The following is a 71,750-nucleotide window of genomic DNA, read 5'->3' as shown; positions in this document are numbered from 1 at the left end:
CATTTCCCAGTCTCCCAGGGCACATTGGCGCCAGGCAGCCAGAGCCCCCAGTGCTGAGATGACAGGAAGCCGGGTGGCAGAATCTGTCCTCCACCCCACAAAAGACAGGAAATCCAGAGCTGAAGGTTGAAAATCTGACCTCAGCTCACCCTTGCATTGTGTCGGCCCGGAATGAAAGAATGGGCTGCACAAAGCCCTCTAAAGAAAGTGATTAGAGCCTGGCCCCCGGGGCGAGGCAGAGAGAGACCCAGCCCAGCCCCACCACCCTAGCTCACAGGCCTGGTAGACCGGCCCACAGCTCCCAGGACGAGGACAGACTCCGAGTCCCTGTGAAGGGGTACACCCAAGGCTCCCCCAGAGAGTGAATGCCTGGGGCTGCTTCTAACCAACAAGACTCCTGGAGCACAAAGGGCAGTGTTTAAAAAAAGTGTTAGTGCATGCTCAATTGTGTCTGATTCTTTGCAACCCCATGGACTACAGCCCACAAGTCTCCTCTGTCCGTGGGATTTCACAGACAAGAATACCGGAGTGGGTAGCCATTCCCTTCTCCAGGGGACCTACCCAACCCAGGGATCGAACCTGGGTCTGCCACATTGTAGGCATTTTTTTTTTTTTAACCATCTGTGCCACCAGGGAAGCCTCAAACCCCAGCGGAGCAGGACTTGGTGACCTCCAGAGGGGCTGGAAACCTGCATCCTCTCACCAGCTCTGCCAGCACTTTTCCTGGGCTTGACCTCAGTTTCTCCACCTGTCATGTCAAATTGGAATCACCTCCACCTAGCACAGAGGTGATTAGGCAAATCAAGTGAGCTGTACTTAGTCACTCAGTCATTTCCAACTCTTTGCAAACCCATAGAAGCCAGACTCCTTTGTCCATGGGGATTCTCCAGGCAAGAATACTGAAGTGGGTGGTCATGCCCTCCTCCAGGGGATCTTACCAAGTCAGAGACCAAACCCAGGGCTCCTGCATTGCAGGCAGATTCTTTACCAACCGAGCCATGAACAGGCTTTCCTGGAGTGGGGAGCCTATCCCTTCTCCAGGGGATCTTCCTAACTCAGGAATTGAACCGGGGTCTCCTGCATTGCAGGCGGATTCTTTACCATTTGAGCTGAGCTGCTGCTGCTGCTAAGTCGCTTCAGTCGTGTCCAACTCTGTGCGAACCCACAGACGGCAGTCGACCAGGCTCCGCCATCCCTGGGATTCTCCAGGCAGGAACATCAGAGTGAGTTGCCAATTCCTTCTCCAATGTGTGAAAGTGAAAAGTGAAAGTGAAGTCGCTCAGTCGTGTCTGACTAGTAGCGACCCCATGGACTGCAGCCCACCAGGCTCCTCCGTCCATGCAATTCTCCAGGCAAGAGTACTGGAGTGGCTTGCCTTTGGGTAGCAATAATCTCTTCCATTCCTGATGCTTTGCATCACCCTGAGGTCCTTTATTTCATTTAATCCTCCTTGCAATCTGTAAGGTTAGAATGATCGCTACCTGTTACAGATGAGGTCATAACTCCTAAGAGCTCAAATGACCCCCAGCTCAGAGGAGAGGAAGAATAAGCTGAAAGCATCCTCCCCACGTGCACACATGCACACACACACACGTGCCCCAGAGGCTCCAAGCTTGGTGCCAAGATGGAAGGCAGACCTGGACCAGACCTGGGCGGGTGAGAGGTGGAAGGGGAATCGATCCTTCAGGACTGGCCATGTCTGTTCGGGGTTCCTGGAGTCTCTTACCTAAATGGACTAGATGGTTTGTTTTCTTTTTTTTTTTTAAATGATAAAAAAATCATTCTTCACCATCATTAAATATTTATTATGGGCCTTTTCACTGTATTAACTCATTTAGTGAAGGTGAAATTTGTTCAGTTGTTTGACTCTTTGTGACCTCATGGACTGTAACCCACCAGGTTCCTCTGTCTGTGGAATTCTCCAGACAAGAATACTAGAGCGGGTAGCCATTCCTTTCTCCAGGGCCCCTTCCCAACCCAGAGATCGAAACCCGGTCTCCGACATTACAGGCGGCTTTTTTTTTTTTTTTTTTTTAACCCTCTGAGCCACCAAGGAAGCCTCAAACTCCTGCAGAGCAGGATTCAGTGAGAGCCAGAGGGGCTGGAAACCTGCATTCTCTCCCCAGCTCTGCCAACACCTTTCCTGGGCTTGACCTCAGTTTCTCCACCTGCCATATGGGAACACCTCCACCCAGCTCGGAGGGGATTAGATTCCTGTGTCAGTGGAATTCTGCAGGCTAGCATACTGGAGTGGGTAGCCTTTCCCTTCTCCAGGGGATCTTCCTGACCCAGGGATTGAACCTGGGTCTCTTGAATCTCCTGTACTGCACCACTGTGCCACATGGGAAGTCCCATATTAACTCATTCACTCCTCACAAAAAAACCAAAGTGCTAGATACTATTTTTATTTCTATTTTCCCAGCATGGGAACTGAGGCTTGCAGAGATGAATAATAGGCTCAGCATTAAAAAGGAATCCGGAAAACACACCCAGGTGTTCTCACCCAAGAACCTATGCTCTCAACCCAAGACGTTAAACTGCCCCTCACATGGAGAATGGGGTCCGAGTCACATCTTCTCATTATAGCTGTAAAGGCTGTTGCACCCAGAGCCACACAGTGGAAGGAACCTGAGTAAAACTTGGAAAGAACAATGTTTCATTTCTGTCCTGCAAATAACAGTCACTAAGACATGTTTGCAGAGACATTACTTTGCCAACCAAGGTCCGTCTAGTCAAGGCAATGGTTTTTCCCGTGGTCATGTATGGATGTGAGAGTTGGACTGTGAAGAAAGCTGATCGCCGAAGAATCGATGCTTTTGAACTGTGGTGTTGGAGAAGACTCTTGAGAGTCCCTTATACTGCAAGGAGATCCAACCAGTCCATTCTAGAGGAGATCAATCCTGGATGTTCATTTGAGGGACTGATGCTAAAGCTGAAGCTGCAATACTTTGGCCACCTCATGCAACGAGTTGACTCACTGGAAAAGACTCTGATGCTGGGAAAGGTTGGGGGCGGGAGAAGAAGGGGACGACGGAGAATGAGATGGCTGGATGGCATCACCGACTCTGTGGACATGAGTTTGAGTGTACTCCGGGAGTTGGTGATGGACAGGGAGGCCTGGTGTGCTGTGATTCATGGGGTCGCGGAGAGTCGGACACGACTGAGCGACTGAACTGAACTGAACTGAAGACATGTTTCCTGAGCTCCAGAAGGTCACAGTCCATTGGGGAGGAGACGGTGTGAACAGAATGACAAAGCTGTGTGACAGCAGGCATTCTCTGATGGGGACCTGAGTGATCACAGTGCCAGGAAAAGGGCAGGCTGCCTGAAGGAGTTGCAAGGGGCAGAACAGTGAGGACACTTGTGAGCCAAGCATCCAGGCAAGCTGATGATCAGCAAGAGGGCTGATGGAGGTGGAGAAGGGCCTCCACAGAGAGGCTCTGGCACCTCCCTGGAGCTCCCGGCCATTGATGAGATGACCAGCCTTGCAGTGAAAAGAAAAAGTTGCTCAATTATGTCCGACTCTTTGTGACCCCATGAACTATACAGTCCATGGAATTCTCCAAGCCAGAATACTGGAGTGGGTAGCCTTTCCCTTCTCCAGGAGAACTTCTCAACCCAGGGATCAAACCCAGGTCTCCCACAAGCAGGCAGATTCTTTACCAACTGAGCCACAGTGGAAGCATGAGCTGTCTATGGGCTCCGTGTGAAAGATCGGACAGCTGATTAAAGGTTCCTATGTACTTGGCCTGAGCCCCCTCCACCTGGTTCCCCCTTCAGATCCAGGCACTTAGCCCTACCCTAGTCACACTCCTCCTCACAGAGCCCAAGGGGACATGCCCACTAGATGCAGGAAGAAGCTGGTGATGCGAGGTAAAAAGGGCAAGCTAAGAAAGGCCCCCCATTTGTGCTCTTGGTCAAGCCTGACAAGTGCCTCCCTTTCCTGGATGGCACTGCAACACTTTCGAGCAGACAGGAGAAAGCAATTCGTTTTCCCAAGGATATGGCCCAGGCCTCTATCAATTTCTCCTTTTATGTCTGCTAACATTTGCCTTATATATTGAGTCACTCCTACGTTGGGTGCATATATTTTTTATAATTAATATATCTTTTTGAATTGATCCCTTGATCATTATGTACCGTCCTTCTTTGTCTCTTGTAATAGCCTTTATTTTAAAATCTGTTTTGTCTGATATGAGTTTTGCTACTCTAGTTTTTATTTCTTATTTGGCTTAGCTGCATGGCTTGCAGGATCTTAATTCCCCAGCCAGGGACTGCACCCAGGCCCCTCAGTGAAAGTGCCCAGTGCTGACTACTGGACCGTCAGGGAATTCCCCCACTCCAGCTTTCTTTTGATCTGCCTTTGCATGGAATACCTTTTTCAATCTCCTTACTTTCAGTCTGTGTGTGCCTCTAGATCTGAAATGGAAAGAGAAGGCTCCCAAACTCTGCCCTCAGCAGTCCCCAGAGCCACTGGGAGATACTGCACGATACCTGGAGCCTGTAAAGGCTCTGGGCTGCTCTGTCTGTGCCCCCTTGTTCACGCTCCCAGCTCTGCTTTAGTGAACACGCCTGTGCTTCCTGCCATGAAGCCTAGGCTCTATCATTTCACCGTGGTTCTCATTCCTTGCTGGACATTAGAAATACCTGGGAAGCCTTTGAAAATCTTCAGCATCAGGAATTCCCTGGTGATCCAGTGGTTAGGACTCCACACTTTCACTGCAGATGGTTCATGCTCGATCCTCGGTCAGGGAACTAACATCACGTAAGCCAAGTGGCGTGACTAAAATATATATAGATATATAATATATATATATAATATATAATCTTCAGCATCATGTGGATTTAGTGAATGCAGTTCTAGGAGTTTCACAGATCGCAAAAGATACATATTTTCATTGGGATACTCGTACTTATTGAGGAACTTGGAAGATGTAGTCTATTATCTCTATTTTAATGATGATGAACTTGAGGCCCAGTAGGGTGCCTGGCCACTATGTAAACAAATCACCAAACACCCAACGTGAAACATGAGATGCACAGAGCAGAAGAGGGTAGAGTAGTTGTAAGGGAGCACAGAGGAGGTTTCAATGAATTCCAACAACGTGGGTCACAGAGGGCTTTGTGGAAGATAGCCTATGAGCTGAGCCTTGAAGAATGGCGGTGTTGAGAAAGGGGGGACAGGGTAGCCCCCAGATAGAGGGATCACCAGGAGCAGATGCGCAGTGTCTTTACCCTGTGATAAACTTTACTGCTATGTGTGCCCACAGATGCTATGGTTTCTATCGTTCGCAGCTTATTTCTCTTTGTTTAAAGAAAAATCCTGAACAGAAATATAAAACATTTAACTGGCATTTTCAGTTCTTTGAGGTACTCTGCACCAGGGCTGCTGGTATAATTGTTCACAGTGTGTCCTACCCAAGAGGTGCCCTCCTGGGGCCGGGTCGGGACTGGGGTGGGCAGTTGATATCCAGCTGCATTCTGTTCACCAAGCCATGCATCCAATGTGGTCTACATCTGCCTAGAGAGGAGAGGAAAGTGAAAGTGTTAGTCGCTCAGTTGCATCCAACTCTTTGAGACCCCATGGAAGTATAGCCCTTCAGGTTCCTCTGTCCATGGAATTCACCAGACAAGAATAATGAAGTGGATTGTTACTCCCTTCTCCAGGGGCTTTTCCTGACACAGGGATCGAAACCGAGTCTCCCACACTGCAGGCAGTTTCTTTCTGTCTGAGCCACCAGGGGAGAGGAGAAGAAGCCTTTCTCTAATTCATGCAAAGGTGCCATGTAGGCTATTGGTAGGTAGTGCTGCAGATCAGAAGAAATAAGAAATCCATAGCATTCAAAGCACTTTGGTTTTGGACCTCCTTGGTAGTGTGGTCAATAGGAATCTGCCTGCCAAAGCAGGAAACACGGTCCAATCCCTGGTCCAGGAAGATCCTACATGTTTCAGAGCGACTAAGCCCGTGCGCCACAACTACTGAGCCTGTGCTCTAGAACCTGAGAAATTCAACAAGAGAAACCACTGCAATGAGAAGTCCATATACTGCCATGAAAGCAGCCCCTGCTCACTGGACCTAGAAAAAGCACATGTACAGCAAAACATCCAGCACAACAACCTCCCCCACCCCCTGCCCCCACCAAAATTTGTTTTTGTCAGAGTCTAAGTGTCTGCTGATATCCCAAAATCTGTCATTTTGGGTAAGACAAAAAAAAAAAAAAAAAAGGGAGAGAACCATCCCCACCAATCCAGGTGGTTTTTAGATTTTGTATGGACACAGTGTGAGTGCATGCAGTCATTGTTTGATCTCCTTTTAGTCTGGGGACATAACAATGTTAGTGCTAAAAGGAACATACCCAGCAACCAGATTTTAAGAAAATTCTTCCATCCACCACAGACACATAAGGACCAGAAATCTACAGACTATGGAAACAAGAACGACTTCAAACATAACAATTACAAACCTTCATTTTACAGAAAGATACAGTATAGAGAGGGGTTTCCCAGGTGGCTCAGTGGTAAAAGAATCTGCCTGCCAATGCAGGAGGTGCAGGAGACCCTGGTTCGATCCCTGGGTCAGGAAGACACCCTGGAGGAGGAAATGGCTACCCACTCCAGTATTCCTGCCTGGGGAATCCCATGGACAGAGGATCTGGTGGGCTTCAGTCCATGGGGCCACGAAGAGTCAGACACAACCAAGTGACTGAGGATGCATGCACACACAGTATAGAGAGACACGGGCAATCATTCATTTATCACTTGCTGCTTGCCTACTATATGCAAAATTAATTCTAGAAAATACAGAACAAAAGCCAGAGAGCCCCTTACCCCTAGTAAGAGAGATAAGACCCAAATACATAATAAAAAAATAATTCATGACCTAATAAAGGTACAAAACAAACAGGTATATTCATATGTATTTATGTGTTTATGGAAAAATCTAGAAAGATGTACACCAGCATTTTAATAGTTGTTCTCTCTGAAGGGTGAGTTACTAGTGATATTTTTGTTTCTCTTTTATACTTCATTGGCTAATTTTTTTCATAGTGACCCTAGTTGGGAGGAAGGGAGTTACCTTCATTTCCCAAACCCAAAATGATACAGGAAAAGCACCAGGTGAGGTCAGAGGCTGGGAAGACAAGTCTGCAGTGTGAAGTTTTGTGAAGGAGAGACCTTAAAGCTGGTTCCTGTAAGATGTGTGGGCTTTGGGTGTGGGAGGATGAGTGGAGGGAAGAGAGAAAACACAAGATCAACAAGGCTTGATATAGAAGAAACTGAGCAGTGGCCTCGCTGAGCCAATTCTGAGGCTCTCAAAGGTCTGGGCTCCTCCCACCATGCTTAGGAGTGCTGTGGAGGCCCCCGAAGAGAAGCACGCATGATGATTACTAGTTATTGAAGCTGACAAGCACCATCCAGGTAATTTTGTATGGTTTAAACATATGCCGACTAAGGTCAGTCTAGTCAAAGCTATGGTTTTTCCAGTAGTCATTTATGGATGGGAGAAGTGGACCATAAAGAAGGCTGAGCACCGAAGAACTGATGCTTTTGAACTGTGGTGCTGGAGAAAACTCTTGAGAGTCCCTTGGACTGCAAGGAGATCCAACCAGTCAATCCTAAAGGAAATCAGTCCTGAATATTCATTGGAAGGACTGATGCTGAAGCTGAAACTCTGATACTTTGGCCACCTGATATGAAGAGCTGACTCGTTTGAAAAGACCCTGATGCTGGGAAAGATTGAAGGTGGGAGAAGGGGACGACAGAGGATGAGATGGTTGGATGGTATCACCGACTTGATGGACATGAGTTTGAGCAAACTCCAGGAGTTGGTGATGGACAGGGAGGCCTGGTGTGCTGCAGTCCATGGGGTCACAAAGAGTCAGACACAACTGAGTGACTGAAATGAATTGAACTAAATATGCTCATATGTTCTTCCAGAGTCAGGTGAGACCCAGTTGAGTCCCTCTCCTCAGACCCCATGGCAGGTTCCCCATTGCATGGAGGTGGTCCTTAGACTCCACACATCCATCTCACCTGCTGCCCCAGGCTGCACTTGTACCCTAAACACACTTCATTCATACCTCCACACAGCTCCACTCAGGCTGCCCCTCAACTCAGAATGGTCTTCCTGCCTTTCCCCTTCATGCCAATCTCCCATCTTTAAGGCTACCTTGCATACCATCTCCTTTATGGGAAGGCTCTCCTGTGCATCCTGCAACACCAAGTCTCTGAAAATTATCTGCATTCACATCTCACCTTCCTTCCCAGGTGATGGTCAGAGTCCTCTGCAGTCATGACTGTTCTCCCCACCAGCCCTTCATCTCCTTCACCTGCCCACAGGTCCCCTTCCTGAAAGGGTTGAATAGAACGGCATTGAATGCTTTACATTTTGCTGTGGAGCCCTAGTACAGGAAGGGCAAATGTTACGTGGCTCAGGAGACTTGAGGAGCCTGGCATTCTGTAATCCCCTAACTCCAAGAAATCAAAGCAACATTGTATTTCTACTTCACAACACATTCTGTGATCAGGCATCCCAGTAGCATTTTACAGAGGAGGTAGGGATGTGGAGGGGGGACCCCCGCACTGCAGCCATTTTGCACTTAAGGGCTGACTCTCCCAGGGCCCTTCAGCATCAGATTTATAATAAGGGTACCATCTGCATATTGAAGAGTCCCCAGATCAACTCTCATTCCCAAGCTCCAGGCCTTTTGTCCCTTCTCTTAATAATATGCACATGTCATTAACATGACAGACCCTTTCCCCTTCAGGGGGCCTGGGAAGGGAGGATCTTCAGCTGGGCACTTGTGCCCCTTGAATAAGGATTTTCAGAATGTGGAAACTATTGATCCCTGGGAGTTAACTGAGGGTGACTCCCCAAAGCTAAATATATGTAAACATTCCTTTTAAAGGTACTGTGGTTCATGGGGTCGCAAAGTGTCGGACACGACTAAGCGACTGAACTGAACTGAACTGAACTGAACTGAACTGAAAGTCTCTCCTGGTGGCTCAGACAGTAAAGAATCTGCCTGCAATGGGGAGACCTGAGTTCGATCCCTGGGTCGGGAAGATCCACTGGAGGAAACCATGACAACCCACTCCAGTATTCCTGCCTGGAGCATCCCATGGACAGAGGCGCCTGGCGGGCTACAGTCCATGGGGTCACAAAGAGTCCACAAGACTTAGTGACTAACACTTTCACTTTCAGAAGGTCTATTTGACTTGCCTTCTCATTCATTCTGTAAAAGAACCCACCTTCAAATCCCTAGGAATGCCATCCTCCCTCCACCCACCCTCCCCCTCAACAGACTTCTCTAGAATGGTTTCACCACCGCCAATAAAAAGGAAACTCCAGCCCGGGAGTTGTGAATCTCACAGATGACGTTAACAGCAATTTCATTACAGAATCTTCCACCCAGGGAACGAAGCCCCAAGCCCTATCTAGGTGCCTGAGCTGCAACTTCTCTGATGAAACAGAGTGCGCCTCCCCACTGGGCCTTGGGGAGGATTTTACGCCATGTGTCCCGGGCAGTCTCTGGGACCAGTCCATCCCCAGATGGCTTTAGGAAGGCCACCGCCTCCCAGCTTGGGATTATTTGGTGACTTAAACATTGCTCCTTTGGCTCCTTGCAAAGACCTGAGGAATAAAGGCGATACAAGAAGAGCCAGACTAGAAGACGGAAGCCAGCATCGTGGTCACGCCTCCACAGCACTTTTATTATCATCACTATTATTAGTGTTATCATTATCATTATCTTGAAGGAGACCCAGAGGCTGAGAGAAGTAGAGGGAGCCGGCCAGCCGGATGTGGGTCCCCGGCCTTTGTTACCCTCCCATCTTCCCATTCCTGGTTGACAGCATCTCCAAAGGAAAAGAGAGATTTCTCCTCCTTCCACAACGTCAGGATGACTCGTTCCAGGTCTCCTAGCAGAGGTTCCAGAGCTCAAATCCTGGTGCTTGGACACCAGAGCAATATTCTTTCCAGCCCGTCTTTGCTTGGCAGGCCCTTGAACTCTGCAGGGCTGGTTGAGCCCTCGGAGTGTGTGCGGTGGGGGTCCCAACTTCCGCCTCCAGGCCTACCCAGCTAGCCTGGCCAAGCTGGTCCCACCCTGCAGTGAGAGCACAGCAAGCACTGAGGGCATGTGGATTAGGGTTAGCAATGGGAACTCTCCACTCCAAAGTGCCCAGAGACTGAGTGTTTACTGGGACAGAGGACTTTCAGCTTTAAAACTGGGACAGTCATGGGCCGACTGGGACCAGTCAGTCACGCTAGGTAAATAAGGGTAATGGGGGTGGGGGAAGAAACCACATCCCTGCAAAAGGGCTCAGTTCAGTTCAGTCGCTCAGTCGTGTCCAACTTTTTGCGACCCCATGGACTGCAGCACACCAGGCTTTCCTGTCCATCACCAGCTCCCAGAGTTTACTCAAACTCATGTCCATTGACTCGGAGATGCCATCCAACCATCTCATCCTCTGTCGTCCCCTTCTCCTCCTGCCTTCAATCTTTCCCAGCATCAGGGTCTTTTCCAATGAGTCAATTCTTCCCATCAGGTGGCCAAAGTATTGGAGTTTCAGCTTCAGCATCAGTCCTTCCAATGAATATTCAGGGCCTATTTCCTTTAGGACGGACTGGTTGGATCTCCTTGCAGTCCAAGGGACTCTCAAGAGTCCTTCTCCAACAGCACATTTCAAAAGCATTAATTCTTCAGCTCTCAGCTTTCTTTATAGGCCAACTCTCAAAAAAAGGGCTTCTCCTTCTTAAATGGAAACACTGTGGAGACAGCATGTGCGAGCACCACAGTAAGCCTTCCACGGTGGGTTCTATTCCAGTTACCCAGCCCTCAGCATCCATGCCTCCAATGAAGTGGGGGCTCAATTTCCACTCGAGCTAAATGCTGCTTATTTGCTCCAACATGTTCACATTGTGGTTCGTCACAGTGGACAAGAAAAAAGTCCTCCTGGGATTGCCCAACCAGCGGAACCCACAGCCACATGTAACACAGCAGCCTCCACACACATGCAACCAATGGTAATGGAGGCTCAGACCTCAGTGAATAAATGACATGCGCACTTATATTACCCAGAGGAATTTCCAAAGAGGAGAAGTGATCTCCCAGAACTGTCAAATGAAATGCCTTCACAGCCCTCCCGGAAGTTTACAAGACAACAACCCAGAAGACACGGAGAAAACCTCCAACTTCGTTATTTTAATTATTTTAATGAGATGTTTGGGGAACCGGGTTTCTAGTAGAAAGATGTTTTTCCCTCAAGAGAGATTATAACATATTAGTTCAGGGAATTCAGAAGAAGGACCAATTTAGGATTAGAAAGATCTACTTTCATATCCAAATGCAAACCCACCATTTACAATAGTAAACTTTTCTCTCAACCCTGCCCGCCTTGTCAACAAAGATGCCTCTTAACTATAGTTTGAGCATCTTCAAAGCTCTAGTATCTGTATAAATTCCCTGTTCTTCTCGGCTTTATGCCAAAGAAAAGTGTCTACAGTAACCCAAGCGAATACTCAAGGTATTAGCTGTCTGTTATCATATTCTGCTTTCATTTGAGCAACCCAATTAAGAATTGAATTTATCATCGTTTTCTCTAGTTCCAGATGAGACAAGCCTGTGTATCCAGTTGCACAAATTGAGAATCTCTAGCTGGCTGTGAACAATGAGTCAAGTCTTTTCACTGGTAATAATTATTGAATATTATGGGACAGTTACTTGTTAAAGGTACCATGGAGCAGAGCAATCAGAGATGTGCCTACTGTCTTTAAAGGTGTATCCTAGCTGGGGAAAATCTACTTAGAGATGAGTCCAGAAAGCAAACAAAGAAGTAAGAGACACATGCTGAACAAGAGCTGACTGTCGCAATAGGAACTCATAGAAGACTCCCCAGCTTCCACAGTGCCATCCCATTCTTCACATACTGTATGGCATTCCCTATTAGAACCTTGGGGGTGATGATTGCTACTGTTGTTTGAGAGTTACAGAAAGTGAGAGGCAGAGGGAGGTGACTTACCCTCAGCCACAGACTGAGTAAATGGTAGCGCCTAGTCCTGCTTCTCACCCAGAGCTTCCTGGAGACTGGAGAAGATTCCCAAGCACTGCAGATATTTGCAGCAATTCAAGGGTTCAGGCACTCCCAAGATTCAGTGACTCCCCTTAGAACTGAAAGAAGGACTTCCCTGGCAGTCTAGAGGTTAAGACCCCTCTTTCCCAAAGCAAAGGTCACAGGTTCGATCCCTGGTTGGGAAAGATCTTGGTGCATGGTGCTGCTAAAAAGAAAAGAAAGAAAATACAAAATTATCAAAAGTTTAAAAAAAAAGAAGAACTGAAATGGAGCCTTGGAAATCACCAACTCCAACCCCTTTCACTTCCAGACAAGACAATAGAGAACCAATCCCTTACCTCCTGTGCCAAGACTGCAAATAACGAATAACTGAGCTAAAATCCAAATCCCAAACAAGTATTTTTATTTCCCAGGGTTGCCTCCCAGTCCACAAGTAACATCATTCTGTAGGGTCAAAGGACTGCTTTCATGGTCCCCTTCAGGAAAATAGTGGACGGTAACATAAGATCCAAAATTCAGTGGGTAACAAGCTATGGATTTGTGAAAAAATAGACTTATCTCTTGCACACCACCTCCCCAAAGCCTGCTGAAATTCTTGGGGTTGCTGAAAGGCAGAAGAAAGTCAATTTCGCCTTTAGGCCACATCTCACAGCACCCCAGCTGTATTTAACACAGGGGTATGTGCTGTGTGTTTTCTCCCGATAGACATTGTACCATAGGTCTGCTTCAGCCATAAAAAGGCTCTGTTACTTCTCCTGGTCAAAGGTTTCAGGATGAATGTCTTGTAGCAGGATACGCCAATATCAAAAGAGATCAGGTAACTCTGGTCAGTGGCCTATGAAGAGATTTCCTTTACAAGTAAGGAAAACTAATAAACCATTGTAGAAGGCGTCGATGTTCTGCCACACTCAAATTCCTAGGCTTCGTCTTAAAATAGGCTTCAAAGCTCACATTCATTTGTTTCCAAGGTACCTGTTTTCAGGTTTTGTAAGGCCTCTATTGAGGAACAAAAGTCTGCAAAGTTCTTGTTAAGCGCAGGCTTGTGAATTTGTTCTACCAGCAAAGGTTTTTGTTTTTGTTTTTAAAAAAGATTCTTTTCCCTGGTAACATACTAAGGAAATGGAGAAAGGAAGGTTTCTGTTAACAAGAAATCAGATTATTGAATAGATGTACATTGTTCCCAGCATGCACCAGGCACTATTCCACGTGCCATGTGTTAGCTAATTTCTGAAATCCCCCAGAAGCCCAGGCGAAATACATGGTGCCTTAAACTCTAAAGCACCTGTGGGGAAACTACACAGTCCAGAGCTTTTCTGTGGAAGTAGGATTCAAACTGGACACTCTAACTCTAGAGCACACTCAACTACGGTTTTCTCTTGCTTCCCTCTGGGGTAGGAAAGAAGACGTTATTAGGCAACTTTGCAGACATCCAGAGGAAGACACAGAAGAAAGAGCCTTGAACTGGGAACACTGAGGCCACAACTCTGCCCCGGGGTGCTCTCCGACAGCCCTGCCCCTCAGCTCGGGAAACTTCCAGATCATTCTACTCTAAACTGCAACTCTCTTCCCTCCTGCTGTGGCACCCTAGAATTCCTCCATCCTGTTCTACTTTCACAGCATTCACCACCTTATTCAGTGCTATTTAATTTAGTTGATTATTTTCTTTCTTTTTTACGGTTGTCACTCTCTCCAAGAACAGAAGCTCCTTAAATCATGGATTTGGGGGAGTTTTGTCTCTTGTTCACTGATGTCTCCCAAACTCCTATATCTGTGCTTGGTGGGTGTGAAGTAAATGTCTGCTATGAAAGAGAGAAGGAACAGAAGGAAGGGAGGAGGATAGGAGGGAGAGAAAGGAAGAAAGGAAAAAGAAAAGTGAGCAGACCATCTACTACTTTCTTATCCAGTGTTCCACCTCTGAAATGGGACGCTGAGCTTAATGGCTTCTAGTGTTAGTCACTCGGTCATCTCTGACTTTGTGACCCCATGGACTGTAGCCCACCAGGCTCCTCTGTCCATGGAATTCTCCAGGCAAGAATCCTGGAGTGGGATGCCATTTCCTTCTCCAGGGGATCTTCCCAACCCAGGGATCGAACCTGGGCCTCCTGAACTGCAGGCAGATTCTTTACCATCTGACCCACCAGGTAAGCTGCTTCCAAATATAATAACCTCTGATTCTAAAGACAATCCAAACCCAACCCAAATTAGGATTTTCAAAAGACAGCCATTGTGGGGATGAAAGAGTCAAACCCAGAAGACCCAGTTCCCAACACAGGTATAGAATGAACCAGCCAGCACTCCTGGAGAATTGTGAGACTCAGGTATAAAAACTTGGGTGATCTCTCGGATGCTATACAGAGGTGGGATGATTGGAACCATTGTCACTACAGCACAGGGGACCTGTGGCCTCAGACGAGTGTAAAGACTTTTTAGGCCCACAGTAGACCAGCAAACCAGCTCCCTCCAATAGCAAGCTCCATACTGGGAGCCTGGAAGAACCAGATTAAGCCACAGGACCCCTCACAGACTTTGGATCAACCAAAGTTGGTGATATACTTCCCACCAAGGACTTGATTCCAGACTGTGGGCTCCCTGAAGACAGGCCTCCATGTGTGTTTTATTTTCACTTCCAGCAGTCAGTTTCCAATGTTCACTGATGCCCAGTGGATCTGCTTCCCTGACAGGAGTTAGCCCAAGAGTTTGCGAACCCAGTTGGCAGGAGGCACTCCATAATGGTTCTCACTGCGTTCCTTCCTCTGCTGCCTACTCAGCCATCAGCCCTTCTACAGGCTTCTGCCAAGGCCTTGTCATCTATCAGCCACCTGGCCAGGGCTGAAGAATCAGAGGTGGACAGAATGCTGTACTTGCTTTAAGGGAGGTAGCTCAGCTGGTAAAGAATCCGCCTGCAATGTAGGAGACCCTGGTTCGATCACAGGGTTGGGAAGATCCCTTGAAGAAGGGATCAGCCACCCACTCCAGTATTCTGGCCTGGAGAATTCCATGGACTATATAGACCATGGGGTCACAAAGAGTCGGACACAACTAAGCAACTTTCACTTAATGGTCAAAGAGGTCTGGGAGGGTGATGAGGACAGCTCTTCTCTCTTCAGAGGTAATGAGGGATTAGGAGCTCAACACCCACCCCCCACCCTCCGCCTCGGATATGAGAAATGCTCCTTGAAGGAGGTGATGTTGCATTTGCCATTCAAGGTTGAAAAATATTTCAATAAATGGAAACTGGGTAACCCAAGAGGAAGGAATATAGTGGGACAAGTCAGAGGTGAGAGAGACCATGAGCATGTGATTGGAAGGAGTGGTGTCTGTGGAGGGGGAGGGGTGATGGAGCGGGTGTCCAGGGTGGAAGCAGCCTCATGAGCTGGACTGAAGATCTGGACTTAATCAGTCAGAGATCCCCAACCTCCAGCCCTTGGACTGGTACCTCCTGCCAGAGCAGGGGCAGCATTAGATTAGAAATAAAATGCACAATAAATGGAATGCACTCGAATCATCCTGAAACCATCTCTCCCAGCCTCGGTCAGTGGAAAAATTGTCTTCCATGAAATCCATCCCTGGTGCCAATAAAGGTTGGGGACCACTGCTGTAAGCGGTAGGGAAGCGCTGGAAGTTTTTTGCGCAGGGTGAGCTAGCTAGGACTAATATGGAAACACTCTGTAGATGGATTGGTGAGCCAGGAGGTAAGACCACCATGTGAGTGTGGGGAAAGCCAATAGCACGGGAAGAACATGGGGTTGATTATCAGAAAACTCCAGTCTCAGGTTATGCCACTAATTTGATGTGGGATCCCATGACCCCATTCCATAAAATGAAGTAATGCAACGAGATGACCTCCACAATCCCTCCAAGTCCTATGATTTATTGATCTAACCAGTACAGAGTGGTTTCTCAAACAGTCTCAAAACTGCTCTTGGAATGCAAAGAGGGTCTCTCATGTTATTGAAAGGAGTGGTTCAATTCTTCTGTGACTACAGCAATTACTCTTTAGATAATTGCAGAGCTAAACTGGGTGGCACTTTCCCAATGGCAAATAAGAGGTATTTTATTTTAGTTTTAATATTTTAATACATACTTTTGATCCACCTAAAGCAAAAAGTTCTCTTTAAGGTAGCATAAAGAACATTATTAAAAAAGGCCGTTAAACTAACAATGAAAAACAGATCATAAACATTTAGAAGAGAGAATGGGCACTAAGTGTGTAAAATTTGGCTCTGAATGGAACAGAATTTGGCTCTGAATGGAACAGAATTTGGCTCTGAGATTCCCAGCAGCCAGAGCAAAAATGAAGCCTGGTAGGAATGCCAGTCTAGGGCCTCATTCATCTCAATGAGAAGAATAACCTCCTCCAGGGCTGGAGTTCCAGCTCATCTGAAACACTTCCATATGCACCTTATGGGATCGCAACAAACAGAAATTGGGACTGAGTTGAGTGTCAAGAAACTGAGTTCTCTTGGCTCATGGGTACAGACAAAATAGAGACTGCAGGGAGATTTGGGGCCAGTAAAATGCAAATAGATGGGAAGTCTTTTTGAATGACAATTCAAAAAGGACTTTCAAAGGGTGTTACTTTCTGGTGTGGGGATGGGGGCAAGGAGGGAGATTAAGGAGTGAAAAGATTTCAACATGGTCTGACCATTGGCAATACCACCAACGTCTTAGGAAATGTGGCTGAAAAACCAGAGGGGGCGGGGAAGGACCTCAAATTCTAAACTGCACTGGACTTTGTAAAATGGCCAAAGCAGCTGGAGACCCCTAGGCAAGCAAAGCCCTTTCTCATTCTTGGACCCGTTTTCTTCTGAGCAGAGGTCTTTTCAGTACAAAGTTCCTATCTGAGATTAATGAAACCTTAAGAGAAATGGCCTTGAATAGCACCATCACCTATGAGAAGTATTTGTTGGCTCTATTCTGAGAAGCTGAACTCCTCCCCAACAAGGACATCACCTCCCATGAGGGAAACTGTGAAATTGCCCTCTAGCTTCATTGCCAGCCCTGTTCCCGACTCCAGAAACTGCAAAGGTTAATGCCGTTTCCACAGGCTAGTCCAAACTAACAGGAGAGTCAAGCAGACAGAGCTATCTATACTCATACCCCAGTGCCTCTCCTGAAGGGATGGGGCACTTGATCAGGGCCGCACAGTTTGTCACACCACACATCAGTTAGCTTTTTGAGGGGAGGGACCAACTCCATCCTTATTTGGCTACAATGCTTTAGCTTAGTAAATTCTGACCAGAGCTTTCTTCTTGGAGACCAACTACATATACTCTATGCCAAAATATAAAGTCATCAGCTAACAGGACAAATGTTACCAACACCAAAAAACCAATTTGCAGAACTCAAGGCCTTAATTTTACTTCTCATTCTAAAGAATCTGATGTCCCAGATGTTTAGTTAAAAGGACTCTGATGCTGGGAAAGATTGAAGACAAAAGGAGAAGAGGATGGCAGAGGAGGAGATGGTTAGATGGCCGACTCAATGGACATGAGTTTGAGCAAACTCCAGGAGACAGTGAAGGAGAGGGAAGCCTAGCGTGCAGTCCATGGGGTTGCAGAGTCAGACACGACCTACTAACTAAACAACATAGGAAAATGTTTTGTAAACTATGTGATGCTATTGCTAGCACATATAATCACTAATAACATATCGATATTGTGTAATTTGGGAGAAAGCTCATAACCTTCCGTAGCTCAGTATCCTCCCGACCAAGTGGGAACAATGGCCCCTCCCCCGGCCAGGACTGTACAGGTATAAAATGACTTATCTGTGGAAATCAAGCTCCCTCTCTAGATTATGTGCTCTTTACAATCACTGCTTAAGAGATAAGAGTTTAACCATTGCTATTAAGGAAAAAAAAATGTTGCATCATTTAATTGCTATTTATTTTCATAAACATGAGGTATTTCAAAGTGCTATAAGATGCAGCACTAAATATATACATTTTGAAGAAATTAAACACAGAACTTTGCATTTACCCAGTTCTATGCACCAAACATGAACAAATACATTAACAGGAAGAAACAGGCTAGGAAAAAGGCATATATATATAGTAAATTTCTTTACAAAAGTTTCTTAGTTCAAAAAGTGATAAAGTAATATCTACTCAAAACTTTCACAACTCATTTTCATACGAAAATATAAGTATCAAATTTAGTTATGTATCAGCATCATACTAAAGTATACAGGCAGTGTAAGAATTAGTACAGTACATAACAGAGATTAACAATATATTTGTATACAAAACATGCTCCTCAAACATTGAGGTATTACAGTACTTAGGTGTGAACTTCCAGTCTAATACTGGCCGCAAAAGCCACCTCTCATTACCCAGGACGTATACAAAAAGGCAGGTGTGTCCATGGTATTTACAGAAATGTTCCCCAGGGGTATCAGTGGCAAACACCCACGTGGCATCGGCTGGAACTTAAGCACCATTTTAAAAAGAAGGAATGACTTTCTGTCTGGAAACTTGGAACAAACAAGGTGACTTCAACAGCCCCAGAAGACTCCCAACGGTCACAGGCTTCAACCACTCAGAAGTGACGCACAGGAAAGCCGCCAGGGTCACCAGCATCCCATCAATGCAGGTCCTGGTAGAAGCCCTCCTGTCCTGCTCCCCACCCCAAATCCGAAATTGACGGGGGACCGATTTGAAAGTAAACCAACATTCTTAATGTCAACACAAGGTTTGTTTTTTAAAAAAAAAAAAATCAAAATGTGCAAAGTGGCAGTGACTGTCCAGTTCTGAGATGCATTCAGCAAGTCCGAGCGTGTTCAATTTTCTTTAGCAACTGCTGCTGTCTGGCCTGCAGCTTCTCCTTCTCCAGCAGAAGCTGGTGTTCCTCGGCCTGGAGAGAGTGGACATACTCGGTGGCCTTTTTCAAGATGACCACTTTGGCGGCCTTCTCGTTCTTCACCAGCTCTGGCACGTGGTCCCTGAGCGTGAGAAAGCTGGACCGCAGGTCGTTGCGGCGCTGGCGCTCCAGGATGTTGTGGTTCCGACGGCGCTCGCTGTCCTCCGAGTCAGAGTTGCGGGGGCTCAAGCTCTTAGCCTTGGGCGGGGGGACGCTCTTGAGGGGCCTCGGGGAGGCTTCGCTCTTGATCTTCTTCTGGGGGGGCGCCTCCTCGCTCTCCACATAGGGCGACGGGGCAGCATAGTTGTGCTGCTGGTGGATGGGGACGCAGCGTTTGAGGATCAGCTCCCCTGACGCAGCCCTCCCGGGGCCCAGGGCTGTGCTCTTGGGACGAACAGTGATGGTGAAGGTGGTGACAGCCTTGCTGCTGGAGGACGACCGCCGCTTCTCCACGGTCACCACGTCGATCTCCTCCTCCTCGTCTTCCTCCTCCTCATCTTCGTCATCTTTGAGAACAAGATGAGAGTTATTCTCACGGTGAGGCACATAAGAATGAAATATACACAGTCTCACAAGGTAGGCCCCTGAACGTGGTCTGTCATTACTGATCCATCAGCATCAGTCTCTGAACAGAGATGTATATACTTTTTCCCTCCCCATCCTCATCCTCCATTCAAGCTTGAGTGGATGGCAGAGACAAAAAGAACCTTGGCTTTGGAGTCAAGACAGAATCCTGGCTTCATCAGTTTCCCCAGCAATGAAATGGGGAATGACACCATAGGTTGAGTAGAAGGGATAATATATAGACAGAAACTCAATATAAGCTTTCATCAACGTTGCTAGTCTGCCCCGTAGACTTATTTATATTTCCATCTCCAAACTTAACTGACACTTCTCATTTTAGGAGCCTCAGCTAGCCACTACTTACACATGATGGAGTTTGATTTTTAAGTCAAATAAACTTAAAGAACAATTTAATTAACTAAGGAAGAAAAATACCTTGTCATCCATGAACACGAGTTCTATACAGTAAGCAGTTTTTCAACTAACAAAGATTAAACCTTAACTGAAAAGTCATAATCCACCGGAGTTCTAAACCCAAATAGCGGGGCACCTCTTCTCATAGTCACCACCACCAACAGCCACAAGAACGTGTAGCATCATGTGTCCATTTCCCACCCCCACACCCCTTTTCATTTACTACCAGGCTTGGATAGAAAATTATTGTTTAAAATGCAAGCATGAAAATCAAAACACATCTTCGGCTTGATCTGAAGGGGACCGGAAAGCTGAACAATTGTGGGATTTGTTCTAAAGCCGAAATGTGAGGCTGTTCCAGTCTGTGGGTCCCTTTAAGCCAATGTTTTGGTTTTCTGCCAAGAAGACAGCTGTTGGAAGGAAGTGCTTCCTCACGGAAAGCTGTCAAGGCACAGACATTAAAGGGACAGACCCGTTCAAACTGGAGGCTTATCACCAAGTTTCCTTCCAGGAGCCTGGAACCAATCTGTCCTCAGACCCAAAGGAAATTTAGGCTTTTTATGCGACTGTATTCTGAAAACACTGGATTTCAAGGTCCAAGGCTCCCAGCTCCAGGGACAAGAGCTATTCCAGTATTTGGGTAGAGTGCTTTACTTCCAGGCAAAATCTTGGTTTTAACCCTACCCTTCAGTTTCAGCAGCAGGCACACAATAGAACTAATCAATGAGTGCTCCAGGGTGTGTGCATTCCTAGACAGCCGGCTAAGCGCCCGCCCTCACCTTTGAAGGGCACTGGGTTACAGAAAACAACTCGGATCTGAAATTAGTCCTAGAATTCTGGCTAGAAGACAAAACCCGGCCGGTTTTCACTGCACACTGTAAAGAGGCCGCCCCTTGAGAATGCACACAACCGCTGTGGTAGTTGCCGCCAGCTGCTCAATGAAGGGGTGGGGTGGCCCCACAACCCCCAGCCTTTCCGATCCTCGCCCGCCGGCCGGCCAGCATATCGCCGCCTGCTGGCGACCGACCAGGAGCAAATAGCCCACCTCCCAGAGAGAGGGAAGGTAAGCAGGTTTGAAAAAATAAAAACTAAAATCGGTACTCGCGATTTGTGCAATGCCCCTTAACTTCCTGCACCCTTAATAGGATTTTGCACAGTCTTGCCCTTTATGGAGCGTCTCTCCACCCCTGACCTGTGTCTCAGTCCTTTTTCACCCCTTGGGCTAACAGGTTTCTGTCCAGGCAATGCAGCCTGCGGCCCCCTGAACCCCAGCTCGGCTTTAATCACTCAACTTCTCCTAATTTCCCCCCCAACCCTCGGAGGGCACGCTGCCAAGGGAGATGCGGGACCGGGTGGGGGCCAGTGATAGAGTCAGGCTCCGGGAGGGAGCTGAAGGAACTTCAGTTAAGGTGAGGCTGGAGAACACAGCTTTCACTCACCCTTTCCTCCAAACCCTGGGGATCGGCTTGGGAAAAACCTAACCTCTCACCCATCAGGACTGTCTCTAAAATACTCTCTCCCAAAGCCAGAACTCGTGAACCATAAACGGAGGGTGGGAGGCCACCCCAACCCCAGCGCCCCAAGGCGGCATCCGGACCCTGGCTCCCGCTTTACCTGAGTCGCTCAGGGTGTCCTCTCCGGAGGTGCTGAGGGCCTTGTGGTCACTGGCGCTGGCCAGGCGGCCGCCGGTGCGCGGAAGGGCGACTACCGGGGCGGCCGCCGGGGCTGCATTGCCCGCCCCCGAAGCGACCGCGGCCCCTGTCGCCGGGGCACCGGCCGGGGAGGCGGGCACGGGCGCGGGCTCGCGCTTGTTCACCGGGAACGGGAAAACCACAGCGGGATCCACGCACTCGGCGGCCGGGTGGGCGAGCTCGGCGGGCAGGGTGGCCCCGGGGCGGCCCGGCCCCGCAGCCGCGGCGCCGTGCCCGCGGCCCGGGGGGCTGGGGGCGCCCGGGGCCGGGGCTGCGGGCCCCGCGGAGGGCGGCCGGCCGTGCTGCAGCTTCTCGCTCACCGCGCGCTCCAGCTTCTCGCGGGCCGAGAAGCCGCTCCACATGCAGTCCTGGAGGATGACCGGGTTGGGGGTGAGACCGCCCAGACCCCCCAGGCCGAACGCGTCCTCCTCTGCCGGGTTGCCCCACAGGTCGGCCTCGGGCAGCAGCATCTCGGTGGCCCAGTTCGGGGGCTCGGGGCTGTGCTCCGGGAAGGCACGGCTGGGCGACAGTGGGGGCGTGGGCAACAGCTCAAACTTCTTCCAGATGTCCTCCCCCGGGGGGGTCGAGTCGGGGCCGCCGAAGTAGAAGTCATCTTCGTCCGGGTAGAAGCAGGGCTGCAGCGAGTCAAACTCGAGGTCTGGGTTCTTGCAGATCATGCTCGGCATGGTGGACGCGGTGCAGCTCGGCATCGGCTCGCCTCCCGGCCCCCGAATGAGGGCTTCTTTCCGCTCCGCTCTTTTTAGTTCGGGGGGTGCTTCCTTCCCGTGGGGGGCGTGGAGGGCGGGGGCCCGCGCCAACCTCCAACACTGCAACCGACAGACACACCAGGAGACGGTTGGCAAGCGGAGCCGGATGCGGGGTGGGGGGGGACAGGCAGCGGTCACCCCCTCTTCCTCAGTTCCTCAATCTCCCCTCCAAGCCCCCCACTCTGCCCAGCGCTCCCGAAGGTGGAGGAAGTTGTGTCTCTCGCTCTCTCCCTCCCTCCTTTTGTGTACAAGCTGTCTACGACAGGGGTGGGAGGGGGCATGCAGATGCGGGGGGTGGTGGCCTGGCTCTGCAACTTTGGAAACTGCCATTTCATTCACACCAGGCACTGCCTGGGGGAAGGGGCTGTTCAAGGCTGCAGAATTCTAGCTCCCACCAGCTCGCAGACAGCCCCGGTGGCACCTAAGTAGGGCCAGCTGCTCAGAGGAAGCCCAGGCCTCCAACCCAGCAACTGGGTATAGGATTTAGAGTACCCTCAATTCCTCCTTTGTAAAATTGCCACCTCCGGACCGCAAGCAATAGCGGGGGAAGGCGGGGGTAATTCAGGCAACTTTGCAAATGGAAAAATCCCTTCTCTAGACCGAGACCAACAACAGGCACCCCAATCCTGAATCTCCCCCAAATTTGATGAGACGCCCCCAGCAGTCACTGGCTGCAGGCAGAGTACTGCCAATAGCTGATTCTGAACGTCTCTAACCCCACCCCCGCTGCTCCAAACCCCCAAGTACGCCCTCTTCCTGAGAGAGGCTGAACCCCAGTTCCTGGGAACGGTTCAGGAGCACCAGCGCGGAGAGGGTCTCGCGGAGAGCCTCTGTCTCCTCCGAGCTGGAGCAGCCGTGACCCAGATTACCACCGCAACGGCCTCGCCCTACTGATCCCCTTTCCTCTGGGGGCACCCTTTGGAGACGAACCCAGTTTCGGGGTGGGGACGCACCGGCTCCCCGTCAGCTCAGATGCAGACAAACGTTCTAGAGAAGGGTGAATTTCCTTTCGATGAAGCCATTACACCCCCCTGGCAAGGGCAGTAGAGGGATTAGGGCGGGTCTCTCCAGTCCTGGAGCCTTCGGGAGTGGAACTGGCTTTTCAGGGAAAACCCCGAGATGGTTTTGTTTCGGAAGCAGTCCCCCGGGCATATTCCGGCCCCCGGTGTCCCGCGATCCCCGTCCGGGGCTTGCCTTCCCGCCGCGCTCGCCGCTCCCGGGGCGCCGGTCCTTACCTCCCGCCGACTGCCAGGGATCCGGAGGCGATTCTGTGCGGGGGTCCCCGGGTGGCCAGGGGCGGGGGGTGGTCCTCGGGTGGCTGCAGTCCGTGCGCGCTTGCGCCTGGCTAGAGCGAGCTCGGCTCCAACCCAGTTCCCAGGAGCCCCCCGCATCCACCCAGCGCGTCCAGACAGATGACTGTCACTGGCTGCGCTTTGAAGCTCGGGGGATATTATTAACTGAAAAATCTGACACACCCGGGGGGCGGGGAGAGAAGGGGGCTGCGGCACAGACAAGGGGGAGGGAGAAAGGCAGAGGAGAGCGGCTTTACCCCGCCCTCTTGATTTCCATAAAAATCAGGGGAGGCGCCAAGGCTTTCGCGCCAAAAGCCACTTGCTTTTCTTCTTTGCAGAACGGAGGCTGCAAAGCTGGGAAGCCCGGGGCGTGCTCCTCCCGCCCTTTTAGACCCCCGGGCTTGCACCGGGTGCACTCTGCGGACCAGCTGCGAGTCGAGCCGTGCAATGCCGCACCCAACCCGCGGGCCTGGCCATGGCTTGGCATTGAAAACAAACAAACAAAAAATTTTTTCCGGAAGGCTCCGGGGGTGTTGGTTGAGGTTGAGGGGTTGGGGCGGGAGGTGGTGGGGGACAGTTCAGAGGCTCCTAACCCAGCCCCCGCTTCGACGGCGCGTGTGCAGCTGAGCGCGAGGCCAATGTCCAGCGGGGCAGTGGGGGGCGGGGAGGGGAGGGCGGGGAAGTGGGTGGTTGCTCGTGGGTGATCTCGGAAGGGAGGCGGGAGGCAGGGTGCAAAGTGGGAGGGAAAGGACGCGCCCATTTAGGAACGAGACCGCCGGAGGTTTTTCTAGTTTTAAATTGAAAGGAGAGGGGCGCCCCCTTGTTTGAAAATAAATAAATAAATAAATAACTGCGGACGACGAGGGTGGCGCAGCGGTGGTTTCTTCGGCCGAAGGCGACACCTCGCGGAGACCGCGCAGAAGGCGGAACTGCTGGGCCTGGTCTTGGGGGGCTCGGAGCGGGGCCCCCGCCGCCCTCCCGCCGCCCTGTCAACCTGTCCCCACCACCGCGATGGGGGAGAGGTTGGCGGCTCGGCCCCGCTTCCGCAGGGAGTGGGCGAGAGGCTCCCCAAAACATCCCCCACGGGCTCCCGAGTTAGCCTTTCAAAAACCAGGGATTTCCCGAATTCTGGGGAGGCGGATGAGATTCACATAGGAGTTGTCTACAACTCCGGCAGCCCAAACCCTGGTTCGGAAATCTTGGCCCCCGGTTGTCGGAGGCAAAAGGGTAAGCGGCTGCTGTCACTACTCAAGACTCTTCGTGCCTTGGTTTCTTCAGTTGCCAAATGGAGTTAGCAATGGTGCTTACCTCATAGGGCTGTTACTGAGAAATAATTTTGAAAGCGCTGAGAACGGTACCCAGCAGCACAGGGTGAGTGTTGAGTGTCAGCTATTGTTAATTACCAGACCTTGATAGATTCTTCCGGGGAAATGAACACCCTCACCTCTGCTCTCCCAACCCACCACCACTATGAAATCTTCAGTTCGGTCTGATTAAGCTTTCCTGCAGATGTGTTGGGAGGCAGGGTTGACAGGGTTAAAGATTCTAGCACCCACATTCTCCAGAACAACCCCAGTCTCCCCGGCAGCCCCTTAATAACCAAATCCACAACAAAGTGGGATTTCCCCTGAAAGAATTCCTCTTGGAATGATTTGGGGCAGGGAAACCTGCCCTCCTCCGCCCTGCCCCCCGGGTTGGGGATGGGGGTGGGATAGCTTCTCCACCTTTTTCCCAAACTGGAAATGCCAATCATCCTCTCCATTCATCTCCACATTCAAACTAGTTGTGGGTGAGGATGCGGAGGGGCAGGGGGCAGCCTGTAAAATGCTCACCTATTAGCATTTGTGAAGACTCCCCAGTCCTTATCCTGGATACCTACATAATTCAAGGGGAGGGGGCAGGCTCCTCAAGTCCTAGGAAGTGACCCATGAATGAGGATGAGCTGCCCTTCCAAACACTTTCATTATTATTATTTCCTTCCCATATGTAAAGCTCTAAACCCTTGCAAAAGCCTTTCATACCCCCTACTTCTGCTTTTCCCTAACTCCCTAATCTAAACCAAGCCCTCCTGCTGTTTTCTCCCCAAGCGTCCCAGATTTTTCTTCAAAACCCTTGCCTTCATTTGTAACGATATCTGCCTGGGAGAATTTGTTTAAGGCTAGCTTCCCCGAGACAAGGAGAGGAGACTGTCTTCCTCACCCTACCTGTCTTGCTCCAAGGGGCATCCACCTCACAAAGCAGATAACTGTCCGTTCTCTACTATAGTATAATATTGTTCAAGGCAGAGGTCCCTGAATGAGTCTTTCTGAAGCAGCCAGAAGAGAGAGTTTGGAGAGAGTTTCTGTTTGTCAGCAACAGGGAAGGAGGAACGATGACCACACCGTTAAGGCAGCGGCCCCAGGAAGGGCTCTCAGAATTGCCTGACCCACCTTGTTACAGACGCGGCAGGGGAAGTGTCAACAGGTCAGGTTGGTCCCTGTCGCTACAGAGAGTCCTACCTTGTCCTCTCTCACCCACCTGTGCCCTTCACCACAGCATTCGTCCTTTGTCAAGGGACAAAGTGCAGCAGAAAATGAGAATACAAGAGACCCGGTTACTCTGTGTGCCTCCAAGCAAATTGTGTATTCTTCCTGGACCTCAATCTCTAATCTCATCCTTTTAATGCTAACCAGTAATTACTGACAAGTCTGAATTTGAAGTTTAACAGAGTGATAAAATTTTACAAGTATTTATTGGTACTTTCATTTGCAAATGGAAAGATAAAAGACTTTGTCTGTGGAGAAATCTTCCTACTGCTGGTTCCTTGTCTGCTTGTAGGGAAACCTTCAGATTCTTCTTTAAAAGGTTGAAACTCTCTCAGACTATATGGACACACATGAAATAAATCTTTAGAGGACTTGGAAGACAAGTTCAGCCAGCAGCCACTCAGAACAGAGATGAGTGAAGGCACAGCCTCAATGAGCTCATCACAGGCTGAGGGAGACACATCTAAAATGGACCAACAGGCAGGATGGAGTTGTCCACAGGATTCGGTTTATAAATAAGGAGATTTTTGAGGGAGAACAATGTTTTCATCTACAAATCCCTTCTTTAAAAAACAGAGCTAAATCACGCACACCCATGCACATTCAGATGAGTCCAACCCATGATTGGCTAGACGATCAAAAACCTCTAGATGTTTTTCCCAGATTGTGAGTTAAAGATCTGGATCCAGCTTCAGGGACAGCAGTTTCTCCTAGGAAACTTAATGGGTCCTTTCCTGCCCACCTCACCCCTCCAGCACCAAAGTGTACATTTTTGCTGATTAAATACTTTTAAAATTCCTGACTCTTCATTTAGAATAAAACTAGCTGCCTGACTTACCCAGTTACTAATGAATTAATTAAACAACTTAATGAATGAATGAAACTTAAATTGAAGTTTTGAATTGGAAAAAGTAAGATAATAAAGGAAATAAAGAGTGGCATTCTAAGACAGATAGCCCAGAAACACAGACGGAAAATTTGAACATATTTGACAACAATGAAAATTTTCAGTTGTACTGAAAACACATCCAAAGTCAAAAGACAACGGTGTGATAGAAAAATATTCGCCTCATCTACAAGAGACAAAAAGCATATCCTATGTCTCCAAAGAACTCTTACACATCAGATAGAAAAGCAGCCCGATAGAAACATGGGTCCAGGATAAGAGTAGATAATTTACTGTGTAGGAAATGCAAATTGTCCATAAACATATGAAAAGATACTCAGCTTCACTAGTAGTCAAGGAAATGCAAATTAAATCTCAAGGAGATTAACATTTTTTGGTCTAGCAGATTGGCCCAAGTGTTGGCAAGGCTGGGGAGGGGGATGGGGCCTCTCCTTACACTGTTGGCATCCCAGCCCGAAGAATAAAGGCAATCCCAGTCTTCCAAATCCGCCCTATTGTTACAAGAAATAATAAAATAAATGTCAAAATGCAAAAACAAGAATCTATGTTACAGCCTTGTCCTCAGTAACAAAAATACTGTTAATAATCTAAATCCATTCCATAGGAACATGGTTGCATCTATTGTAATACATGTAAAGTGAAAGTGAAGTCGCTCAGTCATGTCTGACTCTTTGCGACCCCACAGACTGTAGCCTAAGGCTCCTCTGTCCATGGGATTTTCCAGGCAATAGTACTGGAGTGGATTGCCATTTCCTTCTCCAGGCTATCTTCCCAACCCAGGGATTGAACCCGGGTCTCCCGCATTGTAGACAGATGCTTTACTGTCTGAGCCACCAGGGAGCAGTGGAATAATGTGCAGCCTCTGAAAATAATGTGTTAGATCTACAGGTACTGACTTGGAGGTATCCGTGAGTATAAAGGGAAATAAACTAGGTCTTGGGTAGCAGTCTGCCACTTTGGATATCTGTGCATTTAGACATGTCTGCATAAACCAAGCAACAAATTGGGTGTCACATGCAACAACTGGTTAATAGTGGTTTAATTTGAGGAAAGGAATCAGATGGAGGAAGACCGTTTCCTCTTCATGCAATATTTTTGAAGCAGTGGAATAATTTTTTGTTTCGGTTAATAAAATAAACATCAAAACGATGTTTTTATTACTTCCCAGGAAAGGTCTCATTAAGTTTACCAGTTGGGGCAAGTGAAAGATCCTATGGTGAAGGCTAATATGATCCCCAAAGTTCTCTTTAGTCTCCCAGGCTAGTTGGCATTCTTTCAAACCAAACTAGTGCTGAACTGAGTCAGCTGAGAGTGGGTTCAAAGAAACAAAATGGCACTGATTTAATTAGGATTAGAAGCAAGCCAAACAAAGCCATTTGAGTATATGATGTTGGATGTGCCCAAGACTAGACAAATATATATATATATATATATATATATTTACTTCTGAGGCTGCAGGAAAATTTAAGATACAACACAGAATTTTGGGGTTGAGAAGTTTTATTGGTAATGGCACAATTGTATAAAACAAAAATTATTTTCATTAAATGCCAGTAATTTAATTGCAGATTTAGCAAATCAGAAGTATCCAACAGGCTCTGTATGCCCATCAAAGACAGATTTTGCATCCTTTGGGGCAGCTCAGAGATCCCCCTTCCACTAGGAAGCCTTCTTTCAGGCTTAGTATGTTACAGAGACCTAGGGAAATCACGAAGACGGGGTGAGTAAAAATGGCTTGCAGACTCCGTAGAGCTTCAGGGATGATCGTTGCCACAGAGCTGGAATTCCTGTTTACCTGTTTTACTTTATGCTAAAAAGCAAGATGGGAAAACTGTCCAGGGAGACAGGCAAGTGGCTCAGGGCCAGGCTCAGAGGGGTGGGAGAGGCAAAGAAGCTTCCACTCAGTAGACTACAAACTTGATTTATCAGCATCAGAGCTTTTGCACGGAGGGGAACCAAGTTTCAGTGTGAACCCATAAGAACCACAAGGAATTCTGATTCCAGATCTGGTCTTCAAGTCCGTTTGGCACCACCCCTTAGAAACAGTAGCACTTCCTACGTCCCGTCTTTTTTTCCTGAGACTACTTTTCAGTCTCACTGATTTGGTTTGGTGGGGTGTGTCCAGAGTTCCTCAGCTGAAGTTTTCAGATGCAGTGGTTACATAACTGATGGCTGATTTGCCCATTCATTGATTCTTGCTAAGCTCAGTTTCCTAGAATGCTGGAGAAATTCCCTACAGCCCATGAGTGCTAAGTTGCTGCATTCATGTCCAACTCTTTGCAACCCCATGGACTGTAGCCCACCAGGCTCCTCTGTCCATGGGATTCTCCAGGCAAAAATACTGGACTGGGTTGCTATGCCCTTCTCCAGGGGATCTTCCTGACCCAGGGATCGAACCCATATCTCAACGTCTCCTGCTCTGTTAGGTGGGTTCTTTACCATTAGCACCACCTGGGAAGCCCTATAGCCCAGACCCACCCTAATATATGCCTGGGGGTTGGATGGGGAGAGGGGTTTCCTTGTATTTAAACAGTGATGAGTGACAGGTCCCAATGCTACTTCTGGCCTAGAAAGTCTTTTTCTTTTTTGCTTCAAATTCTCAAAAATCAGCTGGAGACTCTCTAAGAAGGAATGCTGATCTTCTTAGCCCCAGCCCCACTCTTCCCTCCAAATCTCTGTTCATTGTTGATTGCCAGCTAGCATAATCCAGCTGTGTTCTATATCAGATTCTTGTGTAGCTGTGGCTCTTCTAACAAGATTACCAGTTCCGAAGTAGAAGGAGCCTTCCCCACCACAGACAGGCCAACTGGGCTCTGCTGGATGAGCCAATCCAGACAGCCACTCCCAGACTTAATTTCAAGTCTTTAAATTAAATTAGCATTCCGTGAGGATTAAGTTACTTTGCCATTACTTTGCCAACAAAGGTCCGTCTAGTCCAAGGCTATGGTTTTTCCATTAGTCATGTATGGATGTGAGAGTTGGACTATAAAGAAAGCTGAGTGCTGAAGAATTGATGCTTTTGAACTGTGGTGTTGGAGGACTCCTAAGAATCCCTTGGATTGCAAGAAGATCCAACTAGTCCATCCTAAAGGAAATAAGTCCTTAATAGTCATTGGAAGGACTGATTTTGAAGCTGAAACTCCAATACTTTGGCTACCTGATGCTAAGAGCTGACTCATTTGAAAAGACCCTGATGCTGGGAAAGATTGAAGGCAGGAGGAGAACGGGACGACAGAGGATGAGATGGTTGGATGGCATCACTGACTCAATGGACATGAGTTTGAGTAAACTCCAGGAGTTGGTGATGGACAGGGAGGCCTGGTGTGCTGCAGTCCATGGGTTCACAAAGAGTCATACACGACTGAGTGACTGAACTGAGCTGAACTGAGGATTAAGTGTAGTGGTGGATGGGGGGGAAATCCCGAAAGTGCCTGATAATGGATACACAGTGTGTATGACTTGGTGTTCTCTTGTCATGGCTCCAACCTGCCTATAGGAGCTCAGCACATCTGACATCAACAAATTATAGCATTGGGTTCCAGGGTGAGCCTTCTGAAGCTGGTGGTGGTTTAGTCACTAAGTAGTGTGCGACTCCTGCGACTCCATGGACTGTAGCCCACCAGGCTCCTCTGTCCATGGGATTTTCCAGGCAAGAATACAGAGTGGGTTGCCATTTCCTTCTCCAGGGGATCTTCCTGACCCAGGGATTGAACCCAGGTCTCCTGCACTGTAGGCGGATTCTTTACCAACTGACCTACCATTTTCTGGGTGGGTCTAGTTGATAATCTTGTCTCTTTCTCCTCTAATAATCTCTTTCCCTTGTTAGGGGATCCCTGGTGTCTCCGTTCCCTGGGTGGCTTCCCCTCCCTCTTAGCTTGTCCATAACCCAAGTAACTTTGGCCTTGAAAGAAGATCATGCAAAATCAAGGCGGTGAAAGACAGTAAGAGTGAAAGCTCTCTCCGTGGGGAGAGGACTAGTGTCCTTCAGGATTGGAGGTGGTGGTTTAGTCACTAACTTGTGCCCAACTCTCTGTGGTCCCATGGACTGTAGCCCATCAGGCTTCTCTGTCTACGGGATTCTCCAGGAAAGAATACTGGAGTGGGTTTTCATCTCCTTCTCCAGGGGATCTTCCCAATCTGGGGGTCAACCATCATCTCCTGCATTATAGGCAGTCTCCTTCCCTGTAGGCAGATTCTTTACCAAATGTGCCATCAGGGAAGCCCAAAGGCATGAATTAATTGCTGAAGCATATTACACTGGCCATTTAACTTCCTTTGGTCTCAGTTTGTTTGGTTCACTAAAGGGAATAATGAACTCTACTCCTGCTTCTATTCCACAAGGTGGAAATGGTATCCATAGAGCAGGGGTTTAGATTCGAAAATTAAGTTTAATGTCCTCATACCATGTTGTTTCATATCTGAGACAAGTTCACTTGCAGAACGTCAGTTTTCTCATCTGCAAATAGGGATAATAATATCCTTTTTACTGCACGGGAACAGATAGAAGATTTGGAATTGAAATAAGTCCATATATTACATTATATGATGAACTCCTAGAGAAGTTGAAGGTGAAATTGTGCCAGAAAAATGGTAAAACCTCTCCACAAGAATAGTAGAGCCCGAAAGAAGAACATCAATACTGTATATTAACGCATATATATGGAATTTAGAAAAATGGTAACCTGAACCCTGTATAAGAGACTGCAAAAGAGACATAGGCATTTAGAACAGTCTTTGGGACTCTGTGGGAGAGGGTGAAGGTGGAATGATTGGGGAGAATGGAATTGTAGCATGTATATTATCATAAGTGACCAGTCCAGGTTCGACGCATACATTTTCCTCTGTTCATTTCTTTGCATTTGTGCTTTTTTAATAAAATTCTTTTTTAGAAATAAAAAAAAAAGAATAAAAAAAGTATAAAAAAAAATAAAGAATAGAGATTCTCTGTGCAGTTATTAAAACAGGGCTATTTGGGATGGGCACTTTAGAATAATCTTACAATGATGGTCAGATTTCCTGGTAAGTGGTACCAAGTCCAAAAACCTGTCAAAGGGACAGATGGCATTCTTAGCACAAAAGAGGAAACCAATTAGAAGTTAAAACACAGAAAATGGGAACTTGTAAATGCTAACAAATTGTTTCAGCATGGAAGACTGCTCTCTATTCCCTGACACTTGCTGCAGAGGGTTTCCGTCTGGCTCATCAGTGCTCACAGGACATTGACTGTTAGAGTCTACAGAAACCTACCAAACCCTTTTTTCTAACCTCCTTGATTTCAGACCTAACCCAAATTGTCAGGCAGATGCTGACAATTGCACTTTGTCACTTACACAGTAACAGATTGTTTCTTTGCAGCTCAGAAATGAGCAATAAGCACTAGGCTTTAAGAATCAATTTCCAAACACTATACTTGCATTCATCCAGTCTATCAGCAAATACATACATGTAACTTCTGTTCTCAAGGTATATACAAACCAGTGGGGATGACAAAGACCCAGAGAGTCCAGTTAAACTTATTTCATGTTATAATATATTTTACACACAGAAGAAATGTCCTTCACCTCCGTCTGGAGGAGTGGGCCATAACTTCACAGACTGGGAGACATTTAAGCTACAGGATGAGATACTGGCATTTGCCCACAATATTAGAATAGATGAATTTTATTAGGATGGATGAGGTTTATGCAGTAGCAACAAACAAACCCTGAATCTCAGTGGCTTAATATAACAAAGGCTTCTGGGGTTTAGGTTTTCTCTCTTTACATAGCATCCTTATTAGAGAAGCAGACCCTCATGAAAAGAAAAGGCAAGAAACAGGTGAGTGCAGCTGTTATACCCTTTGCTGAAACCTCTGATTGGATTAAGGTGACTCCCCAGTTGGACAAAATGGTTTGGGGAAAAGAAACTAAAACATGATTGTCCCCCAAAGATGCTACGCAGGTAAGCATACTGATCTAAGTCTAGAAAGAGAGATGTCCTGAAGACAACTGTGTACTTGGCTACCGCTCTTAGCAGTCAGATCACACAAGGGTGAAAACCCAGGCCTTCCTCCCAGCCCTTACTCTTTTTGATCTTCTGAACCACCTGCCCATGGCCTGTGACCTGTACTGTTTAGCACTACACAAGCTCCTTAAGGGCTGGGGTGGAGGGCGGGGCACATTTATTAGACCTTTTTAATTTTTCATGAGGCATAGTTTTACCCGGCACAAAGGAAGTGCTCAATAAATGTTAGTGGAATGAGTGAATGAATTTCTCTGTTCTCCAAAAACGAGACTGTGCTCTATATATGTATAGAATGTCAGGACCAGCACCCCATAGAAAAGTGAGACTACAGACCTGTGGTTTTCAAGTCTGCTTTTAGCATAAAAACTATTTAGTCAGTTAATTATGACTGTGCCTTACAACATGCAGGATTTTAGTTCTCCAACCAGGATCAAACCCCCATCCTCTGCAGTGGAAGCTTGGAGTCTTAACCAATGAACCACCTCAACAGATTCGGCTGTGGGTCAAAGACCACTTTGGGTCTTCCTTGTTGCATGGCCTTTCTCTAATTGCATCAAGCTGGGGCTGCTCTGTGGTTGCTGTGCGCAGGCTTCTCATTGGGATGGCTTCTCTTGTCACAGAGCATGAGCCCCAGACATGCAGGCTTCGGTAGTTGTGGTTTCCAGGCTCTAGAGCACAGTTTCGACAGCTGTGGCATATGGACTTGGGCTTAGTTCCTCTGTGGCATGTGCGATCTTCTCAGATCCGGGAAGAATTTGTGATGAGTTCTTCTATGTGAACTAGTGCTTCATGTTTTGGCAGGTGGATTCTTTACCACTGAACCACCAGGGAAGTCCCCAAAACTATTTTTAAAAAATAATTTTAAAAATCAAATAAATTTTATACTAAGCCCAGATTTTTAAAAAATGAGATAAATGGAATAGGTCTGATTGATATGAAAATAGGGGACCCTGAACCCCACTTTCTCATTTCTCTTTTGGCCCCCTCCAAAGAACCTCTGGGCATCTTTAAGATTTTCAAGTTCAGATCGAAAGCCAAGCATTTAGATAAATCAAAATTCACAAATAAGAAACCCTGGTACTGTCTCACCAAACCAGCAGAAGTTTCTGGCTTTCATCTCCTCCTGCTGTTGAAACCTGCAGTTATCTCCACTCTCCTGTGATGGGTTTAGAGGTAGTGCATTTAGTTTTGCAAGGAAGGAATGAAATGTTCAGATATGAGTGTGAGGTGGGCAGTTCTCACGAGTGGAGGGCTGAGAGGAGCCACTGGCTCCAGGACCCTCACGAAGGCTCACCCTGCAGGTTCCAGGGCTGGGACTCCTGCAGAGAACAGATTAAGTTAAGCAAGGCTCCCAGTGCCTCCTGAAGATGGGAACCCAAGCGTGTGTCACCTTTTCTGCAGAGTCTGCTTAGGCTCCCAAGGAAGATTGTCTTTCTCTTTATCTGATGCTCATTTCTCACACCCCAAGGTTTGGGGAAGGCTAGAGGGAAGGAAAAAGAGGCTTCGCAGTTCGCTCCTCTTGTTTGGCTCACTGAAGACCCCCCACCCACCATACTGTCAGACAAGAGCTATAATCCCCTCTGTGAGTGGCCCAGAGAAAACCTGGGTCTTCTAGTCTCACCGTTGCTAACCAGAGCCAAGGATAGCCAGACCATAGGACATGGATGCTGCCCTAGAGCAAAGTGCGCCTGTTTTCTTCCCACAGCATCTCGCCTAACTTCCACTGGGAAGACAGGGCTACACAGCTTGGCAAACTTTCCAAGCATCATCACTGAGCGCCAGATGGGGCCTCTGGTTCTCTTTGTCCTCGTTCTGCTCCGTTAAAACCCAAAGTCGATCTTAGATAATTCCGGGCTCTTCATTCACCTTTGAAACCGTGAGGATGAATACAGGAGATTTTCACCAATTGAACCTGGGAGCGAATAAAGTCCCTTCTCCCTTCTCCACCCTCACGGAGGCTCCAAGGACCCCAACTCCAAGCCAAGAAGAGCTCCTCTAGTCCAAGCCACTCCTCAGGCAGCTGGAGTGACAGCATCCTGAGAGCAGTGAACACACCTAGGTTGGGACTGAAGCCAGGATGCCAGCCCAGTGCAGGCTCCACTGTCCTGCATTTGGTGGTTTTCAACAAGGGGCAAGCACTTCAGAGGTGCTCACCAAAGACTGTGAACCATTTACAACTATGTTTAGACAAAAAGGAACCCAGCCCTTAAGCCAGAGGTCTCAAAACAGCATTCCACCAAAACTGAGAAAGCAGCCTCAGTTCTGCATGATCCATGAGGTCAAATACCAAGGAGTGCTCCTTTGTAAGTTCATCTGCTAGCTGAGGACCTTGATAAGTCAGCTCAGGGAGAAGTAGGTTTGTTAAGCAGTCCAACACAACCCCTTTCCTCGCTCCCAACTTCTGGTCTCCCAGCTGCACGGACACTTCTTTGAACCTCAGTCTTCTCAGGCTTAAAATGGGGGTAATTAATCCCTCCATCCTTGCAAGATTGCTGTCATTGCCAACTGTGACATAAATGACAGAGTGCCATGTAACTATTGAGATGATCAACAATATTACAAAAATAATCCCCGCTCATTCAGAATTCCCTAATTATCTAGATTATTTTCCCACTTGCTGTCTGAATTTCTGCCATATTTTCAAGATGAAATAGATATTAACCTGAGTTTTTTCTGCTTTCATCCATCTCTTTAGAATCATGGACTCAAAACATCACATTTCACTGGCATTATTTCTAGTGAAACCCTTCTTTAAAAACCCATCAGAGTAATATATGGCTAAGGATAATGTATAACTTCTTTTCAAACCCATCAGAACCATACATGGCTCTAGTGATAGATGAAAATGGAAGTTGTAGAACAACATACAGCATGACCTCATTTTTGAAGGAAAAACATCATAAGTTCTTATTCATGCATATCTGAAAGGTTGTATATCAAACTATTTAGTGGAATTGTTGGGGGTGGGATTTAAGGATTGAAGGGGTGGATGGTAAAGGAATTTTTATTTCTTTTTCTGTTTGAATTTTTAAAAGAAGTTGTCCATATTCTATTTTATTTGTTTTTAATATTTATTTACATATTTATTTGGTTGCATTGGGTGTTAGTTGCAGCACATGGGACCTTTGTTGCAGCCTGTGGGATTCCCTCTAGCACATTTGTTTACAAAGGTGCCTCTCTACAGGTTCCCTGATGCGATCTTCAAGACTACCTTTAAAGTCATGAACAGAAGTTTTAAATTTGTATCAACATACACTTATACATACAATTTGATTGTCAGTTCAGTTCAGCCACTCAGTTGTGTCCAACTCTTTGTGACCCCATGGACTGCAGCACACCAGGCTTCCCTGTCCATCACCAACTCCCAGAGAGCTTGCTCAAACTCATGTCCATCGAGTCGGTGATGCCATCCAACCATCTCATCCTCTGTCGTCCCCTTCTTCTCCTGCCTTCAATCTTTCCCAGCATCAGGGTCTTTTCAAACGAGTCAGCTCTTCACATCAGGTGACCAAAGTATCGGAGTTTCGGTTTCAGCGTCAGTCCTTCCAATGAATATTCAGGACTGGTTTCCTTTAGGATTGACTGGTTGGATCTCCTTGCTGTCCCAGAGACTCTCAAGGGTTTTCTCCAACACCACAGTTCAAAAACATCAGTTCTTCGGCGCTCAGCTTTCTTTATAGTCCAACTCTCACATCCATACATGAATACTGGAAAAACCATAACTTTGACTAGATGGACTTTTGTTTGGTCAACTTGATTTTAACATACTCAATATAGCAGGTTATCTCTCTTCTTCCAATGCTGACCCTCGTCACCCCCAATTGATGATGGCCTAGGTAGATCTTAGGGTGCACTGTCCTTTATATAAATGACATCTGAATGAAATTGCAGCAACTTACGAATCTGTTCAGAACTCCTTCTGAAAGATTTCTCAAATCCTGTAATTCTATAGACTTACACCACCACCATGGAACATGAAGTCAGCTGACATGGGTTCAATCCCTGGGTTGAGAAAATCCTGTGGAGAAGGGCATGATAACCCATTCCAGTATTCTTGCTTGGAAAATCTCATGGACAGAGGAGCCTAGTGGGTGGTAGTCCATGGGGTCACAAAGAGTCAGATACACTGAAGCGACTTAGCATGCACAGACTCCCGAGAGCCTCACCCTGATAAATAACTAGGGACCAACAGATAGCATCTAGTGAGTGTTTGTTTCCCCAGGACTCAGTTCTCAAAGGAATCTTCAGACTGGAAACGGAAGTTTTCCATGTTGCTCCAGAGAGTGAAATTTACAAGTGACAGGAGGCAGTGTCTGGGAATGGAATTCCCAGTCTTAACAGTAGGAGAAAGAATTTGGTAACTAAAACTAGAATTTGGTAACTAGAACTGAAAATGGATGGGGCTGTCTTAGTAGTAGGCACTGAGACGACTATCACAGGATTCAGGCAGAGGTGAGTGAAGCATCAGACTCACTATAGAAGGAATTTTTGCATAAAAATAAATTTTGTAATTTTTAATTGTATACTTTGCGTCTTTATTTATTGTTGGTAAGATTAACATGTGGCTTTAGGGGAAAACATCCTTAAAGTGATAAGCTCTGTGATCTAAATTCACCGTGTATTTATAGTGTTGGGTTCGGAAACTGGTTAGTTTCTGAAAGGCTGGATTTTAAAGACCATCAATCAATTGTTTGGTCCTAATTAATTTTCCTTGAGAATGTCTGACAATGTTAATAGAAACAGCAATTAAAATTGAATAGTGGTGTAATCACCATCTCAAATATTTAAACAATGTGATTATATAATATCTATCAACACAGTGGGAAAAAAATACTCTCAGGGAAATAGATGTGAACAGAAAAGAAGTATTGCTTCAGGGTTTAGAAAATGTTATTTCTTCTCCTTATGCCTCCCAGATCTTCAAGGTACAAGACAACAAGACAAGCTCTTGCTGGCCCTTCATGCTGACTTCTGACAGCAGTAAGCCCCCACAGGCCCCACACCTTGGGTAGTTGGAGCTAAAATACGCCCTCCAGTTGTCTGCTTCGATCATAATCAGACAAAAGATGTTCTGTGTTTCCCCTTCAAGTCAGTCTGTGTGGGCTCATTCTAATCAGCCAATGAGCCTGAGGCAGAAGTGTTGGTGTGAGGGGTTCTTATTCAGCCCAGGACTGATTTATTGAGGTCCTACTATGTGCCAACTTAACCTTCCAGATTGCCATTTGCATCTTCACCTTATTTCCTAAAAAACTATGCCTATCTATTCAATGCTTGCAGACACCTCTTCCTAGAAATTCCAGAGATTCATCACATTTATGGTATCCCAAACTGAACTCAATGTCTTCCCTTCAAGCTACTCCTAGACCTGCCAAATTCTCTCTTCCAGTGATATTCCTATCACCTGTTACCCAGAGCAGAAACCTGGCATTCAGGCTTCATTTATTTGTTTTTGACTGTACTGGGTCTTTGTTGCTGCACATGGGCTTTCTTAGTTGCTGTGAGTGAGGGCTGCTCTTCCTGGCCATGCTCTGGTTCTCACTGAGGTGGCTTCTCGTGTCGCAGAGCACAGGCTCTAGGGTGAGGACTCAGTAGCTGAGGTGCACAGGCTCAGCTGCCCTGCCCCATGTGGGATCCCAGTTCCCAGACCAGGTATCAAACCCGTGTCCCCTGCATTGGCAGGCAAATTCTTAAGCACTGGACCACCACGTGAGCCCTCGCCTCTTCCTTTTGAGTCATCTGACTTCTTTGCGGTGAATTGATTTCATTATTTCTACCTTCATCCAGGGCTTATAGAAGGCACCAGCATGTCCACACCCATTTTTCAAAGATGGAAACCCTTCCATTCCGGTAGTAAAGAGCCTCAGAGCCCTCAAGTGTCCTTCTGTCCACTATAGCAGCTCCTCCCTCCAGAGCTTGCAGTCCTTCCCACGATCCAGCCAACCAAGGGGTGAGGTCTGGCACAGTGGAAGGCTGGGGAGCCTTCAGGAGCTTGCTCTGGTTTTGATTGTCTGGTGTCTGGGTGGGACTAATCATTACTATTTGACCACCCTGTTCACAGTCCATGACTGTCTTATCAGTTACAGCACAGTAAATGTCATGCCTGGGCCCCCCAAAAGGCTTAATTTTTTTTTAATCAGAAGAAAAAGAATGAATATAATAACGACTGTCTAATGATGAATCATGCCTGGATTTACACTGGTAATCACACAGCCACAAAGTTTAATTTTGCAGTATTTTTCATGGATGAACCCTATAAGCCAACCCAGAATGCAGTCCCGTTCCCCTCTTCCTCATCCTTCTCTTATCACCAGAATTCCAGATGATATTTCCTCAGATCTTCCTTCATCCACTGCCTTTTACTCCTCATTTGTGGACCACTACTGGGTACCAGGGGCTTCCCTTTCAGCTCAGTTGGTAAAGAATCTGCCTGCAATGCAGGAGACCCAGGTTTGATCCCTGGGTCAGGAAGATCCCCTGGAGAAGGAAATGGCAACCCACACAGGTATCCTTGCCTGGGAAAAATCCCATGGACAGAGGAGCCTGGTGGGCTGCATTCCATGGCATCCCAAAGAGTCAGGCATGACTGAGAGACTATCACTTTCACCTTACCGGGTACCAGTTCTGAGCATCTGGAAATGAGCAAGCCACAATGCCGGCCCTCAGGTTGTTCACAGTCCAGAGACGATGAAGATGAAGAAACCACCAACTGGAGGACACGCGGTAGATGGTCCTGCAGGAGACCCAGAGCTCAGAGAAAAGAAAGGCTTCTCCATTCAGGCGAGTTGAGACAGACCTGATGCTTGAGCTCCGGGTGTCCCTGGAGAATTTCCCTCTCACCTCAGAAAGGAGGGCACAGAACAAGGACCATCTGGGGGTTTGGACGTCTCTCCCAGCTGCTGCCGGGGTTCACACCCCTGGTCCCAGCGCCTGTCCACGATGGTCCCGTGGCAGACTAAGCTTTCCAAGGGTGGGCAAGGCTAAACTTGTGGCTTATCAGCCTGGGCTGTGGACAGTGTTGGGTCTGGATGGAGTCCAGCACTACAGTGGTTCATTGCTCTAGAGAGCCACCACCACCCACCTTGGAGGAGGGGTTCCAGGCCTCTGATGTAGGGCTGGTCTCCAAGCGGGAGGGGGGCAGGTGCAGCCAGCTGACCAGGGGAGCCAACGGTGGTGGTGTGTTACTTATCTGTGGGGCTAAGTCATCTACCTCCATCTTCGCTGCCCTCACCTCTTCCTGGGCAGTTCCTGCACTGGCATTTGGACCTTGGTCAGAGGGAAGGCTGGGATACAGGTGACTGGCCAGTCATGATGGTGGCGCTTCCTGAGGTCACCTTCCTGACCTGTCCCCTGTCCCCCAGGGCAGTCCCCCAAAGGCTAGTCCTACTCCAGGCCTTTTCTGTGCTTCCACACCTCTCGCCCACTCTTTCTCTAGCTCTAAAGCCTCCTTTGGCCATCAAAACCCTGGAAGCTCTACAGTGAAATTCAATTTCACTCCTCCAGTTGGAACTTCTCCCTGTGTTTCCAAAATATATGGCAAACTTGTAAAGGGGTGTGACAGTCCTTAGAAGTTTTGTCAGGACTTGAAGTTCATTGCACACGTGTGTCTTGCCCACTAGCTGCATCTCTTTGAGAGCCATGATCAAGCGTGATCTTTGAGCCCACAGAGACCAGCACAAACCCATCAGTGACCCTTGTCTCATCAAATGCTTGTAAACGACCCTCTCCCACTGGGACTCGGAAGTGCCATGACTCCTGGATTAAGCTACTTACCCCTCATTGACTAGGTTCTGCCTGTATTTTAGCTGTTCTTCCTTATAACAAACCAGAAGATCAGAAGTATGACTGAACCACAGGTATCCGGGACAAGTGTGTCCTTCTCATAATATCCCATAATTTAATCAAAGGAAAGCTAGTTCAGAGGAGACCTCACAGGCTGTAGGGAAGAATAGTATGTCTCCATCAGAAGCAGATGAGCGAGGAAGCTTGCTCTCCCCTCCACTGGGTGAAGTCGCTTCAGTCATATCTGACTCTATGAAATCCTATGGACTGTAGCCTGCCAGGCTCTTCTGTCCATGAGATTCTCCAGGCAAGAATACTGGAGTGGGTTGCCAAGCCCTCCTCCAGAGGATCTTGCCGACCCAGGGATCAAACTCATATCTCCTATAGCTCGTGCATTGCAGGCGATTCTTTACCACTGAGCCCCTGGGGGAAGCCCTTCCCCACCATCACGGCCTGACAATGATGCCCCTCCCAAGATGCCCATCACTTTCCTGCTGGGAAATTTCTGTTCTCTGGAAGATCCATTGCGGACCTAGCTCCTCTCTGCAGCCATCTCCAGCCTTCTGAGAAAGAATCAATTGTTGCCTCCTCGGGGGTCCCATGATACCACCCTCTCACCTCTGTTAAGCTGTTTGGCACATTTATTGAAACCAGCCCCTGGCTGATTTGGCTTTTTTTCACTGAGCCAAACACTCATGGCGGTTAATTCTGGGAGCAATGACTTTAAAAGAGACAGATTACAAAATACCCAGAAGAGAGCAGAACAAAGGACCTGGAAATCTGTGCCCCATGAGGTAACCCCACAAAGAGGTCAGCCTGGGAGACTCAGGGTTTAGCCTGTCTTCTCTGTGCAGTCATTATTAACAGCAACCACTCTCACTCCCATAACTGTCCTGCTTTGGTCCATAAAATATTTATCTCGTCACCCTATTTGAGGAATAAGTAAAGAAAACAAAGGTGTTTGATTTGAGGGAGACTCGAGGAAACACAGTGCCTCAGATATCTGAAGAGCCCTCTCCAGGGTGGGCCAGGGTGTTCTGTGTGGCCCCAGGGGAAACCTAGGACCCGTGGTCCAGGAGGATGCCATGTCAGCCTTCCCACTAGCTGTTTTGTTTACTGCCGGGCACCAGGACTTGGCAGTGTTCCTGGACTCTATGAATCCCTTGATAAATATTTGTGGGAGGGAAGCAAGAGAGGGAATTTCCAGCAGGAGAGCTGACTGTATCGAGGGGCCATGAGGCACCCCTCAGTGGGAGTGCCCATCAGAGGCTGAAAGGCCCTTTGTTAGGGAGGTGGGAAAGGTGTTATAGGCTGAATTGTGCCCCACCTCCTGCAATAAAAAGGGTGTGTGGGTGCTCCAACCCGCAGAGTGTGACCTTACCTGGAGGCAGGGCTGTTGCTGATGTCACCAGAGTTAAAATGAGGTCATGCTGGAGTAGAGGGCATCCCCCCCAGCCAAAAAGACCAGAGTCCTTAGAAGAAAGAAGCCAGGTGAAGGCAAAGTCATGTGAGAACGGCACGTGACTTCAAAGGCAAAGGTTGGAACTATGTGGCTGCAAACCAAGGAAACCTCGAAACTGACAAGGAAGCACCAGAAGCTCGAAGAGACAGGACATCTTCTCCCCACCGCCTTCGGAGGGAGTGTGGCCTTGTCACTGCATGATTTCAAAGTTCCAGGCTCCAGTACCACCATAGAATATGTTTCTGTTGTTTGAAGTAACGCTGTCTGAGGTACTTCATGATAGCAGCCTCGGGAAACTGAGAAGGAACTGTGTGCTGGGAGAGAGGACAAGTGTGATCTGAAGTCCGCAGGGTCTCTCTCAGAGGGTCTAGCTGGACATCCCTCCATCTCTGAGCCAGGCTGGCCGTGATGGGTTGGCCTGATCTCACTCTGAGTCCCACCGTGTGTCCACTTTGCTCTGGACAGGTGGTCTGCACCAGGGAGCCATCTCCTCTGGGCTGACCACAGCATCTGTGCCCTCACACCTCCTTTCTCTGTCCAGCTGGCCACAGGAACCAAGATCTTTGATTCCTAGAAGGTCAGAACTTGAGGATGTTCAGAAAGGCAATCAAATCCACCACCACTAGCAGCATACGTTCTAGACCCTGCAAGGAGTGGGGGTGCTTGGGCCCCTATCCCCTTCTCTCTTCACACACATCAAGTTTATCCCCACTGAGGGTTTCGCACTCAAGTTCGTCCCACCATGATGCCTCCTACTCTCATCCCTTTCTACCCCCACCCCCTCCTCTGAACACGTATTTCCAGAGTGTCCTGTCTTGACACCACACCTGGCCGCTCTCGATTCTCTGCCCTGCTCTCCTGTTCTGAGAACTCATTCGTAACAGCAGTTCTGTTCACGTGTGCTTGTTTCTTGACTGTCTCCTTGCTGGAATGTCACAGCACACTGTTTCGGTGTAGTGATCACTCAGTCAGCCCTGAATGGATGAAGTGACCAGGTGAGTCAGCCAGATGGAGAATGTTCCTGACAGAAGGAAGAGCATTGAAAATGCTCAGAGATAGGACTGCATAGTCAAGAAAAAGTTGGAGAGAGAAGGTAGGAACGGGTCCTAGAGAGGAAAGCAGAGCTCCTGCAGGCCAGGTGCAGCTTCGTCCTCAGCCTGGGTTGGTGCCTGTTAAAGCAAGGATTTGTACTTCTGTTTCCTGCTTCTCGGAGATGACATACCCGCCTCCACTGACACCTGAAGAACAAGGATTAAAGGGGACAGAATTCTTCTACTTCAGGCTCATTGCTGTATCAGCTGCCTCAAAATATTCTTTGAATAAGACAGGTAAATATAAACACACAACAATAGTTACACAATGATGCAGGAATAATTGTACATCTTTGAGAAGGAGAAGAGAGACATAAGATTTACTTCAACAGCAAGGGACAGTTTCTCTATTGCTGCAATATCCTTTAATCCTCAGAACAATCTCTTTGATGCAAGACATACTCAGCCCATTTTACAGAGGGTAAAACTGAGGCCAGAAGGAGCTAAACAACTCCCCCTAGGTCACTGGGCTAGTGACCAGGATTCACACCCAGCTCTTCTGCCTCCAAAGCCTGTCTTCCATCTACTAGAATACACTATCCCTCCCTCTCAGATTTCTGGCTGAGAGGCCACGGAGGTGGGGGACAAAAAGAGCAATGGACTTGAAGGAGGCCTTCACCTTGGTGCTTGAGGGTGATCCTGAGCAAGTCAGGTAGCTTTTCTGACTTCTTTTATCTAAAATGGGACTGGTGAATCCAGTCCTGCCAACTTTACTAGCAGGAAAAATGTCTCTGAAAAAGATTTGAGGACTAAGTGAATATATCTATGATTTGACATCAAACTGTGCCCAAAGCAAAGATGGTGTTTATTCCTTGCGCTCCTTGGTTTGTCTAGAGATCCTACAATGCAGGTGGCTCTGGGACCCTCCCTTCTGCCCCCAAACTATCCTATCCTTGGCATCATCCCAGTCCTAAAGGAAATCCCCTGAGGGCAGGGCTGGAAGAACTCAGGGCCAGTTCTGAGAAGATGGGAAACTCACCAGCTGAGCACAGCTTTCCTGCAACTGAGAGCAGAGGGCTCAGGGCCAAGAGGCAGCCCCTTCCTGGGCCTGGACTGCCTGTCCTGCCAGTAGAGGTTCTGCCAAGGTCTGGGCTGCTGTGGCAGTTCTAAAATGTTCTAGAGTTCTTGGAGGGTGCAGGACATTCCTAAGAAGCCAATCCAGGTGTCACAGTGTAGACAGGACAGATTGTGGAAGCAGGCACAGGCCGACAGAGAGTGGCTGCCTCCCCCGCACCCTGTGGATCGCCTAGTGACTCAGTTATTTCTTCAACAGTTGTGTGTCAAGTTTCTTCACTTTGTTAGACTCCATGATAGATGGAAAACCCTTGAACATGAAAACTGAAGGCCCTTCTCCCTGGTTTGGTTCTACCACCACCTTGATAGGATAGCTTAACCTAGCTGAGCCTCCATCTCCCCTTCTAGACAACTAGGGTAACTTTAGCATCTTTCTATCTGCTGCAGATGTAACAAGTATGTAATGTCTGCATAGGGCCTGGCCCCAAATAGGCAGTGAAGGGCGGTCATTACCATTCATAATTACCAGCCCATGGGCCACTTTGTAGGTACTCAATAGAAATGTAAGGAATGAAAAATAAACTCCTAGTACTCCCTTCAGTTCCCTTTTGAATTCCACCCAGAGCCGGGGGTGGGAAGAAATCCAGCAGATTCTGGTGGTTAGAAACGTGACATCCAAAAATGTCTGTTTTCAAGTCACATTTATTTCTTTCCTGCAGCTGTCAGAGGCTAGAATTACTTTAGAAACTGTGGCCAGTTTTTTGGGAGGTGGGTCTGTGCAGGAGAGAGATCTGTTCAGATGAAGAAAAGATAACACACCACACAAGAGGCCCCAGCTAGTGATGATGTCATTTGGCCTGGCAGTCTGAGTGAGGAGGAATTTCCCTTGTACCTGACAATAACATTTTTTTCAAAATAAAATATGTTGAGGTTGAGAAGTTTATCTTGGCGGAGCATTGTACCATTAGCTCAAGATTAAATGCATCCTGTCCAAATTCTTTTGCTACTTGTAAGGGGCCTCAGGCTCTCAGCCTCCAGATGTTGATTCCACGGAGACCTCAGGGAAGGAAGCTAATTGTTCTTTACATTAGAAGTGTCCAAACTGGCCTGGGGTGGCTGTCCCCACATACTCCCCAGAACCCCCTTGGGGACCTAAGCCCTCATGCTCCCAGCTACCGGCAGCGTTGCCTACTGATAGCTCCCAGCTGAGTCCCTCCTGGACACGACCCTTGACTGAAGGCCATTGCTACTTGCAAAGTTATGGCCCCCGTCCCACGAGGCAGCTCAATCTGATTTGTTGATATAGAGATACAAACCCGCCAGCCCCCTGCTTCAACCTGGGACAAGTCTGAAGAGCCACCCTAGTTCCAGATCACCCTATGAAACTGGCTGAGGTTTGTTACAAAGGTATCAGAGTTCAGCTCCTTCTGGCTAATTGTACTTCCTTCACTGCCCCTCAGGGGTTGATTCATAGAGCTGTCCCCAACGTATTTACCGTATTCATGTCTCCTGCTCAGAGATTCTCCTGCCAGGATTGGTTTGAGGAAGCCGATCGACTCTTCTTGAGACTTTGAAGTTCAGTCACTCACTGGCCACTTGGACAAGAGGACCCCATCACTTGTGGTGGAGCCCTGATTGCCCCAAGGCATGCTGTGAAATTTTGTTAAGAGTTCCATAATGAACTTGGGTGGAATACTGTATCCATGGAAAGGAATACACTGGTGTGTGCATGCTAAGTCACCTCAGTCTTGTCTGACTCTTTGTGACCCCATGGACTGCAGCCCACCAGACTCTTCTGTCCATGGCATTCTCCAAGCAAGAATACTGGAGTGGATTGCCATGTCCTCCTCCAGGGCATCTTCGGGATCCAGGGATCAAAGCCTCATCTCTTATGTCTCCTGCATTGGCATGCAGGTTCTTTATCACTAGTGCCACCCAGAAAGCCCACCGTGGTGGGTACAGTATCTCAGATATTTGAGAGTCTGACAGAAAGGTGGAACAATTGGAGTAGGGAGACTGTTACTGAGAATTACTGATGTGTTTGAGAAAGATGTGGGAGGCTGTGGATGAGGGATCAAAAAGGTCAAGTGTGAAAGCCAGAGGACCTTTCTGATAGCACATAAGGAGATCACCTGCAACTCCTTGCAGAAGAAGCTGAAGCCAGAAGAAGCTGAGTGTCAAGTCTAGGACTTAATTATCAGGGTAGTGGAGCTCCAGAGATGGCTGAATCCTCAAGCCTGGCAAGTCTGCTATGTTAAGGTCAGAGTTGTTGTGCAAAGTAACTTGAGGCTGAAACACAGTTCAAGTTTTCCTTCTGACCAGTCCTGCTGCCTTCACTTTTCACACGAGTTGTTCCCAAGAGCCCTCCGCACCCATGGTCCTAGACTGTAATCTCACTTTCAGAGTCAGCTTCCCAGGGAGCCCAATAAGGAGTGTTCAGATCCCTGCTGGTGGGGTTCACCGTGCCATCTGGAGTTAGATGACTTTTCCCCACCTTCACACGAGTTGTTCCCAAGAGCCCTCCGCACCCATGGTCCTAGACTGTAATCTCACTTTCAGAGTCAGCTTCCCAGGGAGCCCAATAAGGAGTGTTCAGATCCCTGCTGGTGGGGTTCACCGTGCCATCTGGAGTTAGATGACTTTTCCCCACCTTCATCTTACGGTCTTTGCCTTTCCTCTTCTCTGCACCCGAAACACTCTGCTCCAGCCCAAACCTTGACTCCTCAGAGGTCTTCCCTGCCCATTTACTCTATAACCCCCACCCCATGCTCACCCAGTTACGATTGCTTCACCATGTTTTATTTGTGTCACAGCCCTAGTAAATACCTGCAACTGCTCTGTTCACTTATTTACTCTAGATCTCCCACTAGAATGTAAGTTCCATGAAGACCCGGACAGCAGTGTCATGCCTGGGTGCCATATAAATACTTTTGGAAGGAAAAAAAATGATGAAGGAAGGTTGGAAGGGAGACAGGGGCAAGGAAGGATGGAGGCATCTGCTTTCTAACCTTGACTTTGGGAACTTGGAAAGATTCTTTGACCTCTCTCAGCTTTTGATTCCTTTTCTGTCAAAAAGGGGATATAAATTATTGTTTGGAATTCAATGAGATCATTAGTGCAAAGGACCCACTTTTCTAGTTTTTCCCCTGGAAACTTTAGGAAGTTCTCTTTAAAATAGCATTCAGCCACTTCTCACTTCCCTTCCCATTCACATTGTCCTTCTTTAACCTTTCACCTTCCCTCTAAGGGAAAGAGGTCTGGACATTGGCAATTCCAAGTGGGAAATGTTGTTGGGGTTAGGTTGTAGGTCTGGGAAGGCGGCCCGTTAGTGATGGCAGGATTCTTTTAGAATCTTTGATGGTGTGTGTGTGTGTGTGTGACAGTGCTGGTGGTGGGGTGTATGTGTGTTGTGTGTGTGTGTGTGACAGTGCTGGTGGTGGGGTGTATGTGTGTGTGTGACAGTGGTGGTTTTGGGGTGTGTGTGTGTGTGTGTGACAATGCTGGTGGTGGGGTGTAGTTGGTGGTGATGTGTAATATTTTTGGTGCTGGTGGTATGTGTCGGTGATCGTGTTGCTGCTGGTAATGCTGTATGTGAGGGTTGTACGTGGTGTGTGTGTGCTGGTGGTGTGTGTGTGTGTGGTGGTTCATGTGTGTGTTGATGTAATGGGGTATGTGTGGTGGTGGATGTGATGTGTGTGTGCTGCTGGTGTGCATGTTGGTAGTATGTGTGTGTGTGGTAGGGTATGTGTGATCTGTGTGTGGTGGGGTTTGTGTGATGTGTGTGTGGTGGGACGTGTGTGTGTTGGTATGATGGGGTGTGTGTGGTGGTGTGTGCATGTATGTGTGCTGGTGGTATGTGTATATTGTTGGTGTGTGTGTGTGTGTGTATGTGGTGGGGTGGGGGTGTGTGTGTGTGTGGTGGGAGGTGTGTGGTGGTGTGTGTGTGTGTGTGTGTGGTGAGGAGGGTGTATGTGTGTGTGGTGGGGTGTGTGTATATGCTGGTGGTGGGGTGTGTGTGTGTGTGTGTGTGTGTGGTGGGGTGCATGTATTTGCTTCTGGTGGTGGTGTGTGTGTGGGGTGGTGTGAGGGGTGTGTGTGTGGTGTGTGTGGTGGGGTGTGTGTATTTGCTGGTGGGTGTGTGTGTGGTGGGATGTGTGTGGTGGGGTGTGTGTATATGCTGGTGGTGGTGTGTGTGTGTGTGTGTGGTGGGGTGCGTGTATTTGCTGCTGGTGGTGGTGTGTGTGGGGGTGGTGGTGTGAGGGGTGTGTGTGTGGTGTGTGTGGTGGGGTGTGTGTATTTGCTGGTGGGTGTGTGTGTGGTGGGATGTGTGTGGTGGGGTGTGTGTGTGTGTGGTGTTGCTGGTAGGCTGTGTGGATGTGAAGTGTGTGTGGATGTCTCAGAGATCTAACCCTCACAGTAGTCAGCAGCCAGCGTCAGGCTCTCAGGAAGCCCAGCTTCCATCCTGGAACGATCCCATGGTGATTTCCCCGGGAAGGCTCCTGGGCAATGCTAATCAGGAGCATTGCCAGCTGCTCTGATTCTGGGATTTTCCATCTCGATTTCTACTTTCTTTTCAAAGTTTTTTTTACCTTATTGAGCACTGTAAACAGGATGGGCTTTTTGTTCACTTGCATTTATTGACTCACTTATTTTATTCTTTTATGATAGTAATAAATAGACTTGGGAAAACTCTGGGCAAGTATAAACAAGCAGAAGAAAACTAAGAGTCAAACCCACTGTTTTCACAGTTATTGATATTCTCCCAACATTCTTTCCATGCGCTGTCTTAAATTTTATTTGGTCACAGAGAGATCTTTATATACAGCTTTAAAAGACAGAGAATATTGGGTTTTGATAACAATCGGCAGTCTACTGCCCCAGTCTTCTTCCTTACCCTGATTCCTACTCCATAGAGGTAACTATTTTTATTTTCCCCAGCTTAAGTCTCTGCTATTTACCCCCACCTGTCTACAAAAAGTGCTTATATTACTATTTTTTCCCAGCTTTATTGAGATACAACTGGCATATAACATTGTGTAAGTTTTAAGTTGTAAAATGTAATGATTTGACCAGGTATATATTGCAAAATGGTGACCACAAGTAAGCTAGGTAACACCTTCATCGTTTCACCAAATTATATTCTTTGTTGACACTTTTAGATTTTTGTCTTTTGAATTCTTGGACGGGGAGTTGCGATTCTAGCCCTTTTACACACTCTCTCCCCAACCACTCAGTGACATGCCAGTTCCTACTCCTCTCCCTCCATTTCTCCCAATACCGTATATGAATCTGACTAAATAAATAATCTTTGCTTCCTCGTTTATGCCACTGTAAATATGTTTGGGACACCGATGCTTTCTGTACCATCATTACATTTCCCGTGATGTACAAATTTTTTCAGTTCTTTGGAGTTAATAATGGCCTCATTTTCTTTACTCAGCGTTCTATGCATCTATCTCTAACTCACTCCAAACTCTCCAATAGAACGGAATTTCCTTAGTATTTTAACAGGTGCATTCAAACACACCAAGTAAGCTCTGTCCTCAATTTTTGCTCCTTGGAAACATCCCTTCTGGGGCTTTCCATCTTCTTGCTCCAATCTGGATTGACAGTTCTCTCGAGTCATGTGTCCTATGCCTTCTCTTACCAATTCCCTGGGTTTTCCCATCCTTGTCTCTCGTGTTGGATCTGCAAAGTCCGAAATACCCTGAATTTTTTTTTTTTTTTGTATCCAAAATGCGTTTATCGGGATGGTTTCCCGTTCATCTTCATACAGGGTACTTTTAGTGCGCTTCCGTCTGAAAGAGCATCCTTCTGTAAGCCTTGCTTTTCCTCCTGTAGGCTGGCAGAGGACAGTAGAGCAGCCAACACACAAAACTACTGTTTGTGCATGGCTAAAGACGGTGGTGATTTTATAGCATCCTGGGCATTTTACATCCATGAAATAGGAATTAGAACTCTGCACCAGGCGCTTCTTCTTGTGTTTCCTCTTCTCCTCTTCTGGAGAGGGATGAAGAAGATCCTTTGCGAGAGGCATGTTCTCATGAGGAGGTCGTCACCGCAGGAAAGGAACCTGCATTATTTTTAAGGGCTTTAAAAATTTTTAACAGCTTTATTGAGGTGTAATTAAACAACAGTCACTGGAAAAGACTCTGATGCTGGGAAGGGTTGGGGGCGGGAGGAGAAGGGGATGACCGAGAATGAGATGGCTGGATGGCATCACCGACTCTGTGGACATGAGTTTGAGTGAACTCCGGGAGTTGGTGATGGACAGGGAGGCCTGGCGTGCTGTGATTCATGGGGTTGCGGAGAGTCGGACATGACTGAGCGACTGAACTGAACTGAACTGAACTGAAATGAACTGAAACTTCACATTAAAATGTACAACTTGATATGTGTTGACCTATGTATGCATTTACAAAATGATCACCACAATTGAGATGATGAAAATATCATATATCCATCATCCCCTAAAATGTCCTGTGTCTCTTCGTAATCTCTGTCTTCTGTCCTTACCCCATCTTCTGCAACCACTGATGTGCTTTCTGTCCTATAGAGTAGTTGGCACTTTTTAGAATTTTATACAAATGGCTTCATCTAGTAGGCACATGTTTTTGTCTGGCTTCATTTGCTCAACATAATGATTTTGAGATTTATCTATGCTTTTACCTGTATCAATAGTTCATTACTTTTGTTTGAGGAGTAGTATCTCACTATATAGCTGTTCCACAATTGTTCATGCATTCTCCCGTTGAGAACATTTAGGATATTTCTGTTCTTTGGTTATCAAAGAAAAAACTCTTACACACATTCATGTTGACATGTACAGACATGTGCTTTTATTTCTTTTGGGTAAAGAGCTAGGCGAGGAATGACCGGGTCATACAGAGGTAGATTTGTTGCTGTTCTTGTTGTTTAGTAAACTGCCAAACTGTTTTCTAAAACGTTGGTACCACATTACCTTTACATCAGCCACTGCCCAACTGTTTTCTAAAACGTTGGTACCACATTACCTTTACGTCAGCTGTGTATAACAGCTCCAGTTGCTTCACATTCTGGCCAATACCTAATAGAATCAGTCTTTTCAATTATAGACATCCTATGGGACGTTTAGTAGTATCTCACTGTGGTTTTAATTTCTTGTAGTCAAGCTAGAGTTGGGTCTTTTTTAACTCACTCTGACAATACCTGTCCTTAACTGATACATTTAGACCATTGATATTCAAAGTGATTAATGATATGGGTGGATTAAAATCTTGGATATATAACACCTGTACAGCTGGAACCATACTTAATAACCAAACTTATTCTATTTGTTACCTTTCTTTTTTCCTTTTTTTTTCACATTTTTATTTTACCTTCACTCACTACTTCTTTGGTGAGACCCTTTCTCTATGTAGATCTGAGTTTTAATCTTTTTTATTTTCATACAAGTTTTAGAATCTACATGTCAATTCCTATAGGAAAAAATCTTGCTGAGATTATTATTGGAAGTGTGTTGAGTCTGGAGAAATTTAATGAGGTTTAGTGAAAGATTTAGTAGAGATTCTTAAGGTGTCTCTTAAGAGTATAGAGTCATTGGATCCATGAACCTGTGCCTCTCCACGCACTTAGGTCTTCATCTCAGCAAGGTTTTGTATTTTAAATTTAAAAGTCTTGCATATCTTTTGTCAGATTTGTCCTTAAGTAGTTAATATTCCCAGTGCTACTATAAATTATATTTTTCAACTTTAGTTTCTGATTCTTTGTTGCCTGTCTATAGAAATACAATTGATTTTTGTATATTGATCTTGTGTCCTGCAACTTTGCTAGTCTCCTTTAATAGTTCTAGAAGCTTTCTGTGTAGTCAAAAGAATTTTCTTTGTAGACCATCATGTCGTCCATAAATGGAGACAGTTTCACTTCTTCTTTCAGTCCAGATGCCTTCAATTCTTTTTCTTGCCTTTATGGAGTGAACTCCGGGAGTTGGTGATGGACAGGGAGGCCTGGCGTGCTGTGATTCATGGGGTCGCGGAGAGTCGGACATGACTGAGCGACTGAACTGAACTGAACTGAACCACCTCCAGTGCAATGCTGCATAGAAATGGTTAGAGAAGGCATCATTGCCTTGAGCCTCATCTTAGGAAGAAAGCGTTTGGTCTTTGTGCAATGTTAATTTTAGGAATTTTGTAGATGCTACTTATCTGATTGAAGAAGTTTCCCTCAATGGCAAGCCACTCTAGTACTCTTGCCTAGAAAATCCCATGGATGGAGGATCCTGGTAGGCTGCAGTCCATGGGGTCGCTAAGTGTCGGACACGACTGAGCGACTTCACTTTCACTTTTCACTTTCACACATTGGAGAAGGAAATGGCAACCCACTCCAGTGTTCTTGCCTGGAGAATCCCAGGGATGGGGGAGCCTGGTGGGCTTCCGTCTATGGGGTCACACAGAGTCGGACACAACTGAAGTGACTTAGTAGCAGTAGCAGAGAGTTCTTATCAGTAATAGATACCAGGTTTTGCAAATGCTTTTACCCCTCATCTATTAGAGGTAATCATATCTGTTTTCTTGGTCTCATTTTGGACTTAGTCTGTTAGTAGGGTAAATTATGTTATTGGATTTTCCAATATGAAGCCAACTTTGCATTTCTGGGATAAACAGCACTGAGTCTTGATGTATTATTTTTCTTTATATATTGTTGAGTTCAATTTGCTAAAATTTTATTAACAATTGTTGCACTTATGCTCATGAGGAATATTGGTCTAGTTTACCTGTAATACCGTTATCTGGTTTGGATATCAGTATAATACTAGTCTCATAGAATCTGTTGAGAAATACTATTTCCTTCTCAGCATAGAATCAGAATAGTTTCTTCCTTAAATGTTTATTAGATTTCATCACTAAAGCCACCTGGGCCTGGAATTTCCTTTGTGATAAAGTTTTTTATTTATTTAAAAGACATAAGGTTATTCAGGTTATCCATTTCTTCTTGAGGAAACTTTGGTAATTTGTCTTTCTAGGAATTTGTCCACTCATCAATTTGTCAAATTTATTGTCTAGAGTTGTTCGTAATATTTATTATCCCTTTCATGACTAGAGAACCTGAAATGATTTTCTCACTACCTCACTCATTGCTGAAATTGGCTGTTTCTGGTTTTATCTACTTTTTCAGTCTGTCTTAAAGTTGATCGGTTTAACTGATCTTAAAGAGGAAGCAATTGATTTCACTGATTTTTTTCTGTTTACATACTTTCTCTTCTATTGATTACCTTTTATGTTCCTTTCCTCTACTTCCTTTGTTTCATTTGCTCTTTTCTTTTGAACTTCTTATGGCAGAAAATTATGTCTTTGAGACATTTCTTCTGTTTTCTGATACAGTCATATAGTGCTGCAGATTTCCAAATAGTATCTTGGATGATATGTTGTGTTTTCATTTCTTTCTAGTGGAAAATATTTTTAGGCTTGCCTTGAGACTTTTTCTTTGAACCACAAATAATTCAGACTTGTGTTATTTAGGATTCAAATATTTTGGATTTTCTAGATCTCTTCTTACTATTGATTTCTAAGTTTATTTCATTGTGGTCAAAGAACATACTTTGTAAGACTTGAATCCTTTTAAATGTATGGAGTTGTTTATCTTAGGGCCTAAGCTATATAGTCTCTTGGTAAATGTTTTGTGTGTCCTTGAGAAGAATGTATATTATGCTATTGGTAGTAATCTATAAATGTCTATTAAGTAGGTTGATAATGTTGTTCAAGCCCTCTGTAGCCTCTCTAGTCTTATGTTTTCTTGTTTTATAGCTTTTTAGAGAAGGTTGTTGAAATCTCAGACTATAATTGTGAATTTCTGTTTCTCCTTGCAGTTTTATTAATTTTTGCTTCATTTATTTTAAAGTTCAGTTATTAAGCATATGATGTTTAAGATATTGTGTCTTTTTGATTCACTGACCTGCTTTATCCCTGATAATGTTCTTTGCTTGAAATAGCTTAATATAGCCATTCTAGCTCTCTTTTGATCACATTAGCATAGCATATCTACCTCCTTCTTTTTGCTTTTAACCTATCTGTATCTACATATTTAGGGCTGATTTCTTGTAAGCAGCATATAATTTGGTCTTGCTTCCCCCCCTCCCACTTTTCCAGTTCCGTTCAGTTCAGTCGCTCAGTCGTGTCTGACTCTTTGCAACCCCGTGAATCGCAGCACGCCAGGCCTCCCTGTCCATCACCAGCTCCCGGAGTTCACTCAACCTCATGTCCACAGAGTTGGTGATGCCATCCAGCCGTCTCATTCTCTGTCGTCCCCTTTTCCTCCTGCCCCCAATCCCTCCCAGCATCAGAGTCTTTTCCAATGAGTCAACTCTTCGCATGAGGTAGCCAAAGTATTGGAGTTTCAGCTTTAGCATCAGTCCTTCCAATGAACACCCAGGACTGATCTCCTTTAGAATGGACTGGTTGGATCTCCTTGCAGTCGAAGGGACTCTCAAGAGTCTTCTCCAACACCACAGTTCAAAAGCATCAATTCTTTGGCATTCAGCTTTCTTCACAGTCCAACTCTTACATCCGTACATGACCACTGGAAAAACCATAGCCTTGACTAGACGGACCTTTGTTGGCAAAGTAATGTCTCTGCTTTTTAATATGCTATCTAGGTTGGTCATAACTTCCTTCCAAGGAGTAAGCGTCTTTTAATTTCATGGCTGTTATCACCATCTGCAGTGATTTTGTAGTCCAGAAAAATAAAGTCTGACCCCGTTTCCACTGTTTCCCCATCTATTTCCCATGAAGTGATGGGACCAGATGCCATGATCTTAGTTTTCTGAATGTTGAGCTTTAAGCCAACTTCTTCACTGTCCTTTTTCACTTTCATCAAGAGGCTCTTTAGTTCTTCTTCACTTTCTGCCATAAGGGTGGTGTCATCTGCATATCTGAGGTTATTGATATTTCTCCCGGCAATCTTGATTCCAGCTTGTGCTTCCTCCAGCCCAGCATTTCTCATGATGTACTCTGCTTATAAGCTAAATAAGCAGGGTGACAATATACAGCCTTGATGTACTCCTTTTCCTATTTGGAACCAGTGTGCTGTTCCATGTCTAGTTCTAACTGTTGCTTCTTGACCTGCATATAAGTTTCTCAAGAGGCAGGTCAGGTGATCTGGTATTCCCACCTCTTTCAGAATTTTCCACAGTTTATTGTGATCCACACAGTCAAAGGCTTTGGAGTAGTCAATAAAGCAGAAGTAGATGTTTTTCTGGAACTCTCTTGCTTTTTCCATGATCCAGCATATGTTGGCAATTTGATCTCTGGTTCCTCTGCCTTTTCTAAATCCTACTTGAACATCTGGAAATTCACGGTTCATGTACTATTGAAGCCTGGGTTGAAGAATTTTGAGCATTACTTTACTAGCGTGTGAGATGACTGCAATTGTGCTGTAGTTTGAACATTCTTTGGCACTGCCTTTCTTTGGGATTGAAATGAAAACTGACCTTTTCAAGTCCTGTGGCCAGTGCTGAGTTTTCCAAATTTGCTGGCATATTGAGTGCAGCACTTTCCCAGCATCATCTTTCAGGATTTGAAATAGCTCAAGTGGAATTCCATCACCTCCACTAGCTTTGTAGTGATGCTTCCTAAGGCCCACTTGACTTCACATTCCAGGATGTCTAGCTCTAGGTGAATGATAATACGATTGTGATTATCTGGGTCACGAAGCTCTTTTTGGTATAATTCTTCTACGTATGCTTGCCACCTCTTCTTAATATCTTCTGCTTCTGTTAGGTTCATACAATTTCTGTCCATTATTGTGCCCATCTTTGCATGAAATGTTCCCTTGGTATCTGATTTTCTTGAAGAGATCTCTAGTCTTTCCCATTCTATTGTTTTCCTCTATTTCTTTGCATTGATCACTGAGGAAGGCTTTTTTATCTCACCTTGCTATTCTTTGGAATTCTGCATTAGACTATTTCTGTTTAATGCAATTATTCATGTCTTTGGGTTCAAATCTATCATCTTACTATTTATTTTCTATTTCTTCCATGTGTTCTTTGTTCTTCATTACCCCCTTTTCTGCATTCTTCTGAATTCAGGTTTTTTTTTTCGAATTCCATTTTAATCCCTTTGTTGATTTATTAGCTACAATTCTGTGTTATGTTACTTTAGTGGTTGCTTTATAGTCGGTAGCATACATCTTTAAGTTTCTACAGCTACCTTCAAGTAATATTATACTATTTCATATATAAGAATCTTACAACAATATAGTTTAGGGAGTAAGCTTTCAGCATTTTGCCAAAATGGATGTCTGGGATATAGTAGGGTACTTGGAGGTCTAACTGCCCTGTATGCTCTCCTTCAGAGAAATCTAGGGGTCCCAGTCGAACTTTTCCATAGTTCTAGAGTTCATATCTGTTTCTTTCTAGTCTACTGAAGAAAGGTTAGATTCCCTTCTCTCCCTTTTCAGTTGGATATCATTAATCTGTTTTTATGCTTTTGGAACTTTGTCAACATCTCTTGCTTGCTTATGTCTCCTCTCTAGTTCACTTAACCTACTGGAGAAAGTTAAATGATCCATCTCTCTGCCAAGTTAGTTACTATAAGTCCATCTGTTTTCCAGCTTCTGTAATTCTGTTTGCTGTCGCCTCCTCCCCTCTCCTCTCCCCTTGTCCTTGTGGCCCATGCCTTTTGCATTCCTTCACTATCACTTTAGTGGGATTCCAGGAGGCAGTGGAGATAACGTGTATCCACAGGGCATTCACTGGAAAGAGAAGTCAGGGGTCCAGGCAACCAAACAGCCGAGTGTGGAAAGCAGTGGTGATTGGACAGATCAGAATCCACTCCCCGCTTGCCAGGGCTTGCTGACCTCCCCTGACCTGTCAGGACTCATTTCAGGAGGAGCAAGGGACTGCAAACATCCCACTGAAACACTGGATTGTATGTCACCTTAGACCCAGCTGTAGGGATTCCTTCAGTTTATTCTAGATCCCTGAACTGGCAGTTCCTTCGTGCCAGTCCAGGCCAGCTAACTCTGAGCCCTTGCTCTAAATCAATTTGATTTTCTCTAGGTCAAGAGAGATCAGAGAAGCCACTTTACTTGATATCTGTCCTTCTTTTGAGATGTTACAGTGATTTCTCTCCTTGAGCTGCTCAAAGCCCAGTGGCCAAAGCTTCTGCATCCTGCCTGCATTAACAGAGGTTTGATATTAAGATTGATGGGGGCGGAACTACTGGCTAATCTAGGTTTTCTGGTGGTGACTCTAGGTGAACAATGGTCCTTTGATCTTCGGAAGCAGGCCATACAGTCCTGCCTGCTCGGGGCCTGGCACAGGCTGTGGAGGTCACTCAGAGGCCCTAGAGAATCTCATTCTCTGGCTGCAGGTTGGAGTGATTTGCATTTCAAAGTCTCCAGATAAACTGCAAAGAAGTACACTGGGGAAAGATTACTTCTAATTCCCAAAGACATTGAAAGGCTTGGTCATCGCTGACCACCTAACTGAATTCTGTCCAAGAGTGAGTTTTCAAGTGAAAGAAAGATGCAGTCAAGCCCAGGGATGATGTCAGAGACACAAGGAAGGGTGGAAACAAGGGGAAAGGAAAGCACTGAAAGCTACAATCAGTGAGAAAACCTTCATTTCTCTCCGTTTCTTTAATTTCCTATGTAAGAGCAGGAAGGGCCTTTCGGAACTATCTGGCTGACCCCCAGTTTCATGAGTGATTTAGGCCCAGAAGGCCAGATATGTTGTTTATCGCCCAAATGGGTAAGGGGTGAGTCGGGATTAGAAGCTTCGCATCCAATCTCCCAGTCCTGTGTCCTTTCCTCAGACAGGCTTGCCTAGTGTTGTCCTGGAACCCGTCGCTTTGAGCCATAGAGGAAGTTGAATATGGGGAAGAATCTAGGACTGTATGATTGTCCTTCAGTTTCTCTCTCTGTGCTTACTTTGGAAGTTTTAGGATTTTCACTGTGACTGTGATTGCAATATATATCAACAGCCTTAACACCGTATATCTTTTTTTTTTTAATTTTTTGTTTTGTATTAAGGTAAAGCCAATTAACAATGCTGTGATAGTTTCGGGTGGAGGACAAAGGAGCTCAGTCATACATATACGTGTATCTATTCTCCCCCAAACTCCCCTGTGGACTAGGCTGCCATATAATGTTGAATAGAGTTCTATGTGCCACACAGTGGGTCCTTGTTGGTTATCTACTTTAATATAGCAGTGTGTACATGTCCATCCCAAACTCTCCAACTATCCTTTCCCCTACCCTTGTCCCACAGCAACTATAAGTTCGTTCTCTATTTCTATGAGTCTCTTTCTGCTTTGGAAGTTGATTTGTATTATTTCTCTTTAGATTTCACCCATAAGGGATGCCATACAATATTTCTCCTTCTCTGTCTGACTTACTTCACTTGGTATGATAATCTCTAGGTCCCTCCATGGTGCTCTAAATGGCATTATTTAAGTCTTTTTAATGACTGAGTAATATTCCATTGTATATATGTACCACATTGTCTTTATCCATTCCTCCATAGAGAGAAATTTAGGCTGCTTCCATGTCGTGGCTATTGTAAACAGTGCTGCAGTGAACACTAGGGTACATGCATCCTTTCAGATAATGTTTTTATCCAGATGTATGCCCAGGAACACTGTATATGCTTTAACCTAGCAAATACATTTCCAGAAATCTTGTCTCCAAAAAATAATTTAGATATGCACCAAAACAATAATTATCTCAATCCTTTTTGTTTTTTAACAGCAAAAATATAGGAAAGAAACATCCCACAGTAGGGGTACAGTTAAGTAAATTCTGACACATCCATAAGAAGGACTACCATATAGTTATTAAGGTAGCTGTATAGACTGTATTCAATGAAACAGAAAGAAACTTTGACATATCAGTGGATAAAAAGTGTTACAGAAGAAAATGTAGCATGTGTGCTGTCTTGAGGTAAATAATATACATGAATACAAACATAGTTAGAAAAGTGAAAGTGAAGTCACTCAGTCGTGTCCGACTCTTTGCGACCCCATGGACTGTAGCCTACCAGGATCTTCTGTCCATGGGATTTTCCTGGCAAGAATACTGGAGTGGGTTGTAATTAGAAGTATATATCAAATTTTAGTAGTAGGTGTCTTTGAGTGGGATTATTGTCTTTCTGTATTTGTGGTGTTTTTCACATTTTCTAGAATGAATATGTATTAGTTTTTGATGAAATTTTTTTAAAAAAGTTTAATCTTTTTCAGAGTCACAATAAGTTCCTAAACAATAGAACAAGTCAATTTTTGACTTACTCTGCTTGTATAAAAGTGTGGTTCTTCTAAGGATCAACCCATAAATATCTCATAATAATTACTCCTTTTACCCATCCTGCCAGGTCAGCCATTTTGCTTGTTTTGGTCCTACGCTTAGACTTTTTTTTGTTTTTAATTATTGAACTGAATTGCTGCTTTTTTTTTTAATTACAGGATAATGCCTATCAGACCACAGATAAAAGAGTTTCTTTAAGCTTTGAAGCAGAAACAAACAAACCATTAGAGATTTGGGCTTGCAAATTTTAAGCAAAGATGCTTATAACTGTACCCACTGAGTGACTTCAGAACAAAGCCTGCCATATCAATCTTGACAACCTTCAGATGGTTTTACCTTGTAGGTTTCAGACCAAACAGTAATAAGAATTTACAAGAGGCAGTTGTGACTGTGAGGTCTGAAGTCAAGTGTTGTCAAAACAAAACCTGGTTAGTGCATTTGTAGGGTGAGCATGTCATCCAAACCGCGGCACTTTTGAAAGTTTAAGGGGTGCAGCTGTCATTCCATGGGGCAACAGGCAGGAACTGGGATGGTCTGGGGCAAAATGAGACTTAAAGTCTCCCTATGGATTTAGCTTCTTTTTAGACAGCTCTGTTTGAGGGTCTATGCAAGGTAACAGAATGTGGGACTTAGAGGAGCCCTTGGAAATTAGCCACAGGATAGCTTGATGGGGAAGCTGAGGTGCAAACTGAGGAGGAACTAACCCCAGGCCAGAGGCAGCTCCTAACTAATGATCCAAGGCTAAATGCCTTTTGCTGATAGTTTTCTGTAAAAGGAAGAAAATCCTTTTAATCTAAGGGCATGCAGAGGGCGCTGAGGCATTCAAAGGAAAGGAGGCAGCACAAAGAAGTAAAGACCTGCCAGGAAGATCTGGCTTTAGATCCCACTCCTACTTCTGGCTTTATAACTTTGGGGGCATTCACAGGGCCACTCTGAACCTCAGTTTCTTCATCTATAAAATTGGAAGGATAATAACTACTTCTTATGGCTGTACTGAATACCTATCAGGTGTTCAAAAAAATGTTCCTTATTATTCAGGTTTTACCTTGCCTTTGTTACTTATTTTTAATTATGACGATGATGATGATGATTTTTGGCTGTGCTGGGTCTTCACTGTGGCACTAGCTTCTCTAGTTGTGGCGTGCAGGCTGAGCAGCTGCAGATTTTGTGTTTTAATTGTGGCAAAAGTATATGTAACATAAAATGCAAATGTAATTTACCATTGAACCATTTTAAAGTGTACAGCTCAGCGGCATTGAAGACGTTCACATTGTTGTATAGCCATCACCACCATCCATCTCCAAAACTTTGTCATCATCACAAAATTCATACCCATTAAACATAATTCCTGCTTTCACCCCTGCCCCCAGCCCCAGGCAACCACCATTCTATTTTCCATCGGAATGAATTTGGCGAATTTAGGTAGGTCATGTAAGCGTAATCATACAATTTGAATCCTTCCGAGTCTGGCCTATTTCACTTAGCATAATGTCCTCAAGGTTTATCCAAGTTGTAGCATGAGTGACAGTTTCTTTCCTTTTTGTAAGGCTGAATGATACGCATGTACATACCACATTTTGTTTTTCCATTCATACCTCGATAGCTATTTGGGTTGTTCCCCCTTTTGATTATTGAGAAGGATGCAGCTATGAATACTGATGTACAAGTACCTGCTCAAGTCCCTGCTTTCAATGCTTTTGTGGAGATGCCCCAAAGTGGGATTACTGAACCATATGATTGTATTTATACATCACTATAAAGTGATACTTGTATATATAACCTTGACAAAAAAGAAAAAAAGGTTACTAAACCTTTTGAACCTCACTGGAAATAATAACTCTCTCTCAGGCACTGCCATAAATGTAAGTTACCATAGACATAGTGATGATACATAGTAATGCAGATTTTGAAAAATGTAGTTGGTTGCTCCAGGGCTGTGAACAGGTTGGGGTGACCCAAGGCATTTGTCCTCAGGAGGCCTCCCTGAGAGCCTCCTGCAATTGCAAATTCCTTTAGTTCCAGAGATTTTACTTCCTCCCCAAACTGCCCCTTTCTTCCCTTCAGCAGATTTTGATCCTGGAAAGTTGTGTTTAATAATATTTTAACCACTCATTATTCAAGGAACCCTGTGGTGGTTCCTTCTGGAAAAGCCAGACTCCATCAGTGGAGGAAATAACAAGCTCTAAATTACTGGTAATAAATTAGAGCTTTGATGTAAAGAGTTCGGACCTGTGTGGAGGACTTCACAGTTTACAGGAGGCTTTCACCTCTGCTAGTCTGAGTCATCTGGTGTTTATGGGGTGGAGCCATGTAGGGAGTCTTTTACACCAAGGAATTGAATATTGGGTTGAATATTGCCGCAGAAGACAAGACTTTGGAAGCCAGCATTTCTGCCTTCAGACTCCATCTCTGCCACCAATTCTGCAACCGGAGCTAAGTTACTTCTCTCTGGATTTCAGTTTTCCTGGCTGGAGGATGGAAATGATACCTATCTCCTGGGACTGTTGAAGAGATTAAATAAGATAATGGATTTACCATCCAGCAGGGGCTATGTATGTGTGTGCTCAGTCAAGTCCAACTCTTTGCCACCCCATGGACTATAATCCACATGCCTGGCTCCTCTGTCTGTGGGATTTCCCAGGCAAGAATACTGGAGTGGGTTGCCATTTCCTCTCTCCAGAGGATCTTACCTACCCAGGGATGGAACCCACATTTCCTGTGTCTCCTGCATTTGCAGCAAATTCTTTGCCACTGTGCTACCGGGGTATGCTGTGCTGTGCTTGGTCTATCAGTTGTTTCTGACTCTTTGCAATCCAATGGACTGTAGCCTGTCAGGCTCCTCTGTCCATGGAAATTCTCTAGGCAAGAATACTGGAGTAGGTTGCCATGCCCTCCTCCAGGGGATCTTCCCAAGCCAGGGATCAAACTGCATTACATGCAGATTCTTTACCATCTGAGCCATCAGAGAAACCCAAGAATGCTGGAGTGGGTAGCCTATCCCTTTTCCAGGGGATCTTCCTGACCCAGGAATCGAACCAGGGTCTCCTGCATTGCTGGCGGATTCTTTATCAGTTAAGCTACCAGGGAAGCCCGCCACTTGGGTATACTTCAATTAAAAGAACCCAGTGGTTTCAAAAATCAAAAGAAATCATGTTCTAAAAGTGACTGTTTTCATGGGGGCTTCAGCAAATAAACTTACTTTTCCTGCAGAAACGTTAGTAATAAAGGTCTTTTCACAATACATTTATAGCTTTCAAACCACCTTGCTTAAGCGATCCCTGTGCCCGATGACATTCAGCTCTCACTAATGAGCTAGTGACCTCATTTTTCTCTCACCATGGAGTGTCCTTATGCCTTTATCACCTGCTCTTTGGAACAAGAAAGCCAAGCAACAAGATTTTTAAAAAGGGAAGCTGTGATCAGCATAATGCAATTTGTGTTCCATAAGCAAAGGCTAAATATATGATCCCCAAGATAAAAATCAGAAGTGGTTTTCTATAGCAGGAGCTGTACCTGCCCCAACCAGTGCAAAGGCAACCTCCTTGTCATCCATTTGGTGCTTATGTAACCTTTACATTCTCAAGATTCCCCCCAGCCCACCAGATAGGCAGTGTCCTACCATTGTCCCCATTTAGTCCAAAAACCCAAGTTCCAGAGAGGTGAGGTCAGTCACTCCACTGATAGGTGAATAAGACAGTGTCTCTTCTCTCCACACTATGTCTATGGCCGCAGAGCTGGGGGTATCCCTGCCAGCTTCAGGTGGTGATGGGCTGCGGATGGAGGGACCCCTCCAGAGGGCTGGAAGCTAAGGGCTGGACAGGGGGTCTTTTCCAAGAGACCTGTTGGTGGAACCAAGCAGATCCTGAGTTCATCAGCAAGTAATAACTTCTGGATGTTTCAGGGCCAATTGTACAGCGCCTGAGGAGGTAGTGAGCCTCCCTGTAAGTCTGAATGGAATTCCTTGGCTTATGAAATAGCCTAGAGATCAAAGCACCCTTATCTCTGGTGAGACAGCTGAGATCCCCAGGGCTCTGGCCCCTTTCTCTGGGCTTGGCTTGCCCTGCCCCCCTGGGGGTCACCATCTGAGCACAGAAGCCTGGAGCGGGCAGGCTCATAGACCAGTTGGTCCCCAAACCTGGCACATACTTGGTATCCCCGCAACACGGGTTGATAAAAAAAGCAGGTTTTCCTCCAAGTCTCAGTGTTTCCATCTGTGAAATGGGGATATTAACAATACTTAATTCAGTTCTACTGTGTGTACCGAGTGAGAAATCAGCAAGCAGCCTAGGAATGTGAAGGACGTCCAGCAGATTAGTAGCTATCATTATTTGGTCTGTGGTTAGTGGAGGAGAGAAACCTTTATCTTTTGAGGGTACCAAGAAGGCCTCCTGCTTCAGTGAACCTGGGACTGGGCCTCCAAGGAAGATGGTCTAGGAATATTAAGAAGAGGAAACAACAGCATCCCAGGTAGGGGAAACCACGGAGGCAAAGGCAGGGTAGAAAGTGGGGCTGGGGACTTCTTTGGCGATCTTGTGGTTAAGACTCTAAGCTTCCAATGCAGTAGGCATGGGTTTGATCCCTGGTCGGGGAACGAAGATCCCACATGCCGCACGGCCGAAAAAAAAAAAAAGAAAGTGGGGCCAGAGTAGAGGGCAGGGGCAGAGCTGTCCGTGGGTGCTGGGCTCATCCTGGTTCCATATTCAGAACAGGAGGGCTCAGCCCCCAGCCCAGCTCCTCCGGAGGCCCAGGTCTCATTGCAGAAGTGAAAAGGTACCCGCTCCTCTTGTCCTCTTCAAACTTCCTGCGACAGAGAAGCCAGGACAGGAGTCAGAGCTGCACGCCCCACGCTCACTTGCTGTGTCTCTCCAGGCTCTGGAAAAGATGCTGCAGGTCTGGCATGAGCCTGAGAGTCTGCAGATCTCACAGCTCCCGTGGCTGCCCAGACTTCTGGTCCGGCTTCAAGGACCACACTTTGAGTAGCTGGGCTGGGGAGGTCCCTGGTGAGATTCTTGGAGCTCCTGGCTCCCTTCCTGAAGAACCCACAGCTAGGGAGACAGTGACTCAGCTGCCTTGGGTCTGTAAGCCCAGCTCTGTATGTGTGTGCGTGTGTGTTCATGTGTATGTATGTGTGAATGTGTGTGTGTCCGCGTGTGCACGCATGCACGTTCCAATCCACACCTATGTATGTGACTCCACTCCTGCTTATCTGAGTATCTGACTCTCTGGCACCATCCCTGGGGGTCTCTTACCTGAGTCTCCACCTGACTGCAAGGGTGCTCAGGTCTAGAATGCTCCATGTCCGTGCGTCCGCCTGTCAGAGAGCTCTGCTGGGCTCCGGGTGGCGGGGGAAGGGGAGGGGATGGTGGAAACTGTCATGTGCCAGGGACAGGACCCCGAGTGCTAACAACTGGCTGACAGCTGGTCACAGCTGGGGACAGTTTGGGCAGGCCTGGGCGTGGGAAAACACACTTCAGGCCACAACAGCTGGGAGGGGACCACACTCAGAAGATGGGCCCACAGTGCCACACAGCGTGCAAAGGGCAGGGCCCGAGACCTTAGGCCTGCCAGCCCGGCCACTGTCCTGAGGAACAAGGCCGGCACACAGGATGGCCGACGTTCCCTGCAGGCCCGGTCAAGTGGGCTGTCCTGTCGGAGCCTCGCGCAATTGCTCTGAATCCTGCTCACGCTGAGTGTGGACTTTATTTGGTGGGTTCGTGAAGGTGAAGAAGGAAACATCTGTGCATCTCCAACAGGATGCCTTCTTGGAAGGTCTAAGTGTGTAGGCTCCAGGGGTGGGTGTGCTGGGGGCAGGGTGATTGCGTCAGATAGCCGACACTTCTAGAAGGCTCAGGGCCTACTGTGACAATCAAATAGGTGAAAACAGGGCTGGCAAACGGGAAAGAGCAAGAAATATCAAGGCTGCTTATTATCATCATTATTGTTATTGCTGCTCTAAACATGAACATGTTATTCTATTCATTTTGAACAGAAACCATCCCAAGATATGCTACAAAACCCCCGTTTTCTTAATCCAGGGACACGGAGCTGATTGAGCAAAGAGCAGGCAGGAGGAGGAGGAGGAGACGTCGGGCTGCTGGCTCTACCACCCTGCTTGAAGTTCCCCGGGGTCCCCCCCTTATTCCAGTCTGTCGGTCGAGACTGCCTGTGGCCTCCCCCAGGTCACCCCCTCTTAGCCTGCTGCTGCTTGCAACTCAGCAAGCAGATGACCAGAATTGCCAGCCCTGCGTGCAAAGTGAGAGGTAGACGGCAACCAGGCCTAGGAGGCTTTGGGGACAATAAAGTTTATGGCAACTGGGTGTCCACGTGGTGACCTTGACTTTGATTTTTCAGAAGCTCCTTATTTCTTACTCACCTTCCTCTGGCTGACACCGTGTGTGTGTGAGAGAGAGAGACAGACAGACAGAGAGACAGGGATATTGGCAGAGAAAGATCACTCCCAGTAACTAAAAGCATGATGGTACCTGTACCTGTCACCCAGCCTGATGCTGGAGTTTATTTCCCAGACAGAGGCTGCCCTCTATGAGACATGACTTAGCATCTTCAGAGATGTATCATCTAATGCCTGCCAGGGACCTGGGGATGCATGTGCTCACACCAGCCCCACCCCACCTCCAACCATACTCTCCTCTCTCAGGCATAGCTGCAAACTGAGACCAAGGAGGTATTAGGCAAACTCTGGAGAATTAGCCTGATGTGCTTAAGCCCCCAAGGACTCCCTACAGCTTTGAGAGGGAAATGCAAACAGCTTTCTGTGGCCTGCCCCTTCTCACTTCTCCAGCTCCCAGCCCTGCCTGCCCTGGCAAACTAGACCCAGGCACACTGGGCATCTTCCATTTCAGCGAACATTCCAAGCTCTTTTCACTCACGGGCCTTCGAATTTGTAGTGCCAGCACCTAGAATGTTCTTCACCCCTGGCCCCACCCCTCCCAAGGCCAACCCATTTTTGTGTCACTTCCTCAGAGAGGGCTTGGCTAACCTTGCCACCCCCATTGGATGTATTTCCTTCCATAGTGTTTGTTTATCACGATGGGGAATAACTTTGCGTCTTTTTTCTTTGTAATCTGCTCCCGTTCACTCCCAACTAAACTGTAAACACCATGAGGGCAGTGGCCTGGTCTGACGGGCTCACTATTTCATGTCATCTCCAGCCCCTCTGACCTACTAGGCATTTAATAAATACTCGTTGACAAAATGAATGATTAAAAAATACCTTGCATATCTCAGGAGTGCTGAGGTCAAAGAGCACAGGGGCATTCCAAAATGCCTGCGAGAGGAATTGAGTGTCCCCAAAAAAACACTGCTGAGTCCCCTGCTTAGCTTGCTAAGGACAAGCCTTCCCCTTCAAGGGATCTACCTTCCCAGGTGGCCGCTAGTGGTAAAGAACCCACCTGCCAGTGTAGGAGACTCAAGAGGCTGGGGTTTGATCCCTGGGTTGGGAAGATCTCCTGGAGGAAGGCATGGCAACCCATTCCAGTATTCATACCTGGAGAATCCCACAGACAGAGGAACCTGGTGGGCTACAGTCCTAGGATTGCAAAGAGTTGGACACGACTGAGCAACTAACACTTTACTTTTACAGTGCAGTGGGGGAAGGTCCCTGTCCCTGTGGATGCACCAGATGGTACCCCAAAACTTAGTGGCATAAAGCAAACATCTGTGCTCACCGGTTCTGTGGGCTGGGAATTTAGAGAGGACACAGTGGGGCTGCCTTGCCTCTACTCTGTGGTGTCAACTGGGAAGCTCAACATATGGGCACTGGGATGATCAAAAGCTTGGTTCCCTTGCAAGTCTGATGTTTGATGCTGGCTCTGGCCGGGGGTGGGGAGCTCAGTTCCTCTCCCTGGGCTTCTCCATGTGGACTCTGCTTGTGGTCTAGTTTGGGCTCCCTCACAAATGGCAGCTGATTTCAAAGACAAACATCCCCAGAGAGCTTGGGAGGCTCTGAATTGCCCCCTGTGAACTCACCTCAGGAATCGTGCAACATCCCTGCCACAGTATTCCATTCAATAAGGCAGTCACAGCGCCCCATCCACGGTCAAGCAGATAGCAATCCTTCCTCTTGATAGGGAGTGGCAAGATTCCGGAAGACCATGTAGGACTGAAAATATGGTGTGCCATTTTTGGAAAATACAGTTGTCCACCAGAAAATAATATTACTAATACAGGCTGAGAAAGGACACTAATCCCTCTAAGCCTTCACATCATGAGGGTGGGCTTGGGATGAAATAATAAGCATGGTAGAAATAACAGGGAGCCAGGGAAAGAAAGTTTAGGTTGACCACCTACTTACATGGGGCTTCCCTCTTAGCTCAGTTGGTAAAGAATCTGCCTGCAATGCAGGAGACCCAGGTTCAATACCTGGATCCGAAAGACCCCCTGGAGAAGGAAATAGCAACCCATTCCAGTATTCTTGCCTGAAAAATCCCATGGACAGAGGAGCCTGGAGGGTTACAGTCCATGGGGTCACAAAGAGTTGGACATGGCTTAGTGACTAAACCACCACCACCACCTACTTACATAACAGGCCCTGGGTGTATATTTAACATGGATGATATGCTCAGTAGCTCAGTTGTGTCTGACTATTTGCAACCCCATGGACTGTAGCCCACCAAGCTCCTTTGTCCGTGGGATTTCCCAGGCAAGAATACTGGAGTGGGTTGCCATTTCCTTCTCCGTTACATGTATTATCTCACTTAATGAGATCACGTTCGCTGAGGTTTTCACAGCATATAAATCATTTTCATACACGATACTGTAAAAGCTTCAGTGCAAACCTCCCAGCCGGGAAGTCTCAGCTTTACCCATGAGAAAACTGAAGCTCAGAGCAAGCAAGGGGGCACTGCCGTTGTTCCCAAAGCCTGGAAACAGAAGATTCTGTGCTACGGCCCTCCAGTCCCACGGCAGATCTGATGACAGACTCAGATAGGATTTCACATCCTTTAGAGCAGGGGAATGGAGTTGACAATCTAATATCATTTTGCACTTTGCAGCTGGTGTGAAAACGGACGTTCTGCCCTGGGAGTTTTCTGTGATTTCTTCCCACAGTCACCCCGTGGTCCCCCAAGCGGCCTCTCTTCCGCCTGTGGGTGATGCAACCATTCCAGATCAATCCCCAGATCGAATCATGATGAAGCCCTGCCCCAGCCGGAGAGGCAGCCTCACGTTCCCATGCATTATGGTGTCCAGAAGCCACACGCCAAGTGCTGGGGTGCCCGTGAGCATACTGGAGTCAGCACAACTCTGCCACTCTCTGGTCAAGTGAAACGAGTGAGGATGAGTCCCTTTGCCTGCATGAGCCTCAGGCTTCTGCTCTGTGGAGAGGGAACAATACCACTAAGCTGCCTGCCCGCACCCCACCCCAGTTAGCGGAAGAGTACAATGAAGAGGTAGGAGAAATGGTGAGGTCTGAACCATCCAGTCCTGTGTACATTGTCTGGGGCTGGCTGTTGCAGGAACCCAGCAGGAAAACCCACTCTCTTCTCTTGGGGTTCAAGTTTTGAATGTGTCTCTGTTGGAAAACCTGCACCTATGACTTTGGGTAAAGCTAAGTACTCTAAAAAAAATACACCAAACAATGTCCAATGCCTCAAATCAAGTAGAAGTGCTTGAGAGACCTTGTTCTCATCCTTGGATGGGAAGGACCAGCCAACCCTTCTCCACCTCCATCTGCAAATGGAGGGGGACCTTGTGGAAATGCTTTACCCAATCTTGGTCCCCCAAAGGAATAAACCCATCTTAAGAGTAATTTGGCTTTGGATTCTGGACTCCTGTTGCATAATTTCACATCATGTGGCTACACAATAATCAATCTATTGAACCATCTCTGAAGTTGATTCTGTTTTTGTTGTCACTGATGTCATTTTAAATAACAAGTTATGCCGTGAATATGATTTTTAAAGGCATGTTATGTTATTTTAGTGAGATCTTGAGATGGAGAGGATTTAAACATGTGTGACTAGTTTGAGTTTTGACCCAGAGCTCTGCAGATTTCTTTATATACCTTTTTTTCTATAGAAAACTTGAAACTTGGCCACCCCATCCTAAAATCCCAGTGTCAGCATCATCAACGCTTTACTAATCTCTTATCCGTCTAGACTTTTTTAAGAAAAGATTTTTGAAGTATAATTAAATTACAATGTTGTATTAATTTCTGTGACTCATTATACATCCATATTTTTTCTTTTCCATAATGTTTTATCACAGGGTATTGAATACAGTTTCCTGTGCTTTACGGTAGGACCTTGTTGTTTATCCATTCTATATATAATAGTTTGCATCTGCTGTCTAGACTTTTATTTTTTAACTTGCTAGAGGGTTTTGAAGTAAGTTATAAACATCATTTACTTTGACATGAATAAAGCAATGTTAAAAACGTGACAGTTTCAAATCAGATACTTTATTTCCACGATTTAAAGTGTAAATTTTTCACCTACTTAGTTCTTTTCTCAGAGGCAATCAATGTTATCTGGCTCTTAAATATCCCATTCAGAATATATTATGCATCTTCTTACTTTTTGTACCCAAATGGCAGCATGTTATAAGCACTGTTCTGAACCTCTTTTTTTTTTCCCCCATCAAATAGCATACCAATGATTTTCCCATGTGTCTCATATAGAGCTCCCTCACTCTTTTTAAAAGACTGTAAACTATTCTATCAAAGAAATATACTCTAATTTATTTATTTAATCAGTTTCTTCTTATGCCATTTCCCTTCTCTTACTATTACAAGCAGCACCAAAGTATACTCCATTGTCTATCACTCGTACCATTATTTTCGAAATCCCCTGCATGCCCGTCCACAAGCTCACCCCCTTTTTTTTCACCACAGAGTTTTCTACTACCCTATATTTAAGTTTCATTATTTTTTTGTTTTTCTTTAGAGCTTTGCCACATATGTTTGTATCCTTACACAATACCTTGGTTAGATTTGCATGATTTTGAACTTCATGTAAGCAGAAATATACTCTATGTATTCTTCTACAATTTGCTTCATTTCTTCAGCATTAAGTTCTTGAAATTTATCTGCAGTGGGAGCAGAAGATAAGTTGGGAAATGGGAATTAAGAAATGCATGCTGCTATATATAAAATAGACAAACAGCAAAGACCTGTTGCACAGCCCAGGGAACTGTATTCAACATCTTGTAATAGCCTATAATGAAAAAGAATCTGAAAAAGGAGATATATATATATATATATAAAATTGAATCACTTTGCTGTACACCTGAATGATTATAAATCAACTGTATTTCAATTAAAAAAAAGTATCATGATCTTTCATGTAGCTGCAATGCATTTATTTTCCTTTCTGTATGTTATTCTGTTATACTAGTATATCATAAATTTAAGTATTCATTATTGGTGGGCTTTTGAACTGTTTCCAGTTTTGCTATTATAAATGTACTAACTTGAAAATGTTTAAAACATCTCTTCGTAAGCACAGGTGGAAGAGTTTTTCTAGGGTATTCACTAAGGAGTAGGATTGTCAGATTTCATACAGATATTTATCATAGGATGCCAAATTATTTTCCAAAGGGATTATATCAATTCATACTCCCATCATCAGTGTATAAATATTCTGGTTGCTCCAACCTCACCAAAAGTTGATATTTTCAGACTTTTTCATTGTTATCACTATGGCAGATGTTAAAATATATTTCGTTATGATTTAAAATTGCATTTTCCTAATTGGTAATTAAGTTGAGCATCTTTTCATATGTTTTTTGATTATAAAAGGCTCTTGCTATGTAAAATGTTTCTTCAAATTTTTTACCAAGTTTTCCATGAGGTTTGTTTTGTCATATGAATAATAATTAATGTTTTGTCCACTACATGCATTAGAAATAAATTCTCAAAGTTTACAGGCATTTTTATCCCCAGTCTTTGCAAGTCTTTGTATTCTCTTTACGGTATCCTTTGAATAGGAGTGTTACATTTTAATGCAGTCAACTTTACCATTTTCTTTATGATTTGGGCACTTTGTTATTTATACATCTTGTGACTTGTTCAAGAAATTC

The 71,750-nt window shown here is 46.2% G+C and overlaps 1 protein-coding gene across 1 annotated transcript; it reads right to left on the bottom strand.

Annotated features, from left to right (window-relative positions):
* Positions 1-17,960: 17,960 nt before the first annotated feature.
* On the bottom strand, positions 17,961-23,778 carry MYCN (MYCN proto-oncogene, bHLH transcription factor). Its single transcript, XM_055399906.2, has 3 exons — positions 23,601-23,778; positions 21,522-22,425; positions 17,961-19,435 (listed from the first exon to the last, which is right to left on the bottom strand). The coding sequence occupies exons 1-3, from the start codon at positions 23,754-23,756 to the stop codon at positions 18,831-18,833; spliced, it is 1,665 nt and encodes a 554-aa protein (XP_055255881.2). The 5' UTR covers positions 23,757-23,778; the 3' UTR covers positions 17,961-18,830.
* Between the last annotated feature and the right edge of the window lie 47,972 nt (positions 23,779-71,750).

The sequence above is a fragment of the Moschus berezovskii genome, chromosome 11 (genome assembly GCF_049115385.1).
Source record: "Moschus berezovskii isolate FMDL1 chromosome 11, NW_MosBer_1.0, whole genome shotgun sequence".
Classification (NCBI taxonomy): domain Eukaryota; kingdom Metazoa; phylum Chordata; class Mammalia; order Artiodactyla; family Moschidae; genus Moschus; species Moschus berezovskii.
Note: the sequence above shows the minus strand (reverse complement) of the source record. Positions and strands in the feature narration are given on the sequence as shown.

Excerpts from the sequence above, each read along its gene's own strand:
- MYCN (XM_055399906.2), bottom strand. The coding sequence starts at position 23,756 with ATGCGGGGGGCTCCTGGGAACTGGGTTGGAGCCGAGCTCGCTCTAGCC. Across the intron at positions 22,426-23,600 it reads TCCCTGGCAGTCGGCGGGAG|TGTTGGAGGTTGGCGCGGGC; the intron begins GTAAGGACCGGC and ends TGTCGGTTGCAG. Across the intron at positions 19,436-21,521 it reads GGACACCCTGAGCGACTCAG|ATGACGAAGATGAGGAGGAG; the intron begins GTAAAGCGGGAG and ends TTGTTCTCAAAG.